Source organism: Echiichthys vipera, assembly GCF_963691815.1.
Source record: "Echiichthys vipera genome assembly, chromosome: 10".
Lineage (NCBI taxonomy): Eukaryota > Metazoa > Chordata > Actinopteri > Perciformes > Trachinidae > Echiichthys > Echiichthys vipera.
The window spans coordinates 7,743,998-7,816,086 of NC_139835.1; the positions used below are offsets into that span (position 1 = coordinate 7,743,998).

General features: G+C 39.1%; 2 protein-coding genes and 2 long non-coding RNA genes across 4 annotated transcripts; 2 read left to right on the plus strand and 2 right to left on the minus strand.

Annotated features, from left to right (window-relative positions):
* Positions 1 to 8,284: 8,284 nt before the first annotated feature.
* On the minus strand, positions 8,285 to 11,145 carry LOC310952935. Its single transcript, XR_014593381.1, has 4 exons — positions 11,005 to 11,145; positions 9,463 to 9,594; positions 9,341 to 9,365; positions 8,285 to 9,003 (listed from the first exon to the last, which is right to left on the minus strand). It is a non-coding gene; the product is annotated as an uncharacterized lncRNA (long non-coding RNA).
* A 2,465-nt stretch (positions 11,146 to 13,610) lies between these two features.
* LOC310953331 (uncharacterized protein) lies at positions 13,611 to 17,202 on the plus strand. Its single transcript, XM_083922331.1, has 5 exons — positions 13,611 to 13,643; positions 14,225 to 14,492; positions 14,833 to 14,961; positions 15,059 to 15,199; positions 15,296 to 17,202. The coding sequence occupies exons 2-5, from the start codon at positions 14,228 to 14,230 to the stop codon at positions 15,334 to 15,336; spliced, it is 576 nt and encodes a 191-aa protein (XP_083778457.1). The 5' UTR covers positions 13,611 to 13,643; positions 14,225 to 14,227; the 3' UTR covers positions 15,337 to 17,202.
* A 3,650-nt stretch (positions 17,203 to 20,852) lies between these two features.
* Positions 20,853 to 25,154, plus strand: LOC310952826. The gene is made up of 5 exons (XR_014593376.1): positions 20,853 to 20,994; positions 22,912 to 22,972; positions 23,574 to 23,693; positions 23,823 to 23,968; positions 24,423 to 25,154. It is a non-coding gene; the product is annotated as an uncharacterized lncRNA (long non-coding RNA).
* Positions 25,155 to 26,989: 1,835 nt separating this feature from the next.
* LOC310952646 (protein FAM171B-like) lies at positions 26,990 to 42,586 on the minus strand. The gene is made up of 8 exons (XM_083921313.1): positions 42,407 to 42,586; positions 33,091 to 33,324; positions 31,776 to 31,868; positions 31,397 to 31,552; positions 30,845 to 31,015; positions 29,859 to 29,975; positions 29,377 to 29,500; positions 26,990 to 27,914 (listed from the first exon to the last, which is right to left on the minus strand). The coding sequence occupies exons 1-8, from the start codon at positions 42,579 to 42,581 to the stop codon at positions 27,008 to 27,010; spliced, it is 1,977 nt and encodes a 658-aa protein (XP_083777439.1). The 5' UTR covers positions 42,582 to 42,586; the 3' UTR covers positions 26,990 to 27,007.
* Between the last annotated feature and the right edge of the window lie 29,503 nt (positions 42,587 to 72,089).

Sequence of the window (72,089 nt, forward strand, 5' to 3'; positions counted from 1 at the left end):
CAGTGCGTTTACATGCAGTTTAAAAACCCAATTATATTCGGGTTAAGGGCATACTCTGGTTTCTCAAACACCATGTAAAACATCGGGAAAAACTGGAGTTCTCATACCCCAGTTAACAGACCTAGATAAGACCTCTTTAAGTGCCCTGATTATTCATGCATATAAACAGCGTGGCGGGTTTCGTGTCAGCGTATGCTCTGTTGGTTCTAACTTCACCTCCCCACTCCGCGGCAGTGGCTTTTGACCCGGAAATAGAATAGATCAGGAAGCTACGAGGCCAAAAACATCGAAAAAAAACCCAACAAGAATAGAGTGTTACCTTTAAACCGAGGGAGGACTTTGCCATGGCAAGTAACATCACTACTATCACTCGTAATTTCTTCCAAATGTCAGCCATTTTCCCCCTGCTTGTTATTTTGACAAAGGTGAATCAGAAAATGAAGCTGTATTCAGACCAGCTGTATATTGGGGGAGCGCCACCTACTGTACCGGAGGTCGAGTTACTCCCGTCATTTTTCCCTTTCAACCCCTTTTCATGTATACAAGGGATTCCTAAATAATTCGATTATTCCCTTAACTGGGGAAAGACCATTTTCGGGTTGCTGATGTGCATGCAAACGCACTGAGTAACAGAAGATAGAGGCAGAGATACTTTTTCACAGATTGTTTGTCTCATTCAGGCTCACAGAAAGTGCCTCGGTCTTTATATCCAGTTTGACAGAGCGGCCAAATAGTGGAATCGTAATTACAGTTTCCATCACGGGATAACATGTGCCCAAAAACCCTTTTTCGCATTGACTTACATGGCAAAAGAGACATCTGTATATCCTTGGATAAATTGTATCCAGCGTCACAACCCCCACGGAATGACTCACATTGAAAGAATTTGATTAATTTGGTCCGATAACATTTTGAAAGTCCAGAAGAGCAGCACAATTAAATAATTTAATCCCCATTCAAATTAGCTTGAGTGCTAAACCAGAACTAGCCATCTCGGCCAGCGGAAGTCTCTAGTTCACCTGGCTTATGGGCCACACAACGCAGAAGCCGTGCTGATCATATTGGTATTTATAGATACGGAAATTGAAGCTAAAAGTTTAGTTCTGTTTCCTCTATTAAGTTTATATCTACAGTTTTTAGTTTTGCTGCTTACATTACATTTCATTTAGCTGACGCTTTTGTCCAAAGCGACTTCCAAAAAGTGCATTCAACAATTTCTGTAGGGTACAAACCAGAAGAGCTAGAATTAAATAAGTGTGTTAGCTTCAAATAAGCCAAACTGTGCTATATATAAGTGCAATTTTTGTTGTTTGTTTTTGTTCAAATATATCATCTTCTTACCCAAGGTGCAGTCGAAAGAGAAGATGTGTAGACTTTCTGCTGTCCGAATGTTGATGGGGATTTCTTTTTACCAATGTTTAAATGTCCCACAGTATTTGCTGCAGTGATATTATTGCATGCATGGAAACGTTGACAATTGACAAAAGCAACTGCTCTAATCATTAAAGTAAGTTATTAAAGGAAACATACATCAATTCAATACATAGTGAACTATATTTTTTTAACCTTAAAGCATGTTAACATGTTCTAATGGAAACCCAAGATACAAGTATGATCCATAAAATTAGCAGAATGTCCCTGATAAGGCTTCACAGAGGATGAAATGTAATAACTCTGGGGATCGCTTATCTTATTTTCAACCATCAGGACCAAATGACCAAATATAGACGTCACACACAAAGATGATGTTCTATGTCAGCATGTCTTGTTGAAAAATTTAACAATGTTATATTATATACTGAAAGTAACTGCCTTTGAGGGCCTCTCACAGTCAGTAGCTTATGTTTACTCTACATTTCATATCCTTATTCCTGTTATGTAAAGCTTATTTTTCACTGTGTTGACAATGACATAATTTACTGTCATCTCAGGTGACCAGTTCTTCTTGCATTGCAGTATAGAAGACATGTCCTTGATGTGAGGGTAAAAAATCTGGAAGGGAGCCATTATAATATATAAGCATTCTTTAAAGATACAGTGTCTCGATTCCAATTGTTTAGCTTGGATTTTAACTATGTGTGTATGTGTGTAACTTTGTTGGATTTAAATCTGGTAAGTTTGCTTTGTACTATGAGTTACTGTGTGTCAGGACGCTTCTTAGAATTGTGTGACCAATAGATGCTTCACATTCCTGTACATATAATGCAGACCAACAGCCTATCTTGGAGACAGTGACCTCAAATTCAAGCATCTTAACCCCAAATGCTTATCACATGTTGAGCTAAGCCAAGAGTAGCCTCAAGTATTTAATAAATTACGTCCAAAAGTAACTTTATTTACTGCATGTAATTTGCTCTTCGACCTTTGTTTGCTATAAATTTAAAACGGCACACTTTACCACTAAATCGGGCTTCTGTTTTGATGAGATAGCCCTGATGACAAAAGGTGAGCTCAGGTAGAGACAGGTGACACAGATGAAGACCTGATTAACGAATGCTGCAATTAACCTGTAGGGTGCTGTGCATGTTTTGTACGAATGCATAAAAAGTGGTTTCTAAGCCATATCTTGTTTGAAAGGAGGGAGCTGAAATGTTGGCCTTTGTTTGAGAAAATGATTGTGTGTGATCCCCCACTACAAATACATAGAACAAAGACAACACATTTAAGTAAGATGTAATTAGTAGTTTGTAGAAGAACAGAATGCTTGGGCATAAATCCCCTTGTCCCACTTGAACCTATAGATGCACAGCCCACAATAAGCTTAAGTCTGAACTCAACATCAATTCTAGATGTTGAGAATGAGAACAAGTGTGCCGGGGGATTCCACAGGTGCATATTTCTGTGTGACACAAACAAAATGAAGGAAGTGGGATGACACTTGAGACCCAACAATCTCTCAGGGTATCCATGTCTGCACCTTTTCAACTCTGGGCTATTTCTAAACCCATTTACGCCAAGTGGTGCTATTTTGGGGCAACTGGGGGACTGGTGGGCTTTGTGTACGTGTGCAAAGGAAGAAGAGTTGGGTTACGGGAATTCTAAAAAGTGTTACTAAATGTGATAATGTGACATAAATTGCTTTATACGTTCAGACTGTGAAACCTGTGAATCCAACTTTCTGTGTCCACCCCAGCAACCAGTTACACAATCTATTCTTTCTGTTTTCCAATAAAACAGATTCATATTCTTACAGGCTGAAATAAAATAAAATCAGCGCTGAATATGTATTCAAATTATTCAAGACCTCTTTCACCTGTAACCAGGTTCACCAAGTTGTAGCTATCTGCGTTATCATCAACCAAATAGCTACAAGTGAAAAATATAACGGTAAATTACGACAGTGACTAGTCTATTTAATGTTGTGGCACATTAGTATGGACAGAGATTATTTCTGAAAGGGTGCTAACATGTGTGGATTGAGAGCGTTTCCATTTTAAAATGAAAAAGTCTGGACATATTCTGTGTGAATAAAATTTAAATGTAAAGCATGTTTGTGTGTTTATAACTCAACTTATTTGAAACATTATAGCTAACTCACAAAATGGCTAACAGATTCATTTTTAATTTCACTTAGTTAGACAATCTGCAGCTCACTTCCCTTGTAAATGCCAGAGTATTCATTCTGACATACAACAAATTGATAAACCACCTCCTCGTCCCAAAAGTTCTTCCCTGAACACAACCAAGTACCAGCAGTAGTTGTGTGGCCCAAATGATCTCTGTCTTAAACTTTAGCATCATTCATTTAGTTTATACTAGTGGGTATTACTATTATTATTATTATTATTATTATTATTATTATTATTATTATTATCATTAAGTGTAACTCTCAAATAAGTGTGATATCCAGCCTCAGACTTGATACTGTGCAGCCTGAATAATTTGAAGATCCAACCCTTTATCTTTACTGCAGTTTCCCAGCTTGGGATCAATAAAGTATTTCTATTCTATTTCTATTCTATTCTATTTATTGAGGAGGATTTTTGCCATGATTGGAAATCCTTGTAAATACACAAGACAAGCATGCCTGCTAATAGCCTGCTGTTAGAACAAATACTGTTGAGCTGGCCTCTTGCTTGTGTAACAGATACCCCGTTTTCACCGCCGGGTTGGATTCTCTGTCTGGCCTGGTGGGGGTTCACGTTTCGAAAGCTTGGCAGTGCAGTGGAATGTGAAAATTGTCCCCCGTGTTGGGATGGCAGGAGAAAAGTAGAACAATAGTGCATGCTAATGTATCAGAATGCTTCATTAATGGGTTGGATGATGGGCTACTATAACTTTTATTTTATAGTAGTTTTAGTTATTTAACAATGATTTATTATCAAGGAAAATCACACTGCCATCTTAAATTTATAATTCATAATTCCAGCTGATAAAGAGTAGGTCATCCTTAAAACCATGTGAAAATAATAACCTTTTGGGGCATGGGAAAACTCCATATTTAGCTAATATTCAAAACTATTTTAAGTGGAGAAAAAAATAATTAAAAAACAATCTATCTTCAGACAACACTGATATTTGGCTACTCAAACGCACTGCCATCCGGTGCAAAAGTTGAGTCAGGAAGACTGTCCTTCTGCATGCTTATGCCTGTTTTATTTCTCATGCATCCTGCCATTCAACCCTCATTTATGCTCACTCACTATTCATGCTGTCACTGTCTGGGGCTGTCAATCATCTCATCAGCTAATTCCATCTTTCCAATAGTGACACACACCTACATTGTTCGCATATCACCCTGCTGCTGCCTGCTTAAATATGATTCTCTCTCTCTTCATGATGCTGTTTCTGCAACTCTATGTTGTCATTTCAGTGCCCCTCTACCAACCTATCACTCATTTGCCACCACCACCAGTGTCTGGGCTCCATGGGGAGATTTATCTTGCCGCTGCTTTGGACAAACGTCCCTCAGTTACAAAAATCCCTGTTGAGTCTAAGCACCAAAGGCTTTCTGACAATATTTAATTATCAAATATCATCTTTTATAATAAGCATTTGTCTTTTCTTCCTTCACTTGTCTCTCCTGATTGGAATGGGATATGAAGTTGCAAAAGCCTCACAGGTGTCTTAAGGGTGTCAATAAAATCAGGAAAAACAAAACTAGGTTACATAATGTTGTAAATTGTGTGAGTTATTTATAATCATCTTAACTCTCAACTTCTATATAATTGAAGTGGAGTTTCACAGATTTTACACATTAAAGTGAAATTCCGGAGTAAAATCATCCAAGGGTCTTTTTTGGGATATACACTGAACTAACGGAGGTATCCCAGACAGTCGCTAACAGTAATTAAGGTAATGTAACATGGCTAACACTGATTAGATCAGGGCAGCACAGTGAAGGCATTAAAATGTCTTTTTTATCCACTGATACTGCTCAAAATAACACCAAACCTCTGCAGTAGCAGGATAAGAGTCCTTACAAATGAACCGCAGCATCAACAACATCGTTAGTGAACCTAGATTTTATTAAAAGAGTGTTTTGAAAGACTTACCAACTGGCCCATGTACCAGCTCCTTTCATAGTAAAGTCCATTCAAGTGGATTATTAAAGTCAATCCAAAAGGAAGGAGCCCATTGATGCTTCGTTTTATGTGTAGAGACTCTTCTCATGCTACTGCAGAGGTTTGGTGTTATTTTGAGCAGTATTAGTGGTTAAAACAAGATGTTTAATGCCTTCACCGTACTGCCCCAAGCTAATCAGCATTAGCCGCATTCAGCTGTTAGCGACACTCCTGGATTTCTCGGTTAATAGTTGTTACACAAAAAAAAAAAATTCTCAATGGCTTATTTCATTAGTATATTTGCTGGACAATACCTGGGATGATTTTACGCCGTAATTTCACTTAAAGTCTTTTTAGGTGTCAGGGACACTACTACATGCGTACATGATCTGATGAAGCCTCTTGGATGAGAGGTGAAACGTCTTCCCAGACTAATAACCAAGTCCTGTTGCTTTTGACTGAAATTGCTTTGGGGATAATGATGACTTGGACAAATGAGAACATTCACAGGCATGTTGTGAAAAGCTTTTTGTAGCTTGAGGTCTGAAGACTACCAGTTTGGAAATTATATGATATGATATAAATTCGGGGGTGTGGAGTTAGTAGGAAGTGAGTTCACCAGACTTCTGTAGCCCGCTTCCATCCATCTCCGCCCTGCAGATCGGTTCTGTTTATAAATAAATAGGTTACAATTTAAAACATCAAGGTGTCAGTAACAGCCAGTCACACATGCATTACTGTTGACAAAAGTGCTTCTTTGCATGCCACTGTTGTTGCAGACTTGCAGTCAGGGGACGGAGCTTGCTATTTAAGTGAAATAGTTATTTGAAGATGGAGAGACATAAAACAAGAAAGATGGCTCCCTGCAATGAAGTGGAATATATGTTTTTAAAATGTGTTCTTTCAAGTGTGCATACATAATGAGAATAATAGCTCAGAGAAAAGTCTGCCCCCTTGGTCATTAGCTTTCTGAAAATGTGCTCCCCTGAAGAAATATAGATAAATTGCTCTGGTTCTCTTAGTCTTGTGCGATTTAGTTGCTTACTTTTTTATTGTTCATCATGAGCCTGACAATGTCAGACAATTTTAAATTGGTGGAGTAATGTTTTATCATTGTGAAATGCATTGCAGAGAATATAAAAAGAAAAAAACATGCACATCTTGTGGGTGCAGACAAGACTAGACAGACTAGGTGCAACAAATAAACCATAAAAGTGCTGAGACAAATATGGCAGTGAGGCAAGCTCACAGTTCACAAGAGGTGTGAGAGTGTTTGTCATTCTCTGTCCCCCATAGGCCAGCACTAATCCTGCTGTCGTTTTATGATCCACCAAGTGCGTCAAACTGTTTCCATTCCAAATGGATCCTCCAGCTACCTTTCCTCTGAACTCTTACTCCACACATCCAGAGCTCCTTGGTCCACTGCCAGGTCCCCAAGGCCAGAGCAGAGGCAGGGGTGTTACTGTAGTTTAGTCAAAATATTCATATTCATCCGTCAGTATTTCTAGAGCAGAAGCAGTGGATGTGATCCAGAAACAAATGTTAATTTATTGCGTTTACAATTGACTATGAGGGGTCTGGATCCTCTGATTGTATAAACCTTACAAACTCTACTCTGGGATCAATTAAAGGTTAAACAAAATTGATTTCCCAATGAATCATTACATTCAATCAACTATGCCAATTTACCCTGACATTTAATCCTTTACCTCTGGACAAAGACACAGAGATATAATGGTGTGTGATGACTCATCGTGTAACAGTATTCATAAACTCTTTGATGAATGTGTGTTGTTTGGGTTGGAACTGTTTGTTAGATGCATAGTTAAAACTATACATATTGTAGGATTTATATGTCTCTGTCCTCTTAGCCAGACAAAACATTATTCTATAATGAATGATAATTTCAACTCAAATGGTCATTACATTGCATGTTATAGAGAATCATACATTCATAGTGTTCTGTATTAAATACACTGCAAATTTCAAGTTAATATGGAAAACCCAAAAATTCAAAAACCAAACTTGTACAATGGTGACCTCTGGTGGCTCTGTAGATTACGTGCAGCTGCTGAGCTGCAGCTCATATTAACATTTACATATGGCTCCCAATGACAGATAAAAGATGATGCTTTCAGCTTGTAATCAAAAAACTATGATTTATATTTTACCGTCATCACAAACATTTTCTATTTTTTTTCACAAGGTAACAATACCCTTTCCAACTATTGGTTATAACCCTTCAAAGGAAAACTCTATTGGGTGTGGAAAAAAGATACACAGATAAGACAACACCCATAAACCCAAACATCACTCATGTATTCTGAGTGTATCCTCACAGTTAGTTTAGCCAACAGTTTTATTTTTCAGTAACATTCCAAAATGTCAGCATCTCATTTCCTGTGACAAAATGGCAGTCCACCATAGAGTAGTGATGTCTTCATGGAGCTTAATGAACTCACTAGATGGCGCACTTGGTTCAAAGAAAAAGGCTCAATGAATGGTGACCCTTTGTTGAACAGAGAGCTCCATCTAGTGGGTTCATGAAGCTTCATGAAGACATCACTACTCTATGGTGGGCCCAAGTCTGTTTTACATTCCTGCCTGTTTCATCTCCACTGTTACTATCGCTCTTTGCTCATGGAGGAACTGTTAGCTCTCTGCAAATCATAAATAAGTCACAGTGTGGTCCAGGACTACTCTATTGTTTGACACTGTAAATAAAATTCAAATGAATTGTCACAGAGGGTTAAACAATTGAATTAATAACACAATACAGTGTGAGGTCATTTTTATTGTCCACTATGGTGGACAGTTGTCTTTGACTCAAACACAGGAAACAACATAAACTAGAAAAAGCAGAGAAGCGGTTAGTAAAAAAGACATAGACAAGTTATACTACACATTAAAAACAATTAATTTCAGTGTCTGTAACTCAAATCTCATATGTCACTTTGTTTATATATTAATAATAATAATAATAATAATAATAATAATAATAATACTATGAATGGTATATTGTGTGAAGGACTTCATGAAACATGTTTAATTGTCTTGAAAGTAGCCTCTCAGAAGCTCCTGTGGAGGGTCTTGTAAAGGTCTGGTGCAGACCATTCATTCTTTGGTTTTGGCCACATTTCTAGCTGGCTAATGTGACACCATGTTTGAAGGGCCTTAGTGGCCCAATAGGCAGCTTTTACTCATGGGTCTATTTTCTGTAGAAGTCCAGCAAAGGTCATGCCATCATCATACAAGCAAACAATCTAAAGTGTTTCTCACTGATCATAAACTCATCAGTAAAGACAGAGGAAAGCATGAGTTAAAGAACACAGCCTTGTGGGTATTTAGAGAGATAATAGTGCCATGGTTACACACTGGTGGCGGTGAGATGAAGAGAGTTGGGTGGAGATCTGGATGATGGAATGTGGAGTGGGACTTTAGGAGCATTGGGCACTGGATGTGATGAAGACTGGAGCAGATGGGTGGAGGAGCCTCAAAACTGGGATTATCACACACACACACGCACACACACACACACACACACACACACACACACACACACACACACACACACACACACACACACACACACACACACACACACACACACACACTATATGTGACTGATCCATTATTCTAAACTGCAGAGGCATAAAAAAGCATCTTTGAGTTTGTTAGGAGTAAGTCAGAGTAATTAGGAAAACTATCCACAGAAGAAAGACTGTGTAGGCTACATTTAAGGGAATCTGTATACTGTGTGTGTGTGTGTGTGTGTGTGTGTGTGTGTGTGTGTGTGTGTGTGTGTGTGTGTGTGTGTGTGTGTGTGTGCACTGTACCTGAGAGGTGCCTCATCTACTGTTCCTTAGAGAAAAGCAGTGTCAGGATTTAATCAAGTGTCCAAACAGAATAGAAAACAATGATAGAATAGATCACCAAAAAGAGGTTGGTATAACGATACCTTTCCTGCAAGTCCTGCTGGTCACTTCACAGCTGATGAAAAATCCATATCACCATCGAAAGTGGAATCAGACACTTTATTAGCAATAATTATACTGCAGAGTTCCTCGGGGAGCCTCTCCAACAGCGTTGTCTGAAAGAACAACAAACAAAGAACAACACTCACTGAGGGCGACTGTGGCTCAGTGGTGGAGTGGGTCGTCCTCCATTCAAGAGATCGTAGGTCCGATCCCCAGCTTCCCCAATCCGCATGCCGACGTGTCCTTGGGCAGGACACTGAACCCCCAAATTGTTCCCTGTGCATGGGTGTGTAAATGTGGTGTGAATGGTTAGATCAGATGGTATGTAGATGTCCACTGCCATCAGTGTGAATGTCTGTGTGAATGTGACAAACACTGTGAAAGCGCCTTGAGTAGTCAGAAGACTAGAAAGGCGCTATATAAGTACAAGTCCATTTTACCAAAGAAGAAAAAACAAGTTCAATTTTAAAACGTGTTTTAAAAACAACTCAAACCAAAATGGATGTCGTTCAAAATCATTTCTTGATTTCATACTGCACAGAACCCTGGAGGATTATGAATGCTTACCAGTCTTCTGAGTTCTTGGATCGCTCACTGTTTCACTCTTGATGATGAGGGATTTTGCTATCACGCGGCTGAATTCGTTGGCATTAACAATACTGTTCCCATCAGCAACTGCTGGTGTGCCTGTTAATATTGATATCATCCTTAAGAAACTTCATAACTATGTATAGAAAAGTGATTGTGAAATGTGATTTCAGTCAGATGCAGGTTGAGGGTCACTTAATATACTGTATAGGGAGTGAATACAGGAGCTCTATTCTAACAGAAATTAATTTAGAAATAAAATAATCCACCCTTAAGAATGTAATCGGGTTCACCTTTATACCACTTATATAAATCCATCAGTTTTTCCACAACAAACCACAACCAGTCCATGATCTGCAAAGAGACAGAAGTTATTGCACGTGTACTTAACAGAGAGGCAAATCAACCAGCAGCCAGAAGTGAAAGTGAATGTTTTATATAACTGTGCAAAAACAACGCCCAAGTAAGAGCAAGAAGAAAAACACAAAAAGTAGGAAATGTCCAAAGAAGACAATCACAATCAACTCAACACATCCTGTTTACATGTACTGAAGATTGATGTTATTCCTCTGCCCATAGAAAATTACCAAGAGGCTGAGTCTGAGAAGATAATATCATACAAGACTATTCTAGAACAAAACAACTTTTGTGTGTGTTTTCTCTTTCTAATAGTATTAAAATAGTGTAGCATAGTAGTAAAATGATAATCAAGTGTAGGCTACATTATTATTCATTATTTGCATACATATAACTCTAAATGAAGTGTAGGTGGTTGCATTTACACAACAGTACTGTAGATAGAACACTGTTAACAACTGTCTACATGCATATGGAAACAGAGAAGTCACCACAGACACTGCATACTTTTCCAGACTAGAGCCATATCTGTAAATTCTCTTTCTGACACAACACATAACAAACAGCACACAGATTACCTTTGTTTGGTGATGTATCGTTCTGCAGTCCAACCAAAACTGCGTGAATAAAAATGATTCTAAAAATGTAATGACCTATTCAAGAGTTTCCTGCTAACAGAGACATAAACCAAAAGCTTGCTGCTGTCGCGCCTTCACTCGGCCTTGTTTATGCACAGAGGACAGCGGAGGTGGAGTTACTTCCTTATCTTGCGTACAGTACATGTGCAGGAGGTAATAGCTTCAGAATACACATTCATGGCGGCATAGGCCTCTTAATGGCAGCACAAGAGCATGATGAAAGTGTAAATGCACACTATGTCCACGTGCCTCGACTATACAGTATGTGCACTACAGTATCAATAATCATCCATAACATCCTGTAACAGTATTAAAAGGTATTTTTATTTTAGTTCCAGCTATCTGTAACACCCCCCCCCCCCCCCGATCCATTCTCTGATGGCTCGTTTCTGTAATATACAGTATAATATAGTAAATTGTATTCCTAGGGGAATATCTATACCTACTCTGTAAAGTGTCCTGAGATAACTTTTGTTATTGGAATCTCGGAACCCAACCAACACAGATCAGAGGACACCTGAGATCCAACTTCTGCTTTAGAAACGCACTTGAGGTGTCCAACACGGCTTTGAATGGGTAGACTAGTTTGCAATTAACAATTATTGTTTTGTTGTTTTATATGGATAATAGTTATACTTATATGGTAGTTATGATGATTTTTAATAACCCAGCTGTGAGGACATGTGTTTCATGGATGTAATGGTTATGCATGGTTATATAATAAACCCCACAGTTCACTGAAGGCATGTGCCCCCCCCCCCCCCCCCCGCGGTCAGGGGCACGCTTCCAAAGTTAGTCACCTAGTAACCAGGTGCAGTGGTGTAGGGGAAGCCACTGCAAGTGCCCACTTGCCGTTTTAGGGCGCACACACACTTGGCCTGTGATGTATCGTTTTGTGTTCATGTTGGACTTTGGGCTTCAGTAGCTGCCTACCTGTGTGTCCCTTTCAGTACCTTGTAGTTCTGTGTGTGTACGCACACAGCATTAATAAAAGCAAGTCCTGTGCAACCTCAGCCTCGTTATCTTGTCACTACACAACATACATGAAGTGAGTACATAACATGGCCTAGATGATCTGCGCCGTGCTTCGGCATAATCCTCCCTCTTCCCCCTCGACTGCTTGTTGCTTACACATCATCCCCCCTCAGATATTTAGTTTTGACTGACTGTTTTTAAACATTTCACAAACCAAACCAAATCTTCAGTAAACACGCCACCTCCTCATCAGACCATTACGAGCCGTTCAGCTGCATCTTTTTAAATGTCCGTCGCAAGGAACAGAGGCGTATAAACAGACATTAGGATCACCCTCAATGCTCACGCCCGTACATGTGCATACTAGTTAGTTTTTAGAAATTTAAAAAAGCAGACAGCAAAAATGAAAGGGAACTAAGAAAGTGGTGCCCAGGTGGTGAAGAAAAAGGCTAAAGCCTTGTTTATTGTGATTTATGAACAATGTTGTAGTATGAATTAATAAGGACCTGAATTAGTAGCAGTAGTAGTAGTAGACTAGCGAGACACTGTTTAGGCATTTTAAAGCCTACTGTATTAATTGCCTGCCTGTCCCGATACAGCCTTAGGCCCACCCTAAATTATTTATTGTCTATATAACTGTACGTGCGATGCTCTGAATAACTTTTAGAAAAAGGTGTATGTTCTGTAATGTCTGTATTGGTTAGCGCTGGTATAAATAAGCCTTTTGTGTTTAATGAACCTACAGTTGCTTAACAGACATGGACAAATATTGACACAAATGAATATGGACACTAATAAGACAGCACTCCTATGACATTTATTAAAGATAAAGATATTCATTGTTTCATATACAGCAAACATAAATGCAACGTAGGCACATAGACTTATTACGTCGCTGGCCAGCAAATCAAGGAATGTGGAATTCCGGGGTTAAATCTGCAAAGAGAGTAGTCGGCCATGTTGGTTTGTTTGAGGGGCCTCATGGTTGGACTCTGCGGGGGCCCAGATAATTGAGCTATGCCACTGACCAGGTGTTAACCCTGGATACACTTCAACAGTTAGCAGCATCTAAAATGTCTGGGAGGCCTCGAACACAGAGTTCAAGTTCAAGTCACAGAGTTTATGTTCAGACTGGGCTACAGTTACAGGGCGTTATGGATAATTATTGCTACTGTAGCTCTAACTGACTGCCCCCCCCCCCCCCCCCTTGTCTGCGTGGGTTCTCTCCAGGTCCCCCCACGCCCAATGTCCCCCGCGACCACATCAGCAGGTGATGGATGGACGGACGTGGACAAAGTGCGCATTTACGATTTCATCATGCTCTTGTGCTGCCATTCAGAGCACTTCGCCGCCCCGAATGTGTTTTCTGAACCTACAGTAGATCCTGGTGCGCATCTACTGCGCACGGGGTGAGTGAGAAGATGAGGAAGTATCCGCTGTCCTCTGTGCGTAAAGCTGGCAGCGTGAAGGCGCGAGAGCAGCGAGCGTTTGGTTCACGCTGTCGTCTGAGCCGGAAACCTTTTCATTATTTCATTTTTAGACTTTTGAATAGGCCATTTTTATTCACACAGTTTTTGTTGGATACGATACATCACAGAACAAAGGTAATCTGTGTGCTGTGTGTTATGTGTTGTGTCATAAAGAGACTTTACAGATGTGGCTCTAGTCTGGAAAAGTATGCAGAGTCTGTGGTGACTTCTCTGTTTCCATATGCATGTAGACAGTTGTTAACAGTGTTCTATCTACAGTACTGTTGTGTAAATGCAACCACCTACACTTCATTTAGAGTTATATGTATGCAAATAATGAATAATAATGTAGCCTACACTTGATTATCATTTTACTACTATGCTACACTATTTTAATACTATTAGAAAGAGAAAACACACACAAAAGTTGTTTTGTTCTAGAATAGTCTTGTATGATATTATCTTCTCAGACTCAGCCTCTTGGTAATTTTCTATGGGCAGAGGAATTACATCAATCTTCAGTACATGTAAACAGGATGTGTTGAGTTGATTGTGATCGTCTTCTTTGGACATTTCCTACTTTTTGTGTTTTTCTTCTTGCTCTTACTTGGGCGTTGTTTTTGCACAGTTATATAAAACATTCACTTTCACTTCTGGCTGCTGGTTGATTTGCCTCTCTGTTAAGTACCCGTGCAATAACTTCTGTCTCCTTGCAGATCATGGACAAGCTGATTTCAGTGCAGGACAAGCTCTGTATGTTGCTTTCAAGTGACCCTGATTACATAATCGATAAGTCTGGGAATATTTTATCTATGAATGAGTTCCGCGAGGTAGAAAAGCAAGGCAGTGCATTTGACAAGATCAAAGTGCTTTTGAAAATAATCATTCAAAAGAAGGGAGACACCTGTCAGCGCTTCTTTGACATTGTGTGGCAGCATCAGGCACATTACCAGCAACTGCAGCAGCTTTTCCCCAGCACTGATGGTAAAGATCAGCCAGTTCAGTTCATTCAACAGCTTGTATCTGCATATACTGTAACTGGGGGTCATCCCTATGTTCCCCAGGTTGTATAACCTATGCCTCTTCTGATTTAATTCAGCATTTTCTTAGGGGTTAGGGGTTACGGTTAGGGTCAACATAGGCCTATTTGGCATGGAATTCAGCACTGATTGTGGAAAAAATAGCAATACCCTTTTTAAGAAAAAGGTCCTATGTTCCCCGCTGAGTATGTAACTGGGAAATATAGGTACACTCCCCTGTAACTGAACCTCAACAAGCATTATGTCAGAAGTTCATGAAGGATGACTGGTATTATTGTTTACAGCTTCACCAGAACCAACGGTGGTTACTGATAGTAACAGTATTGTTAACGCCAGCCAACTCTCAAATGTGAAAGCAAAATCCCTCACCATAACAGGTGAAACGGTGAGGGATCCTAGAGCTAAGAAGAATGGTAAGCATTCATTCATTCACAAGTGGTCTGTGCAGTATGAAATCAAGAAATGAAAGCTGTAAATTGCATTGCTGAGTATGTTTTTTTCTTCTTTTAGGGAACGCTGTCGGACAGGCTCCCCAAGCAGATTACACTGCATGTGATGGCAGTATAATTAATGCTGCTAGACTGTCTGGTGTCACTGTTGAAGGTGCTGTAAATATTGGGGCATCTGTGAAGTTACCATCAGTACATGCAGGTAACTTTTTTACAAACTTCTTTTTGGCGATCTGTTCCATCATTGTCTTCTATTCTCTTTGGATATTTGATTAAATCCTAACACTGCTTTTTTCAGGAACAATGGATGAGACACCGCCTTCCTCTCGGGTACAGTAGAGCTGGGGTGATGAATGGTGTCCAAGGCAGAATGGAGGTCTAGTAAGATAAGGACGTTGAAGGAGTGGGCATCAGGGCCCTTATTCCCAAAGCATCTTTAAGCTAAAAGTAGCTCCTAACTTGGTTATTTTTTAGAGTAACCCTTGGTGTGTCACTTCTAATTTTTAGACTCCTAAATTTTTGGTCAAAGAGTATTTAACAAAGTATGTTAGTGCTAAAAGCTTAATCTGTGAAAAGTTAGCAGTATTCAAGAGCACTCCTAAATCACTCCTAAATCACTCAACATCAACATTTTACAAACCTTTAATGAATGTGGGAAAGATGCCTTTAATTTCCAGACATATATATTTCCCATGCTTCTGCAGCCTTTTGCAGTAATCCTGACTGAATTTTCCTGTAAGAATGTTCGTCATTCATGCACAAGTTCGGCACAAAGTCAGAACTGTTGTTTGCACCTCTCACTATCACCATGGTGATTGTAGTGGGATCACAACGAGGCTTCTTACATGGATACCTGCTAATTGATCATGAGCAGCCGGACATGTGAGAGGCTGACAGTTATCTGCACATATACTGTTCTAGTCAGTAGATTTTATTACTCTTGTTTCATGTTAAATCAGTTACACTTAGCTTTTAATATCTTTATTTGGGTAAGGAGACATTCCTCCCCAGTATTTCTATCAAGACTTCACTGACAAGACAACCATTAGCAGTTTCAGGAAACATGTCATCATCCATAGCAACAGGGTCAGACTTTTACAAATTCCTCAGTAAACGTTGATCTCAGAAGCTTTGTAAAGATTTAGGAGTCGTCCTGGTGGGAAGATCAAATGTTTTGGGAATACCGGCCCAGAAGAAGAGTTGGTCCTTGGTGAATATAATTAGAGCAGTTTTTTGTGGTGTGGTCAGATGACATTTTGTGTGAAATTCTTGAAAAGAAGAAGGATAACAAGGGAAATGTAACCTAACTTATTTCCCCTTTTGTCCTCAGGTCAAAGATCCTTTAACCTTTTGAATCTGGTTGGACAGATAAACAAGGCTAACATTGTATGTTGGTTTTATGTACCATAACAGAGTTACTATTTTAACAAACATACTTCCAAGCATTTTTCTACATTTTTTGTATATATTCATTTATTTTTCCTACTGATTGTATCTAGGATTATATCAGGGGATTGGGGCCTGTTGGTCCAATAGGTTTTTAAATGTGTCTTAGTATTCATTTCTTTGTCTGAGAAAGAGCTAGACACTTGAAATGTCACCTTGGTGGTAATAATGCATGTTTCATGGGAGCATTATCTAGTGTGCAGACTCTATTTCTCTGTCTCCGACATGTTTTTCTGTCCTTCACCTAGTGCTGGTCGTGTGGATGTGCTTTCTTCTGTGAGCCTTTTTAAGATAGGAAAGTTCTAATTGCTAAAACATAAAATTGGTGTCCAAGACTTTGTCCCACAGTTTCAAAAAGTACAAACAAATGACAAACAAATGGTGCTAAGCTATAGTGGAATTACACTGTATGTGCTATTTGATTAGCATGTAATTTAAATAAAACATGCACAATTTGGAAAACAATTGGTTGTAGAGGTATGATGAATAATATACGAGTGATATGACTGTACAGTTGTCTTGTATTTACTTTGTTAATGTTAGCTTATATATAGATCTGATAGAGCAGTCTTAGATACACTCTGACTGAAGGAACCACTGCTGCACATACCTAGCAACTAGAGGTCACCACTGAAAAGGCTTTGTTTTTGAATGTCTGGGGTTTGGCGTGTTAACGAAATCCGCAATGTAAATGAACACAGTAAAATGTATGAATCTATACAACATGGAATGGACTGACTATTTGAGTTGAAATTATCATTAAACCTTAAATAATTTGTACCTGTTTCCGCGTCCTAGCGCTTGACGTGTGTATGCTTACGTCAGGTTTTGACATTGATTTTGGTGTGGTTTATATGTCAATTAAAATGATATATATTTCAAATGTTTTACTTAACAGACTTTTGAATTCTAAGCCTAATAAGGGGTCAGAAACACGAGTAATGAATCACCTATAGGTTTTAACTGAGCAGGAAAACAGGAAACAGTTTCACCCCCTACCATATACACATTCATCTAAGAGGGTCATGTGCTCCTGCCACCAGCTATCTACAGCTACACACCCCTGTATCTGTGTGTGTGTGTGTGTGTGTGTGTGTGTGTGTGTGTGTGTGTGTGTGTGTGTGCGCTTGTGCGTGTGCGTGTGCGTGTGTGTGCGTGCGTGTGTGTGTGTGTAAAGGTAGTCATCCAAAGATAAAAGACATCAAGGCTTCACTGTGCCATTCATGTTATAAAATGAAAACATGAATATGTCAATAATTATTATTTTATGAGCTTATTATATGCATCATAGAAAGGAATATGTTTAGCCTTTAGACGGTCCTACATGTAGACCCAGTTTAATATTCAACTCAATTGTATAAAATATATAGAAAGGGCTCCTTGCTCTGTATCTCTTTCAGCTAAGGGTCCTTTGTCCTAACACAAGTTTAAGACTCCTGGTTTAGAGAAAAAAAAATATTTTTTCTCCTTTTGGCTTACTTTCTAATTCATTATTTTAACACGATGAAATGCTTCATATCTGTAGCTCTTATGTGTAGATCATGCAACATGCATTTGCCACGACTGAGACTTTTTTTATACAAACAAGTGACCAAGTATGGAAGCCCAAAGTGTTTAGATATTTGAAGCTGAAATAAGAAAAAAACCAGCAAACCAAAAATGTGTATTCTTTGACAGCGATGAGCAGGAAATTTACTTTAATATCAAAATGACAGTTAACAGTTTGAGTTGCTTTCATTTAAAATTGAATTTCCCTTGCGGGATAAATAAAAAGGAAGTCTTCTAATTCTTCTTCTTCTTCTTCATTATTAGTGCCTTCATTATTAGGCATCAAATAAAACAGGAGAGCACCGAAGCTAAAGACATCCCATGTAATGTTACTGTTTTATGGTTCGGCAGCACCACCCACATTTGTTGAACAGATGGGTATTTAATATTTGTGTTTTATGTTTTTTTTTTTTTTTTGCCTTTTGGTTTTTTAAACAGTAGAGCCCAGCTGAACTCAGGTAGTAAGAATTTGGAAAATGTTACCCTTGTGAAAGAAATACACAAACATAAATCATTTTTTTAAGGGGAGACATTGCAGGCAAACACATTTTGGGCTATTTTGCTGTCTTTTAAGACTGGTGTAAAGAAAATATCCAAAATACATATTTAGGAGTTTATTTTACTACATTTTGTCTTTGTGTATCTGTAGAATTCTCTTAAATTCACGTTAAGTTAGCATTAGCTAATGCCTAATTTGTATATTAAAACATAATGGTAACACATTCCACATCCATCTGCACATGACACAAATCACGTACACTCCAGCAAGGAAATAGCAGACGTACAGTATGTAGCCTGGTACGAAGATGTCCGTGGCAGACACTCAAGAGAACTGGAGTGAACTGTCCCAACGGAGCACCAGCAGAGAGGTTGGTATCCAGGACGACCAGCCAACCCTTCTACAACCCTGACCATACCTTAAGGATAATTTTTTGCAAAAACAACTCTTTTTGAATGTGCTGCAAGCTCTGTGCACCCCAAAAACTCAACAACCTTGACAAAAACTTGTTCATATAACATGATAGTCATTCTGGCCTTTAGAAAAACGTTTTAGGGAGGTGGGGTAGTGCACCATAGGACCATGTGGCATGGCCTAAGCATTTGTCCTTAATGGCATTTTTTCCCCTTACATTACTTTTACTTTTATACTTTAAGAAATCCCCAAAGCAATTTCAGTCAAAAGCAACTGGACTTATTTGTTATCTATTTTTTGTTATATGGTTATTTGTCTAGGAAGACGTTTCACCTCTCATCCAAGAGGCTTCATCAGTTCGTGTACACAACTGACCAGGCTGGGACTGGTCCAACTATCTGGTCGGACCAGTCCCAGACAAATAACCAAGTCCTTTTGACTGAAGTTGCTTTGGGGATAACGATGACCTGGACAAATGAGAACATTCACAGGCTTATACTTTAAGTAGTTTTGAAACCAGTACTTTATTACTTTTAAGCTGATTTTGTTCTGCTTAATGATGCTGCTATAGTCCTAGTCTGCTGGTGATAAATCCTGTTCCTGATACTGTGAGCTTCTCTCCTCTCTGTCTGTATCATCCATGTCTCATCAATCTCTCATTTCATCTCATCTTCAACCTCTTATCTGGGGTCGGGTTGCGGGGGCAGCAGCTTTAGCAGGGGACCCCAAACTTCCCTTTTCCGTCCCGCATTAACCAGCTCTAACTGGGGGATCCCGAGGCGTTCCCAGGCCAGTGTGGAGATATAATCTCTCCACCTGGTCCTGGGTCTTCCCCGAGGCGTCCTCCCAGCTGGACGTGCCTGGAACACCTCCCTAGGGAGGCGCCCAGGGGGCATCCTTACTAGATGCCCGAACAATGCCCAATGCAAATGAGCAGCGTCTCTACTCCGAGTTCCTCACGGATGGCTGAACTTCTCACCCTATCTCTAAGGGAGACTCCAGCCCTCCTGAGAAAACACATTTCAGCGGCTTGTACCAGTGTCTCATCATTGTCTCATCAATGCATGTTACTAATTCAACTTCTTCCCCTGAGTTGTTTGTGCTTTGTTGTCTCTCAGGTCTCTGCTGATGGTGGTGGTACCTGCTGCCCTGGTCCTGCATGACGCTACCTGCTGCTATTATTACTATTACTCATGTACACTATCGTTAGTCTTATAAATTATAACATTTGTAGCCATAAAAACATCATCAGTAATATATCTCATTGTATCACAGCTGGTATTGCTGCTACTCATCATGGATCATATTTACCACCATAATTATTGTCATTGTTATATTCAATTACCTTAGCTGTACTTGTTTCTACTTAACTGCTATAACATATGAATCATATTGACATTACTATAGATATGATCATAGTTACTGTTACTTTTGTGGTTGCTTGCATCTCTGGGACTGTGTCTGTCTTTGTCTCTCTCTGTCCATCTGCCTGTCTCTTTCTCTCTCCTTCTCTTCCTCCCCAACCGGTGCAGACAGATATCCGTCCTCGATTGGGCTGGGTCTGTCTGACGTTCCTGCCTGTTATAGGGAAGGTTTTCGTTGCCACCGTACTCAACGGGGGAAATGTTGGGTCTATGTAAATCATAAATAGCCTAAGTCATAGGGTGTGGTCTATACCTACTCTATAAAGTGTCCTGAGATGACTGTTGTTATGATTTGGCACTATAAATGAAACTGAATTGAATTTCACTTCAGTAAAAAGCTCGAGTTGATTCTTCTTCTTCTACAGAAGTCTTTTAAAACCCTAGTATCTATTCTTCTACTTGAGTGATGAACTTGAAAACGTTCGACACCTCTGTAATCCGACACCACGTGAATGCAGCATTCGACTCCTCTCAATTTGAGTCTGCCGCTGGATACTACTGCTCAATTCAACTTCCTCCACCACATTACTGTATACGTGGATTAAGTTAAGGGAGGTCTCCGCTGCCGTTTGTGCTAAATCATAGTTGCTGTTCGTTTTTCTAAAACTTTATTTCAATATTCTATCTGTTGGACAACTACAATAACACAAGTGACACCAAAGAAAGGTAAGATATGTTCGCTTTTTATTTAGAGACTCCACGTCTGTGTTCTGGTTTGAGATCAAGTACGCAGTTTGCGCGTGAGTGTTTAATATGCAAAGAGTTATATTTTATTCTATAAACAGCACTGCTTTAATACTTCAGTCACCTGAAGGTTGGTTTGGGTTTTGGTATTTCAAAAAGTTATGTAAAAGTTAAGTTAAACTTATTTGGACAACGAGAAAACGAGAAACTGTCAACGGAATTTTCCACACTCAAGAAACGCATAGTATTGCATCATTACAGAAAACATATTCATATTCATCACACACACACACACACACACACATATAACTATATTACGCATTATCTTATTAAATATATGAGCTCATTTGCAGAGCAGAAAGCTGAACATCAGCTCATTTTCGTTTCATTTTGTTGACATATTATTATCCAAGGTAATTAGATATCTTATTATCACTAAAAAAATACAAATACCAAATGTTTCCCTTCAGAATATAGAATTAAATTAAACTTTGGCGTGTGTGTGTGTGTGTGAGTGTATGTGTGTGTTTGTGCTGAAGTGCAGATTTCTGGCTCAGAGAGAGACAACTCATTTGAACAAAATGGCCTTGTGTCATATTTAATAGAAGTTTTGTAAAATCCCATACGTTTTGTAATACAGTACAGGTGAATAGGATTATTGACAGGAAGACACTTCTTTTTCTTATTACAAGTTGTCTGATGTGTTTTTAACATGACAATCTATGTTAACTGTTGGTCAATTTAGGAGAAATCTGTTTTGAACAAAATAAAAAGAAAAAGACTTTCTTTCCAGCAGTCTGAAAGAAGATATGTTAAAGAAGCTTAATAGCCAAAAAATCTCTAAATAGACCAGAACATGATGAAATAATGTGTTGTTTTTTTTAACCTTTAACCCCCTTAGCCTATCGCATAGTGTTTCCATAGAATGACTTAATCTCAAGTTGACTACATGAATATAAATCCTATCTTACTGTTAAGTTGTGAAAGGGGAGTCGTCTTACATGATCAGAAAATCCTGATCCTTGTTCAATATTTAGGAAAGATAGCTCCAACAAAACACTGCAGCACTGTCTGGGGTAAGCCCACTTTAAATTAGCATCAGTGAAAAAAGCTTAGATTTGTGTGCATTCGACCTATTGGTCTGTAATGGAGTTACACTAGGGCAAGGGTCTGCAACCTTTACTACCAAAAGAGCCATTACGCCCCCGTTGCACCAAATAAAATCTGTCCTGAGCCGCAGAACTTAAAAAGTTTTATATATAGTTACATGATGTATACAAAAAAACTATAGTTTTTATACGTTTTGCATTTTAGAAGTTATAGAATGACAATAAAGAAAACTGTTGACATTTTTATTCCTATTATTACCTATTTGAAAATGTGGATGTTCGCTAATTTCTCACCACATATCAGGGATACAGGTAAGCCGTCATCGTTGGCAACACTCTATTTTTCTCATCATTTGTTTGGTGGGATTCATCCATGGTTAACATACGGACAGTGCGGGTCAGAAACTCAAGATTAGCCGTAGATGTAAGATGTGACGCATATTTAGTTTCACATAATATTTTTTTAAAAATCACCTTGAACTCCAAGGTGACAGGTGCTCCCTTCGAAAAGATTGTCCACTGTGCCAAAAAGATGGAATTTGTTTCCATGTTATTTTTTGGCAAATGTACAGGGAGCCACTGAAAAGGGGCTAACGAGCTGCATGCGGCCCAGGAGCCGAAGGTTGCAGACCCCTGCACTAGGGGAATATACGTTTGTTTCCAAAAAAACATGTATTGTACTGTACATGTACTGTATTATCCAGATTATATATAGGCTACAGTACTATTTTTTTTCATTTCCATTACTAAAGCAATAAATAAGTAATAATTTGCATATTTCTCGTTGCAGATCATGGACTGGTTGTGGTTCTTTGTGGAAAAACTGAGGGAGGCGTATACGTGGGTTTCAGGTGAACATGATTACATTCTTAAGGGTGGGGTATTTTAAATAGGAATTTATTTCTGTGAGTAAAATAAGAGAATAGAGCTCCTGTATGTAATGTCACTTTATATCCTCACTGCATCACTTTATTTAGTTGTACTATTTAGTTGTACTGCAACTTAGTTCTGTAGGAAATGCTGCTACACTTTTAACACTGTTATCACTTATTATCGCTCCTTATCAATTATTTAGTTTGTACTTATTTTATTTCTATATGCTGCTAAACTGCATGGTGCGTATTGTTGTATATTGTATTTACCTAAGTTTAACCACGATGTCTGTTGCACTCCTGTCACATTAGTTATTGTTTGATTTATTTTATGTTAGCTTTCTTTTGATTTGATTATGTTAGCTTAATGTCACTCTGACCCTTTCCCGCCATTGTACTAAAACTGTTGCACAATAATTTTCTCGGGATAAATAAAGCTTCTTGAATCTTGAATCTTGAATCTGTATTCACTCTCTATACAGTACATTAAGTGACCCTTAACCTGCCTCTGACTGAAATCACCTTTCACTTTTCTATACGTTGTTATGAAGTTTCTAAAGGATGATATCAATATTTACAGGCACACCAGTAGTTGCTGATGGGAACAGTATTGTTAATGCCAACAAAATCAGCGGCGTGATAGCAAAATCCCTCATCATCAAGAGTGAAACAGTGAGCGATCCAAGAACTCAGAAGACTGGTAAGCATTCATAATCCTCCAGGGTTCTGTGCAGTATGAAATCAAGAAATGATTTTGAACGACATCCATTTTGGTTTGAGTTGTTTTTAAAACACGTTTTAAAATTGAACGTGTTTTTTCTTCTTTCAGACAACGCTGTTGGACAGACTCCCAGAGGAACTCTCACGGCACGTGACTGCAGTATAAGTAATGCTAATAAAGTGTCTGATTCCACTTTCGATGGTGATATGGATTTTTCATCAGCTGTGAAGTGACCAGCAGGACGTGCAGGACAGGTATCGTTATACAAACCTCTTTTTGGTGATCTATTCTACCATTGTTTTCTATTCTGTTTGGACACTTGATTAAATCCTGACACTGCTTTTCTCTCAGGAACAGTAGATGAGGCAACTCTCAAGTACAGTGCACACACACATACACACACACACACACACACACACACACACACACACACACACATACTGTATACAGAAACCCTTAAATGTAGCCTACACAGTAAATACACATGTTAGTTTCTTCTGTATGAAGGACTTAACATAATTTAAGTGTAAGTAAATAAATAATAAAGTCTTCCTACTAACCTGAGTAAAACAAACTGTGTGTGTGTGTGTGTGTGTGTGTGTGTGTGTGCGTGTCATAATCCCAGTTTCTGTGATTTTGCCACAATCTCCCTGAGCCAATCAGATTGTTGCTGTACTTTAAAAGTGGTCTCTTCTCTGCTGCTGTCAGTTTCAGACTAAAGCTCCTCCACCCATCTGCTCCAGTCTTCATCACATCCAGTGCCCAATGCTCCTAAAGTCCCACTCCACATTCCATCATCCAGATCTCCACCCAACTCTCTTCATCTCATCACAACCACCACCACCACCATCACCACCAGTGTGTAACCATGGCACATTATCTCTTTCAATACCCACAAGGCTGTGCTCTTTAACTCATGCTTTCCTCTGTCTTTACTGATGAGTTTATGATCAGTGAGAAACACTTTAGATTGTTTGCTTGTGTGCTGATGGCATGACCTTGGCTGGACTTCTACAGAAAATAGACGCATGAGTAAAAGCCGCCTATTGGGCCACTAAGGCCCTTCAAACATGGTGTCACATTAGCCAGCTAGAAATCAATGTGGCCAAAACCAAAGAATGAATGGTCTGCACCAGACCTTTACAAGACCCTCCACAGGAGCTTCTGAGAGGCTACTTTCAAGACAATTAAACATGTTTCATGAAGTCCTTTACACAAAATACCATTCATAGTATTATTATTATTATTAATATATAAACAAAGTGACAGATGAGATTTGAGTTACAGACACTGAAATGAACTGATTTTAATGTGTAGTATAACTTTTCTATGTCTTTTTTACTAACCGCTTCTCTGCTTTTTCTAGTTTATGTTGTTTCCCGTGTTTGAGTCAAAGACAACTGTCCACCATGGTGGACAATAAAATGATTTCAAACTGTATTGTGTTATTAATTCAATTGTTTTGAATTTTATTAACGGTCCCAAATCATAACAAAAGTTATCTCAATGGACTTTACATATAGAGTAGGTCTAGACCACACTAGGACTTATTTATGATTAATAGAGACCTTACATTTCCTCCATTAGCAAAGAGCGCATTTCTGGTAAAATATGAATAATTTTGTCGTAAAAACATCATTCACTTGGGATTGAACTAAAACCTGTTGTCTTTTACAGATGTTTTCAGACGTTCTGGAGAGGGTTTTTGTTTTGTTTTGTTAAAAAAAAAAACCTTGTTAGAATTACCCATTACCCATTGCAATTTTTTTTACAATTTTTTATGAAAAAAAACAGCATCGGGCCCTTTAATGGAGTGGACGTCTAAGCTGACTGAAGCAAAGAATATGTCCATGTAACCTCTTTTTCACTCCATTCATCCATTCTGTGCTGTTTCTGTCTTCAACAATATTTTATTGTTGCTGACTCTGTAACCCCTCAGATCCATTCTCTGACGCCTCATTTCTATACTGTTTAGTCTTGTGTCTGTAATCTGTATAACATACGGAATAAGCCTACGTAAGGAAATGCATATATTTTCTTCTAGAAAGAAATGCCATGTGTGTTTTTGCACATGGAGCATTAACGAGACAAAAACAAGACAGAATGGATGAATATGAATGTAATAATTAACTCTCTCTTTTATTCATCTTCAATTCATGTGGTGTTTAGCAAAATAACAGTAGTCAAATTGACAGTGTCTTACACTGGTGAAATCACGCAGTTTCTTTTTAACTACACAGTTCTTCAATTTGACCAAAAACAACTAGATTAAATGAAATAACTGGTTTCTAATTGGCTCATACAACAGAATGTTAGCAGTTACCATAGTGCATATGGTAGGGTTTCAATCTACGCAAGGTAAATTCTGGACTGAAAGAAACTAAAAATGGTAGGAGTTTCACAAACACATTGTAGATCATAGAGGTACCATAGGAATAAATGGAGTTTCAGTTGACTTGTGTAAAGCACAAAGAGCTTTGTGAGGTAATCGTCAAATCAAATTAGCTGATTTTCCTTCTGACCTCTGAAATGCTTTTTGTTCCAATAAAAATTGAATCTATATGCACTACGTGAACCTCTCACTAATAAGTAATACACATATGGTGTGTGACATTGTACTAACAATAGAAGTGAAGGAAATTAGATCATTGATTTGGTTGGAAGATAGTTTCACAGTATAAAAAGGATTGCACAGTACACATATATGACTCATAGATTATACTGTATCTAGCAGGCCTAAACCACTGAGCATGCCAATCACCAAGGTCAGTTTTTTTATTTATTAAAATATAATTTAACGATTCACTTCATGACAATGTACACGAAAACATGCACAAACAAAAGCACAAATTCAAATCAAGTGACATTGTTAATACACTGTTCAGTTAGGCATGGTAGTCTGCACGTTAATGTTGAGGGAGTAAGGGTTTAACAAAGGTCATTATGACACAGTTTGACCTCATTAATCTCAATCACATTGCTGTCTTTGTCACGTTGAAGGCAGGACAACTGTAATGTTATTTATCAGTGAAAAATGTTTTCTTTGGCACATTTTAGACCATTTCATTTTGACTGTTGAAGGAGATAAGAGATAAGACAGGCTGTTAAAAAGCAACTGCTAAGTCTGCACTACACTTGGCATAACAACTGCAACACAGACTGTGAGGAATCTGACGGTAGAAATGGGCCTCTACCCCCAACTTGTATTGGGGCCTTAACATTAATGTAAAAATTAATCAGTAAGGTAAATAGAATTAATTGCTGAGAGGGCTGTTCGAAGGCGTTGGGAGTTTTTACTGTAGAGGTGCATGTGTACTGCTGGATGTGCTTTTGACGAAAGTAGCATTGCGCTCCAGAGTTACAGTCCTCCTTCTGGATGTCTGGTTCAGTTCGCTCATATCCACTCCTGAGTCTAAGCTGGTTTCTCGACTCTCCACTGGCCTCCGTCTCCTCTGCTGCTCCGACACTGCGTAATGGATCTCAGCTGCAGGTTTGCCCTCCAGTGATACGAACCAGGCCCGAGGAGGCTGAGCCGAGTGTCTGCTGCCCCTGATTTTATTTAATGTTCCTGGGACGGACAAAGACTCTGGGAGGCTGAAGTGACCCCTGGATGTCTTGGCGGAAGTTGCTTTCCGAGAGCTTTCTAGAACCCCGAGCTGGTCCTCACTTTCTACTGCCTGGTTTGGGCCGTCGGAGGGGTCTTTTGTCAGAGTCTGGGTGAAGCTGTCTTTACTCAGCGGCTCAGCAGCAACTCCTGCACGGGGAAGAGTGGCCGACTTGCTCCACTGTGGCTGCTCTGGCTGCTCCTCCAAATGAAAGAATGCTGGAGCATGAAGAATGGCAACAGGGTGGTTGTAGAAAAATAAATTATCCGTCGGAGAGGCTGGAACTCTCATCAGATCTGTAGTTCCATGCAAATACATCAGATCATTCAGTTCAGTGTCAAGCTCCAGGTTATTACACTCCACTGCAATGGCCACAGCATTGGGGTTGGCTATTACATTGCCATTGTGCATAGAAATAATAGAGGCATTGTGCTGATTATCCCCCCTTTCTGCAAACGATTGGTTCCGTCCACCCATTGGATGAGAAGAGTCCCCCGAAGAATCTTCAAAGACGTCCTCGTCACATGTGGAGGTGGTTTGGTCTCTTCTCATCACTGGCAGAATATCCTTTGTTTTAGTTTCATTGAGCGAACGTCTGTAGAAAAGACAAAACATTTGCTTTAATCAGTGCCAAGATGATGATACTTTTGTCTAAAAATTCCTGCTGCATACTTAATCTGCACTCCATATACGGACATTATAAACATTCAGTTGGATGAATAATGAATTTTACTGATATTGAAGTGCTTTCAAAGTAATACTCGACTGAAAATGATAAAATACTCGTGCTGTGTTGGCTCGTCAAGTGGCTCTGCAAAGTTTCTCTCACCTCACTCCTGAAATCCATTAATACACTCCTTCTGTCAAAGCTATGAGGAGGGGACAGTGAGACACAGAAGTAGTGTAGTTGGCTGTGTTATAGAGAAACTAAAGCCCCTTTCACACATGAGCTGTACCTCTGAACTTATTCAGACATTACCGGAGCTGTATGTGAGAACGCAAATGTCTGAATCAGTCGGACTTGTGCTTGTTCTTATAGACTTATACAGAGAAAAGATGATGAGCTGCTCTACAGACAAATACAGACCACCGTTGCCTGCTGGTTTGGAGAATTATTTCCTCTCACAAGGGTGCAGAACGTACATGCTAGTTGGCTGTTGGCTGTAGTCTTTGTGGTGTGTGCAGGTTCACCTGTTTGGGCTCGACAGGACACAAGGCGACGTAACGTGGCGTCAGTTCTTCTATTTTTGGTTGGTTTATTTGAGTTATAAATCTTTTTTTTTGGCGGAGTTACTGATAAATAGGAACTACAGCCTTCACTTACAGTCCTTAAAGCAAATAGATCACCTAAAGGTTAAAGATATATGCTTAATTTGCCTTCTGTAAAAAACCCTTACAGAACATTACCCATTGCAATTTTTTTAATTTTTTTATGAAAAAACCCAGCATCGGGCCCTTTAATGGAGTGGACGTCTAAGCTGACTGAAGCCAAGAATATGTCCATGTAACCTCTTTTTTCATCTAACCTCTTTTTTCACTCCATTCATCCATTCTGTGCTGTTTCTGTCTTGTTCAACAATATTTTATTGTTGCTGACTCTGTAACCCCTCGGATCCATTCTCTGACGCCTCATTTCTATACTGTATAGTCTTGTGTCTGTAATCTGTATAACATACGGAATAAGCCTACGTAAGGAAATGCATATCTTTTCTTCTAGAAAGAAATGCCATGTGTGTTTTTGCACATGGAGCATTAACGACAGAATGGATGAATGTAATAATTAACTCTCCAACTTTTATTTATCTTCAATTTATGAGGTGTAGCCTATGCTAACCATTTAGCAAAATAACATTAGTCAAAATGACAGTGTCTTATACTGGTGGAATGACTTTTTAACTACACAGTTCCCCAATTTGACGAAAAACATAACTAAATTAAATTAAATAACTGGTTTATAATTAGAAAATGTATCTTTAAATGTTATTCTAAGTTATGATGTTAACATCAGCACAGCTTATAGTATATATAGACTAGTATGAAATGAAAGGCTTTGTTACCTGCGATGAAACAATAACCCAGCCAGAAGACAGATGACAATAACAAGCATTCCTCCCAGGATGACCATCAGGAGAGATGAATGGTGTAAGATGAAGTCAATGGGGATGGTAAGTCCAAAGAAACCTAAAGTATACAGACGGTCAGAAAAAGAAGTTTAGATAAAAGATAAAACATACATGCAATGCAAATAAACAAGGTGCATTTTGTACCTTCAAAAAAATTGCCATGTCATAAATATGTTGCATATTTTTTCCATATCACAATTTGTTTGCTCATCATCTGGTTCCAAGGTAAAAAAGAAAAAAGGAATTGCCACAATCTGAACATTCGCATTATACAGTATGCTCACAACAACCATCACAAAACCAACGCATTTTTATTAAATATTATATATCTGCTTTGTCAAGGATGGTAGTATCAGAAAATATACAACACTGTATCCTACTGACAGCAGATTAACATCTTTAGGGTAAGCCCTTGCCTCTGGTGGACGACAAAGGTGCGGCAATCCAGTAACCAAGGTGAGGAGCTGTGAACGTCCACATGAGTTTCCCTCCTACTGACACCACCTTCCCTAGCCCTTTTCTCATCCATCCACCTAGGTAAGACACACAACAACACAAACACATCTGCATTGTTTTTTTGTGTTTTCATTGAATTTCCCACAACTACTACAATCCTGTTCTGACAGGAGTAGGAGAAGGAATATTAATGAAAAACTGTATAATAAAAAGTGAATTTGACAGTGTTGTAGACCCTAAATGACCCCAAATTTTTGAGAAGAATGTAAACTTTTTAGACAAAGAAATGTGCACCACGGGGATCCTACAGTACGCATGAGACATCATCTGTAGTGTCTCTACGGTATCTTGGCAGCACCAGATGTATTTATTTTTACCATCTCCTCCGCATACTAAAAAATGAAAGAAAGGATAGTGAGTTGGGGGTAAAAGATGTAAGTTCTAAATAATAAATGGAAACGCTACGGTACATGGAAGTAGGCTGGCTAACTTACTCATAGATAGCAACTGCTAGCGTCATTTAGTGTATGCCTAGCTTAAGGCGTGTGCCTGTGATATTGTAACATGCGCGAAGGGGGGAGGTGTGCATGAACTGTGAACTGCGCTGAGTGGACAGGGTGATACAGACTGGATTTTTGCAAAACAAGCTCTAGGTACTCGTAGAGGCAGGTTTTTTTCTAAAACCGGATGATTTCTGCTGTTCTATCGGAGCAGAGTGTCGGTTCCAGTGAATATGATCAAACAAATGTTGAAGACTGGGACTTTAACACATAAACAAAATGAACCCTTTAGTGAAGCTCGTCGCATTCACTTTTTGATGGGACAATGTCAGACAACAGTTGATTTGCTTCGTAACATTTTGCACTATGCATTTTTTCCAACACGGACAAATTGGCTGGACTCTAGTGTGTGTGTGTGTGTGTGTACCACTGTGACTTCTGCTTACCCGTGGTCTGGTTAAAGAACCATGCAGGAACAACATTGGAAGTCTGAAGTCCGTAGCTGTCAGGAATGGTGAGGCTGATCTGTATGGGCCCACTCACATGCAACTCTGTGTTTCCTGAAAAAAGTTGCACGCTGACTGCTGCCAGCAGCCTCAACTCCACACTGACGAATCCTTGAAAAACACAGGAAGTAATGCTCAGATTAAAAATTGTGAACAAAACTCATTCCATTCATGAATACTCTTTGACAAATAAACACCTCAGCTATAGTTTGAATCGGGTGAAAACTAGTACAGCCTATGTGTTGCTTTTAACCGATTTATCTGTATGAGTCTGCGCTTGTCTTCCACAGTGTCCTCAACCACCAGATGGCACCACAGACAAAATTAAAATCTTCACCTTCATCTGAACCTGCAAAGTTACTTTTGTCATCTAAAATCTGCCAACCAATGCAACATTGGAACTGTAGAAATACTATCTATAGTGCTTTTGACCCAAATCTTTAAAAAGGAATATTGTTTTCGGAATCCTGCCACTGTAACACACACATCTACCTGATTTACTGCTAATGACGCCCAAAGTGTTTACTAAGCTGTCCTCTGACGGCAGCTTGGGAATGGTCAGGTAGGCTTTAACAGAGGTGACATTACTGCTGTCTGTCAGATTCAGAAGGCTTTTGGGAAACTGGACAATGGGCTGTGATGAAGCATCTGTAAATAGAGGAAAACATGATAAATAACAGCTGGAAATATATATATATCGGCTATCTTTGGCGTATGTTTCCTCAAATCAATGCTTGTACTGACAATCACAGAGAGAGTGACAGAAAGAGCATGAAAGAAAGAAAGAAAGAAAGAAAGAAAGAGAGAAAGAAAGAAAGAAAGAAAAATAGAAAGAAAGAAAAAAGTGTGACTTTAACAATATATACAGTACCAGATGTTTTGCCAGTAATCCGGACAGTATCATCAAAGTGCCAGATGTTCCCCTGATTCAGACCAAGAAGTGACATGGTCACGGATGAAAATACTACCACAATGACAAAAGAGGTAGGGGAAAGATGCCAAATTAATATTAAATACTACATTTAAATATGTACAGTTTACCCCCACTAGATGGCAGTGTGACATTGTGTTATATCAAACCTTCCACAGAGGCAAGAAATAGGTGAGAGGTGAGGAGAAATAGGTACACTTTTCCAGCAAGGGCTGATCTGCTCTTTGACTACAAAAACAATAGCTCAAGATTCATTTCTTTGGTGTCAGTGGAAATGCATAGTATGGTAGATGGCAGATGAGCAACAGAGACACTCACTCCAGATGTGTTATAAACTTATCCCATATAGTTTTGCTTGGATGCTGTGCCTAATTGGGTGTCAGATACAGTGTGGGGTGAAGCAAAACTTGGCCCTGCAATGACAAGTAGAAGTTTTGAAAATCAATGAAGTGTATGGAGTTCAGTATCTTCTGTAATTTTAGTTTTTACAAGACATTGTTTGAAATGTCCTGATTAAAAAAAACAAAAAAAAAAAACCTATTATATCCTTTTGTGCAGATTGTGAATGTGCAAATCCACTGAAAGATACATGTGATTTGCGTATGACAAACACTTATGCAATGATTTTTGATGAGGGTGAAATGGCTTAATTGGTGGAATTCAGAGCCAATGAAGGATAAAAAAATGACACTGCATGGAGCTCATTATCTGTGGTGGGGATTCAGCTAAACCATTTCCTCATTAAGCACATACACACATCAATATCTTAGGGTCTACTCACTATTAACCATTCATACCCTGCCCAAGCACGATTCACTGCTAAAGTCTAGTTCGTTTGATCAGTGTGAGTACAACTGTACATGCCAGGTTGAGAGAGGTGGGCTTCAGTATAGCACGATGCACATGCACTAGCACGAGCATTGACAGAGGTTCTGAGACTATTTATATACGACTGTTCCCCGCGACAGACATTTAAAAAGATGCCGCCGAAGGGTTCATGGTGGTCTGATGCAGAGGTGGAGTGTTTATTCCACATTTTGTCAAATGTATATATTCAAAAGCAGTTGGACAAAACAAAAACTCTGAGGTGCGATGACGAATAAGCAAGAAGTAATTGTGCTGCGGCCCGGATCATTTCAAGTAATGTGAGCACAGGCCGGGCACCAGGGGCACAAACCCAGAAAAAAAGTCAGACCCCACAATCACGCTAAAGCATGGCACGGATCATCTGGGCCAAGTGCGAGTGCGCCCTTACTTGGCATTCTGTTGGGTTTACATGGCAGCAGTGTGTGAATGAAGCCATCCTTGCTGGCCACAATCGTTACTGACATCCCAGTTTGGTAAGGTACATGAAGGAAAGCACTGCCATCCTCCCCAGTAAGAGCTGTGTTGGTCCTGGTGTAGTTGATATAGACATCCACTACGGCCTGGTTCAGGAACTTACGACTGAGTGCACTGTTGACCTGGACCTTTAGGTTAAAAGCAGAATCTAGGGGAAGAAATAAAGATTTGGTTAAAAATAACTTGGTGGGATGGGTTTACAGTTGGGCATTAACATTCACCAAATTCAGGTTCACATATATTCTACAAGGGTCAAAATTACAAAAATATCTTAAAATATTTTCCAATATATTAAAACACCACACATTAAAGTCCCAAAAAATGCACCTCAGACAAAATGTATTATTAAAAACTGCAGTAAGGTAGTATTTGTTGCAGATTGGTCTGCATTATAGGTAAATGTAAGGTGTCCCTGTTATTTTGTCCAATCCTTGTAAGCAGTGCGACTATATTCTTTAATTCCCGAACGGTATGGAGTTGGCTGCAATTCAGATTAACCTGGATAGAACCTTTTTGACAACAAAACAGGAAAGTAATTTGCAGAATCACTAGAGGATATTTATCAATGAATCCCAGCAGATTTAACAGAGGTGAACACAAACACAAATGTCCCCAAAGCAATTTCAGTCAAAATCAACTGGACTTGGTTATTTGTGTAGGAAGACGTTTCACCTCTCATCCAAGAGGCTCCATCAGTTCATGGAAGGATCTGACCAGGCTGGGACTGGACTAGCTATGACTAACTAAGTGATGAAGCCTCTTGGATGAGAGGTGAAACGTCTTCCTAGACAAATAACCAAGTCCAGTTGTTTTTGACTGAAATTGCGTTGGGAATAACGATGACCTGGACAACTGAGAATATTCACAGGCTTAGTTTAGCAAAAACGTGCATCCAAGACAACATAATTAGCATTAAGTAAGTACGTAAAGTACAGTACCTATTTCCAATAATATGATACTCATGATGGAGCCCTAATTGTAACACATTTTCAGATAGCTCCTAGATAATCCCATTTAGGGCCTAATGATAATGTGTAACCTTATCCACAAACCCAATTAGCCACTTTGTGCATCGACATCCAAAAGTGAGTCAACAAGACTATTTCCAGAGGTATAGTGTTGCATAACAATGAAGGAATTCACCCAACATCTTTTTTCAGAGCACTCCAACTTTCAGAAAAGTGCCAGTGTCATCACTGCTGTTCGTTTTTTGGAGCAATGTCACAACAAAGACGGAAAAGCCCATTTGTGGGAGCAGATTGTCTGGATACTGAATGTTACTAGTAAGTAATGTGCTTTTATCACCCTACACGTCGTAAGCCTGTTGTTAGCTGTGTATTCAACCCTCTGTTAACATAGCATTAAGTAAGCTACCCAGCTAATGTTAATGTTGTTATCATAGAAACGACACCAGTGGGCTTTGGACTGCTGGGGTAAAGCACTCGCTAGCACTCTGCTGTCAGAGAAAAATGCTACAGTATATCGACTCAGGCCCAAAGCTAGGATAATACATATTTGTATCGCTCCAAAGGTGTGCTAAATTTATGCGAGAAAACATAGCAAAGCCATTTTCCCTTGACTTCTGACCTCAAGATATTTGAATGAAAATTAGTTATATGGGTACCTACGAGTCTCCCCTTTACAGACATGTCTACTCTATGATAATCAAATGCAGTTTGGTGCAAAAACGAGCAGTACAAATATAATATTGTGGCCTGTTCTAAAATGGAGTATTTGAATATTTCTGCATACTTAAACAGTCTTGAATTACATAAATTGGGTCTGACTGTAAAGCTGAGAGTCTTGTAGATTCAATGAGCTCAATTGTGTTCATGAGTGATCATGTTAGTCCCCATAGTAACCATCTCATTGTAGTGAAAACAATGAAAGTTGAGCGAGCTGTTGTGACCTCTAAGATAACCACAGCCTGCTGAAACTTTACAACCACAAACTGTCTTTCCTGGCTAAAAGAAATGTTTGTTTATTTGATTGATTCATCCATTCACCCCTACCTCCTCTCTACGCAGACTTTGTCGCTCATTACACTACGTAACTACTACTACGTTACTGTCTCCCTCCTTTGCTTGCATCATAATTACTACGAGGTCGTCCCCTAACAATAATTGTAACATGTTGAACCTCCCTGTGGTGAACCTCCCTGTGGTGATCCAGTTTACTAGATGAACAGCCTACTGACTAGTTACAGTAGGGCAATACCAAATCTAATGTGAGGCAACTAATAACAGCCATTTAATTAAATTAATAACATTGAACAACAGAGCAAGTCAGAAAAAAGCCATGTTAAATAAACTGAACACTTCCTGCCCAGCACAAAACACCAGACAAAGTTAGCTACCATCTGGTGAACATAGAGAAGAATTTAGAAGCTAAAGAAACAGACATTTCCCATGGGACATTGTGAGCTTTAAGGATGGTCAATATTGGACTTACGTGTCAGGTTGACCCAACTCCAAATTAATGTCCAAGTGTAAATAAGAAACTATGGCTAGTTTGTGTATACATTTTACCCTGGTGCCCCTAAGTGGCCAAAAAATAAATAAATTCATGCAGCTTTAAAAAAAAAAAATCAAAGTAAAGTTTAGCATTCCAAACACCTGCCGTCATTAAGGTTGACATATGTGAAAGTATTGCTGTGGACAGCTGTGAAGGTGGCATACCATTAGGTTAAAACAGCTCATTTAAAAAACACATTAATGTATGTTTGCACGGACCAGTTGGAAAATTCTGAACACAGGTGCCCACAACAACTACTCATGAAGCCACCGAACAGTGCTTCAAATAAACTGCACAGCAAGCAGACCATTCTCATTCCAAAGGCGTCAAATATCAACAGTTTGTCACACGCCCTTGGTTCACCGAGCTTTCAACTGTAAACTCATCCACAGCTATATTAGACCCTCAGAGCAAGTGCTCCTGGAAGAGTGCCAAAGTCAGTCAGGAAAGAGGTTAGGGGGCCGGATGGGTCAAACAAACACAGGACTTTCACCCCAATTGTGTCTATCACATTGCTAACCCCACACACAATTTTCTAACCTTACCCAAATTGTGTTGCCTAAACCTAACAAGGTTGTCACGTTTGATTTGCAATATTGTTCCCGGGTTTAAAAAAAGCAATCATAGTGAAGTGTCACAGTCTGACATGCAGGGCTATACAGTATGTGTACAAAAAACGTCAAGGGATCCTGACAAAGCATCTAATTGCCTAGATCCATACGTAGAAACCGCGTCCAGACTTGAGAGATGTGTCTCTGTCGCCAGCATCATGGTTCAGGCCTGACTATTCTGACCATAGATTGTACGTAAAGCCAGACTTTTGTACTGCTTTTGGATGCTCTAAAAAAAGAAATACCAAAACTAAGCAACATGGAATAAGTTGTCTTTCAATATTTTACTTTTACAAAACTGTTGAATTTGATATATCACAAGAGGTCCTAATCTAGCCTTGTGAGACCATCCTGATCTCATGAGCTACATTGTATTTCACTCGCAGATAGGTCAGGTAACCTGTGGCAGAGACAATTTGGAGAAGTTTGCCAAGCGACCAAACCAATCAGCGTTAGTTTTGAGGCAGGCTGAAGTGTGACGCAACAAGAATTGACTGTTCAGTGTAAACAACAACGGCAAATATCCTTTACTGACATGTTGTTTACTTTCTGAGCTTTGCCTCAATGCTGTTAGTATGTCATACGCTTCGTTGATCTAATTGGTTCATTTGGCCCGTATGTTGGTGATAGACACATGGTTTATCCAATCAGCAACCATTATTTTTGCCTCTTCCCAAGAGATCTCCAAACCACAGTTCCCGGGTGGATATGCTGAGCAAATGAGAATCAATCCATCTGGCAGAGTCAGGTTACTCCTAATCCTTCTTTAAAGTTAACATAAAGTTAGGGAGAAAGAAAGGTGCTGAAAATGATGTTTGTAACTGTATGTTATTCAAGCGGAAACCTCGGGGGGTGAACTGCAGTTCCTCAAACGACCAAGTCAGAGGTTTTCCAAGCGAGTCAATCCTCATACAGTAGATACCAATGTTAAAAATTCCCAACTTTACATCAGTGATACATGTTTACAGCCTGGTACAAGAATGGTTTTGGTCTCTATAGCTAATTTCCCTGTTCATGTTAATTGCACTGGGGTGTACATAGAGCTGTATTTTGGTATGAAAATTCAAATTTTTTGAGTTAACCAAGTATCTGGTATCATACATGTCTGGCATTTGTAACAAACCAAACTGCTTAGAAGTCAGTTGGAAATTTAACGAGAAATTAGGATTTTAATAGTGGATACACCTCCTGCCTCGATAGGCATAAATGCATTAAGAAAAGTAGACAGCAGTGGCCAATGCCGCATCTACATATATATGGTCCATCTATGGTTCAACCAAGAATATTAAAATTGCAGAACTGTACTAGCACTGGAGGTGCCAAGGTAGCTTCCTTCACCTACTGCCCTGCTTTAAATATTCACCTCTGAAGTGTACTGTTCTGCAGTTTGGGCCGGAAAGTGAGCTTCGGGAGCCATAAATCTCAGCAGTCTGCTTATCATCAACACTCCACATTCACAGAATATATGAGTTATTTTGTGCTAGGAGGCCATAAAAAGGTCCTTATTGCACTTTTATGCTGCAATATCAATAAGTAGCAATCTCAGCGCTCATAATGTCGTACGTATCTTTCTCTAATGATGACAATACAACACTGACCGCAGCATTGGTTGAATTCGCTGCGGGTCTATTTGCTCATTATCCTGCTGCTACAAAGATCTGCCAGAGCCTTACTGAAAACTCATGAAGCCGTGCCTTATACTACCAGCTTCCACAATATTTCAGCAAGTGGCAAAACCAGATAATCCCATATCATTGTCCCAAACAATTTTCTTTGATCAGAGGCAGACAAATGAGCTGCTAAGAGTGACAGTATTTTCAGCCACAATATGAAACAAACATCTATATTTGGCAATGTTACTGTCAACCCACTGGGATACATACACCAGTACAGATGGACAAGAGGATGCTTGTTTTGGGAGAGGCAGCCTCCACTTTATGTGTGTTCGGCCTTAGCGGCCAAACATTACCGAAGGGAGGTCACTAATCTGAAGTGGAGGTGTTTCGTGCCAGATTACTATAATCTCCCCATTTGGCGAACTGAAGCACGCCACAAAGAGGTTTATGAAGTGGATAGAAATGGGCTGTCTGAGGCCGATGTGTGTGTGTGTGTGTAATATGGATGGAATACTGTTATTATCAGGCACATGATATCACTGTTGTCCAATAAGAAAGAATGCATTAACTAAATTGTTTTTAAACACTTTTTTTATTAGCGTGGGAACTTTAATAGAGCCACCTGCTGCAGAAATGAAGGCAGTAAACATTAGAATGGCAAGCTACAATTATGGAAATCAGCATGTTTGAGCTAAAAGCATTGATATTTGCTTCGTATGGTGGTGAAAACATAATGGTGTAATGTTAAGATGCACAGAGAGGAGCACAAACATACTGTTGACTGGTCATATCTGTGAGACCACCAGGCAGGCAGCATAAACAGATGGTCCAACAGGGACTTATCCCTGCTGACCCCCCACCCTCACCACAAACATGCCCGCGTTGGAATTAGGCCATGCATTCCACTGCCACATCGGCCTCAGGCACGAGTCAGCGATATAGAACTGACCCTGGTTGTTCGGACATTAAGTCTTGGTGCAACCCCCCTCACGAGGGTGAGGGGAGTTGCACCAAGACTTAATGTCCGAACAACCAGTCACGTTGTCAAATTAACAGCATTTCCCCTGGGGTAAATGATTACATCTTTAATCTTTGCTTGTTATGACGGGACGACAGTGATGTTAATCTCAGCTCGGGAGAAATGATCATCTGCTTCCAGAAAGGAGATATTTGTACATTGTACATTTTGGGGGCAATCAAATGTTATTTTCAATTACAATTTTGGCTTCTAAGGATTATGAAAAAAGAGATAATCGTCTTGAGTTAGAAATTCAGCAAACCCCTCCCTTTACATCAGTGCCCCTTTTCGGCTGATTTTCTGACAGGAACATAGCAAATATAGTTTACCAAAATGTTTGATTTATGTTCAAGAATTTTCAGTAGATTGTGGCAGTGCACGTCAACATAGTTTATCTAATTTATTTAGGTTTCATTTATGAATATGTATTGGATATATGTTCAGGGTTATATATTTTAGGGACTTTTTTATAAAACTTTAAAAAAGATATTATAATTTTTTATGTTCAATAAATGCATAATATTTCCAGGGTCAGTGAGTAATCATTTTAAATTGAATGATCTTAATATTGACCTAAATAATCTTGATAATGGTATTTGCCCTAGAAGTTGGGCCCTGAGAGCTTGCTCTGTACACAAGAGAGGCTAAGGCGGGAGGGTTATGCAGTGACACAGCTCATGCCGGCAGGGGGGGATGGGAATGGTACAAGGGACAACAACATGCTTGGGTGCATTTCCAAGTGTTTCAGTCGACAACACAGACAGGAGGATCATGTGATGATGGATGGTAATGTACTCCTACAGCAGCATGAATTAGTCATGAATCAGTTGATAAACAAGGCTCACAAATCCTTCTTTCAGCTCTTCACTGCTGTGAACAAGAACAGAGTATGTATCAGACCGAGAGAGTATTTCAGAGAGGGAGGGAGGGAGAGAGGGAGGGAATATTTTCTCTTTGAAAATGAAAAATAGACACACAAATTGAATAAGTTAAATAGAAAAATGGGTCTGCTGTGATGTAAATATATGATTTTGATGATAATACGTGAGTGATATCAAAGGGGACACACTGTGAATTAAGAATGACAATATTCTTTTTCCATGGACTCTGAAAGTTCAATCAATATTAGTGAACATGAGCTGCTCTCTCTCAAAGACAGAAGCCAGAGAAGTATGTCTCAAACTTTTGATGTCATCAAGTATAAAGTATGGAGCTGCTCCATAAACAAAATCAGTCTCCCTGTCATTGTCTGTTTTCTTTTTTATACCCAAATGAGCTTTATTCTATTGTAGTGCTGTCAGTTCTGATCAGAAAATGTCTCCATATCCTCAGAACATTCCCCTGGGTGCTCTCAATTTCATCTAAAACATTTTTCATAATTCACTGAGTGTTTACATTGACATGAATAACCTGTTTATGAGGCGTATGATCATATTCAGGATATGGTGTTTACATGAGCACAGAGAAATTGAGTTTGCATGATAAATACTAGTAATCTGGTTACTGCATTGTATTTGTGCGGGCACTGTGTGTACAAAAACAAACCAGCGACAGGAAATATGAAAGACTACTCTACATTTACACTTTGCAACGTTACTGCTAATTTCTTCTCTGCTCTGATCACCAACTAGAGTCTGCTCTGAGTTCACATAACATACTGAGCTATTCTTGAAAACGTCCTCCATGCCGGTGCCAGCCTGGCTCCAACACTACGAAGGACAGGAGATCAGTGGATGAAGATATGCAGCCTTTTTAATGTGCTGAAAGACAAAACTGTTTGCTCATTGTCTATGGAGCAACTCCTAATGTTATACTCCTAGACTATATACAAAAAATGGACGCAACATCTCCGTTGCCGTCCGTTCTCTCAACTTTATCCAATCGTACTCGCCTACGTGAGTCGCCATCTTGTCAGACTTTGACTCCGCCTCATTTTCACTTACCAAAAAGGGGCATTGATGTGATGTTTGGGGGAGGGAATTACGTCCATCTGGCTGACGTAGACCTCCGAGGAGAAGTGAGGGCCAGCGGCTAGCTGTCACTCAAGAGGCCAAGCCCCTAATTACTCATAAACCTTAACCTCCAATAAAATAAAAACTAGCCTGGTACAAAAAAATTCACCCCGCTCAGTATTGTCATATATCCATCTGGGAACTCTTGGCTGCAGATCTTTTGGGAAGAGACGAAAATACTGGTACTTGATTGGATGAATCATCTTTCTATCATCAACATACGGGCCAAATCAACCAATCAGATTGACGAAGCGCAGGACATACTAACAGAGCGTCGAGGCAAAGCTCAGAAAGTAAACAACATGTGGGTAAAGGATATTTGCCGTTTGTGTAACGTGAATTTAGAGATAAAAGGCACAATTTCAGGTCAATATTCCAACAGAACGATCCAAGAGAAAAATTAGTTAGTGAGTGGCTTGCTCGATAGCTGCGCTCATCTCATGCGTGGAAGCCGGCATGTTGTTTACACTGAACAGTCGCTTCTCATTGCGTCACACTTTGACCCTCCTCAAAACTAAACTAAACTCTGATTGGTTCGATCACTTGGCAAACTTCTCTAAATTTTGGCGGAGATCAGGATGGTCTTGCAAGGCTAGTTGTCATGGCGATATGACCTAAACTGTACCAGGCTGCAAATAGGTTTAAGTATGCTGTGAGAACAGCCTGTCAATGAGAATTTGTTCTATTATGCAGACTGCCCCTAGCAGCCACTCAGAAAACTGCAGTTTTTGGCACTTCTTTATTGGATCAACCAGGAAGTCACTGTGGTTGGGCTTGGTTAACCTTGATAACGTCACACATTTAAGGTTTTATCACTCTAGTTTTTAGTTTACTAATACTGTCTGATTGTACTGTCTTAGACCAAAGGAATAAGATATACTGTATAACATGTTTGAAAATGGGCGTATAGTTCCTCTTTAAGTTCCTCAGAGCTGCTTTTTGAGCATGCACATATGTTCAAAACACTTTTTATTGGACATGTCATGCGGACATGTAAGAACTTTTACAAGTCACTTTAATAGGCCCATAAATATAATACTGTAAATAACGCACACCTAACTGATTAACTGCTGCCTTGTCGGTTGTGATAAATTGAAAAGGGACAGATGGAGAAACAATTACTCATGGTAACAGCAGCAAGCTCCCACATCACTTATTACTCATGAACTGATCAGTAGATCTGCAAGCCAAATCCTCATACAGATTGTCTGGGCTGACTAAACGGGGACATCCAAGTCACTAATCTGTCAGAAAAAGACCTAATAGGATGGATGGAGTGGAAATTAAAAAAAAAAAAGTATCAACATATCAACATTAACCCTTATTTTTGCAGCTACGATGTCATTTATTTTCATCTTTTATATACTATAATTAATATTTATCACGCACAGTAATGATAACCGTGACAAGTTTGACTAAAGTTGAAGACGCATTGTGATAGAGTGAAGCCCACACAAACCTGATAAGGGATGGAGCATTTGTTGGTGCTGAAAAGCCTCTTGTTTCATGGGATCCCGCTCTGAAAAGTTGCCGTCATTGATATGCACAGACTGTCCGCGAGGACTGAACTCTCCAGTCGCTTTGCCATTCTCGCACAAAAGGAGCGCGGATAATACACAGATGAACAGTCGCATGACTATGTAAAAAAAGAAAGAAAAATAAATTGATCGGTGTCACTTTTTATTCGTCACAGGTCCAGTTTTCATCAAGAAGTTATGCACGAACACTGATGCCCACTCCACAGCCATCCATCCTAACGACTCTGCTGTCTGACAGTCCTCCAACAGCGCAGGAAACTCCTCCCCTTTAAGCTGCTCTATCTATCTATCTATCTATCTATCTATCTATCTATCTATCTATCTATCTATATATCTATCTATCTATCTATCTATCTATCTATCTATCTATCTATATATATATATATACATATATGTATCTATCTATCTATCTATCTATCTATCATCTATCTATCTATCTATCTATATCTATATATGTATATATCTATGTATCTATCTATATATATATCTATGTATCTATCTATATATTTATCTATCTCTATCTATCTATCAATCTATATATATATATATATATATATGTGTGTGTGTATCTATCTATCTATATATATATATATATATATCATATATCTTAGTTTCTGAACTTAATCAAAAGATAAAACACTTAGCCTATAGTTGCGGAAGGAGATCCATAGAATAAAATTATAAACACAATTGTACAACAATGTAAGATGTAGAAGAAGTTATAGTACCCTCCTTACTTATTATGAAGAATAGTAATGTTATAGGAACAGACTGCCTAAATAGACTGATGAAAGTAGTCTCCGTTAAGTTTTATTTATTTATTTTATCAATTTTTTAAAAGTTCATTCACTTGTCAGATACATTCAAATTGTCAAACTGTTTGCACAATAAACAGGATTTACAAACAAAAAAAACTACAGGACATTAGTACAATAATACAAAATCATAAAGTAAGATAAAGTATACACAAATTCAAATGAAATATATATATAGGGCCAGGTCAGTTTTCTAAATGTAATATTTTTGCTAAAATGTTTTTCAAGATCCAACTCAAAATCAGTCCATGTACACATTGGGAAAATAAATGTTCTAATGTTTCTACAGTGTTTTTACAGAAGCTACATTTGTCATTAATATCGGAAATATATTTTCAAAGAGTTTACTGGGTAATATCGATGTATAATTTTAAGAAGAAGCTCTTTCATTTAGCTGGGTAGCACATATTTCTAAGAAAGAGCAAACACAGTATTCCATGTCCCACTGTCAAGAGTTTGGGATGTCCATTTAGATTTGACAGGCTACTGTTCCCGGAATGAATGCATTTTAGGCAAGCTCTTCTGTGTTGGTCCCTTCTTTATATGCACAGTTATTCCCCTGACAAATGTTTTTTATGGAATAATGCCAGTGTCACACAAGCACCTGACAATAACGAAGTGGCAAAAATTGCAGTTCATCAAGTGTCCACCAGGGGCAAGTTGCATAATAAAACAATTTCTCATTGACCCCCATGTTAAACAGGCTGTTTTCACAGCATAATTAAACCTGTTTAAGGCCTGGTACAAAAACATTCTAGTCTGTATGTTTAGGTCATATCTCCATGACAACACTGAGGGGGTGAATTTTTTTGTACCAGGCTAGTTTTTATTTTATTGGAGGTTAAAGCTGCCTCTTGAGTGACAGTTAGCCTCTGGCCCTCACTTCTCCTCGGAGGTTAGCTGTCAGGATTAGCACGCTAACTCCATCAGCATTCAACATGGCACCGCCTATGGCTAACTCTGTGTTTTGCTGCGCTGCATTTTTCCTTGTTTTGTTAGTTAATTCAGTGTTTTGTGATACGACTCAAGGCTCTTTTCTTTGCTCATGATTACCAGGGAAACCACTCCTGTGGATTTATTTCCCAATTTTCTCATCCCATCTGTGGAAATACTGAACATTTTGGTCGAAGGTGCGATCACCTTTGAGGAGAAGACTTGGGCTAAACAATCCGTTACCAGGAATATTCCTCTCTAATGATCATTGTGCAAACAATTGGACCAACTTCAGCTACTGTTGAGAAAGAACAGAGACTTTTCCTCATCTTCTGTTTTGTGCTTCACTGAAAGTTGGCTGTGTGGATCCATTCCGGACTCTGCGCTGCAACTGGCAGGCTTCCAGCCGTTCAAAGCGGACCGGGACACAGAGCTTTCAGGCAAAACTAAAGGTTGAGGTATCTGTTTCTACATCAACAGGGGCTGGTGTAAAGATGTATCAGTGATGCAAACCCGTCTTACCAAAAAAGGGCATTGATGTGACGCTGGGGGGAGGAAAATACGACCTTCTGGCTGACGTTTATAGAATTAGCCACATTAGCTCCACCACCCGGGAGCTAGGCTAACAGAACACGTCACTAGATAAACGGGAGTGGAAGACAGTGTTGAGATCTTTTCCGGGACCAGGAGGGAACAGGAGTCCTTTTTTAAAATTTTGTAATGGGAACAGGATTTAGAGGGTAGAGAATGACACGTGTCTCTAGCGGAGATTACACCAGCTCCGGGAGTTAAGTGCAGGCAGCCAGTTATGATCAATTTTTAAACTTAATTTCAACACAGTCCAATGCTCATAGACTGTAAAATGCCGACCCTCATGGCCTGAATCCTCTTAGTGCTCCAGATTAACATCTAGTGTATGTGCCATTGATAGTAGGCTGTATTGCAAGTCATGGTGCAAGTGCGGCTATTCAATTAGCATAACAAAGCTAACATTAACACGTCATGTTCCTAAACCATCTGTTTGTACAGTTGATCAAAGAGCAAACCATCTTGTCACTTATAGTAACACCACCACACAAATGAACGCAGTCCAGGTTGAGATGACAGAGTTAGCATGCTAATGATGCTAATCCTGACAACTAGCCGAGGAGAAGTGAGGGCCAGAGGCTAGCTGTCACTCAAGAGGCCACTCCCCTAGTTGTTCATAAACTTTAACCTCCAATAAAATAAAAACTAGCCTGGTACAAAAATATTCACCCTCCTAAGTGTTGTCATGGAGATATGACTTAAACATACTAAAATGTTTTTTTGTACCAGGTTTTAAATAGGTTTAATTATGCTGTGAAAATGGCCTGTTTAACATGTGGGTCAATGAGAAACTGCTCTATTGTGCAAACTATATTAGCTTATAGAGATCAAAACCATTTTTGTACCAGGCTGTAAAAATGTTTATTTCTGCTTTAAAGTTGGACATTTTAACATGGGGCTCTTTGGGGACTGACTGTTTTGCAGCCAGTCTCAAGTGACTTGATAATCTGTAGTTTTTGGCCCTTCTGCACTGCCTTCATTTCTCAGACCCAAAGGTTTCGCTTGGTTATTGGAGAGGATCTTTGCTGACACATTTAACTACTCCTTTTTTGTAAACTGCTTTTTAAAGAATTATTTATTTTATATTTGTTTATTGTGTATTTATTGATTGGACTGCATTTATCCTATTTTGGAATTGCACTGTGGTGTATTTTCTATTTGTGACACAATCAGTAAATATATTTTCTGTTAAAAATGCTTAGTTAAGGATATTATTATAATTATTTTTATTGTTATTATAAATAAGTACTTTAGTATATTGGATATTGTTACAAAACAACAAAAACAATTTACAAACATTTCTGTCTATAATTGAGTCCTAAACCCTCGTCTAATAAGATAAATCAATCAGTAAATCAACATTTCCACTGGTTGATTTGAAGTGTCTGTGTCACAAAACAAAGGGGAATAAGGCACGTCATTGCACTTTACCTAAAAAGAACATGGTTAAAAAAAGTAATTTTGCATTGGGAGAAAAAAAGATGGTTCTAATATTGTCATTACACTGACATGTTTTTGTTCTTCCAAAAAAATAATATAAGACTATTTCAAACTAAAATTAAGTCCAAGCTAAGAAACAGAGTCATCAGCCTCATTTGTGATGGTAACGTGTCTGCATACGGATGGCAGTGGCAGGTTGAACAGCTGGCCCTCTAGTAAAGTCATAACAACTGCACGCACTTAAATCAGTGGAGATGATAAAAGGGACATCAGGAGCCCCCCCCCCCATCTCTCAGTAGACACCATCAGGAAAAGTCCAGCAGAGGATCTACATCCTTCACCTGCCTCAGGAGCCTCTGATCTAATTTTACACCACAATTATTCAGTGCATGTTATCTTCACATCCATCCCTGTCTGGTCACCAAACAGAACAGGGAGAGACTTCAATGGACAGTCAGGACTGCAGAAAGAGTCACTGGTGCCTACCCTCCATCCAGGACTCATTCATCTCCAGAATCAGGAGACAGGCAAATAGCATCACCACAGACCACAGGGTCAGGACCAAACACTGTGCAATAACCCAAAACACCAAGCTTTCACTTAACCAATAAATGATATATCTCAAAATTTCAACTGCTCTTTATTAACATGTTAATACTATCACTGCCAATATAAATATTAAAATCAATTTACATATATAAAACACGTATATAAAACAAAAGTTGGAGTCAAATTCCTTGTATGTGCACACACTTACTTGGCCATTAAAGCTGGTCCTGATTCTGAAATATTACAATGTACAGTCCTTTAGTAGATATAACTTTATACTGAGTTACTCAACACCACTGGAAATGTATATAGAGTCTTTCAACTGTCATATGTGAACAAGAGTATACTCCTGGAATTAGCGAACAGCATACAATTTCACTGTAAATTGGATGGTGTGTAATTGGCTGCAAAAACACTTGCATCAACTGATTTCTACCACTAGATGGTGGTAATGAAATGTCAGATCATCAATTGTATGTTAGCCATGAATGATGCCATTAGTTTAATCACCCAACTCATTAACCTATTGATAAAAGCTGATATTTAACTTCAAAGTCAGCTCTTGAGGTAAATTACTTGTATGAATCTGTACTTGTATGATCAGTAGTATGGTGAATAAAGTAGTGGGGGTAGTATAGTAATACTACTAGCAACACCAGTTTACTATTATCAGTATCAGTTGTAGTTATAAAAGTGTCTATATTCAGTGCAGATGTATAATTTCATCCACTAAAAAATTCTGCGCCTTTGTTAATCCTCTCTTTCTACATTACATTAATCACTGACTCATCATGGGTCTGACTGCAGTCTACACACATGCATCGAGTACAGGGCTACTTGCCAAAAGCCACTGAAATTTGGAGGGAAATGCATTTTTTCAGTCAGGGCTTTTTTTAAAAATATTATTATTTTCATTGTGAGTTTGTGGGGTGGAAATTAGCTAGAAAAAAAATGGAATTGGAATTTTCAATTTTTAGAACCGACCAGTTGTAAGCATTTCAAAACAGAATCCAGATGATATAAGGGGAGACAGGTGAATAGGGTAATCTTGTGTAACTAATAGATATCACCATGACACTTCCTCAGTTGATTACTTTAAGACAAATATTTATTGCATTAGAAGCTTTCTGAAATTGCATATTTTAGATATGCAAATGAGGCAGTATATCATGCTAACTATTGGTGAATTTAGGATAAATCTACAGACACAAATAGATGTGTAGTAAAATAAACACCAAATGTGTGTATTTTGGATGTTTTCTTTTGCCTGGTGGTGTCTTCCCTTAGGTACTGTTACATTAAAGGTTATTACTTATTTCTGATCATAACTAGTAACATTGGAAAATATGGTGATGTTTTCTTATTTCCCAGCAAAAGTTATAGGGGGACACAGATTATTTAAGACAGTATCTTCTGCATTTTTCATTCTGCCACACAATGTATCCCCTCTCTAAAACACACAGATTATGTCCTACCATAGAGTGGTTCATTTTGCACATATTTCATCTACTACATTGTCCATCCTAAGATATCTCTTTCTTTGTTTCTAACACATTCTTTGTTTTAGAAAAAGCTTGAAATTTAAAAATGGCAGTCGCCTCACAGCAAGAGGGTTCCTGGTTCGAATCCGCGCTGGGACCCTTCTGTGTGGAGTTTGCATGTTCTCCCCGTGTCTGAGTGGATTCTCTCCGGGTTCTCCGGCTTCCTCCCACAGTCCAAAGACATGCACATGTCTCCCGTAGGTGTGAATGTGAGTGTGAATGGCCCGATGTCAGCTGGGATCGACCCCAGCCCCACTGTAACCCCGACAATTGGTTGAAGATGATGGATGATGACCATTCTTAACCAGACCTCCTTCCTTACACCAAAGATCTTCAACAGGCGTTTCGGGATCCCTATGGATCTTTAAAGCCACCAAAGTATTTATTTTAAGAAAGCTTTTTTTTTTATCTTCAACAATGACAATATGTCTGAACACAAACATTAACATAAATCATTCATGGAAAACAATTGTTTTTACTGATGATAGGCTTGCTGGCTTATAGGTAAGGTAGCCATCTAAAGATAGAGTTAGACTTAAATATTCACTGTTCCTTCCACATGTATTAAATAATGATGTATACATATGTATATGTCTATTAATATAACTTTAATATTAGTATTAAAAATAATAGTTAGCATTGTATGCACCATGAAAAGGGATGTGTATAGGCTCAAGCCTGCCCTCCATGTTGCTGTAGATCCAGTTTAATCAACATTCAACTCCACGTTATACAATACATGTAGTAGAGGGTCCCTGCACTGTCTATCTTTCAGCTAAGAGGTCCTCGGCCTAAAAAAACAAAAACTGGAAGAACCCTGCTCTGCATCATGTACATGACCATCACATTGGAGATCAAAATGAAAGAACAAATTATAAATACTTGATTTATTCTGAAATACTGTTATTTGTTTTGTTCAGAATTTGATAGAATATCAGCTGTGGCTATACCTCTGCTGTCCGAGCATGTTTTTTTTTTTTTTTTTAATAACCACTGGGAGGGCTCTCAAAGTGTTCTCTAATATTGAGCACAGCACAGTGCCTTGATAATTGAAAGAAATATGTTGGTACAGCAGTGGTATAGCCACAGCGGATGTTCTATTAAATTCTCAACGTTAAAAAATAACAGTATTTCAGATTAAACCAAGTATTTATAATTTGTTCTCTAATTTTTATCTCCAGTGTATATATAGGCAAAATAAGTTTAAAATTATAACACAACATAGAGAGAGGTCAAATTGCTTTGTAGGCAAAAAACAATATTGCCGGAGGAATGAACACAATCCTTTATTCAGTGTTTTGATAGCTGCTGTGGAGAGCTCCCATAGGTATTCAACTGGATATAGGTCCAGTGACTGTGAAGGCCACACTAACATATGATTAACATTGTTTTCATAATCAACAACCAACAGTGACCCCTCCTGCCCTTGATGCAAGCATCTGCATTAATGTTACCCCTCATTCATCCAGTCTGTTTGCCTTTAATTTGTCACCTGTCTGTTCATATACTGCTTACTCTGCATAAAGTCAAAATGTAAAAATATATTATGCAAACACATCATCAGCAGGACAACTGAGTGGATGACCCTTGATCCCTGAAGACTTCAAGAGCAGTAACCACATCACTACCTACAATCAGAATCAGCAAAGAGAGTTGACCCCTTGGGGTCTGACAACACATTCTCACTAGCAACTGATCAAATATGGCAATGTGGGCGACACTTTTAAAAATATGTGGGTACCTTGTGTTTTCAAAGTGTAGGGTTGGGCTAGGTTTAGGCATCAAGGTCAGAGGAAGAGATTGTGGTTTGGTTTGAATTAAGTACATTTGTTACATAATTTACATGTCACTCCTGCTCTGGTTGGCCATATTTGGTGCTTTGCACTGACCAGCATTTTCGAAATACTTCAAAAACAGAATTTCGAAGAATGTGACATGAATTAGTATTGTCTTTCCTCCTGTGTTTTCTGTTCCTCTGCCAAGAACCATACCAGTAAATGATCCATTAATACTTTTTTTCATCTTTAATCTTGCGTAGTAGTCATGCCCTGCTTCACTTTATTATATCCTTCAAGTTGCACCCGAAGATTGACCTCCTTTGTGATGACTCCTGTCGTCAAAACGTGAGTGAATCCTTCCTTGGCTGCCTTCTTCGCCATCATAGCTCTTCTGTGAGCTGACACATTCGTCCTCCCAGCTCTAGTCCCCTCTGACGAAGTATAATCAGAGTCCAAACACACAAGCAGGAGGATGGATGACAGCCTGAGTCTCCAGGATCAATTTGCCACAAATTAGATACAGTAATGGTTCATTTAGCCACATAAATAGCTGCATCTAGAGGGACTATTTTGGAAATCTGCTCACTTTCACCCAGGAAATCTGTGCCGGCTCTCTGCTCCTTCCCTGGATGCTTTCCTCTATTAATCTTATCAGAGCACAGATAGACTTTCTCTTTGTTTTTCTACAAACAACACCGCCTAGTTTATTAAATTCGAAGAGATTATTCTCTTCCACTGTCATCATTTTTTGCTCTCTCTCTGGACATCTTTGCCATTTATATAATTTGTGATCAATGGTAATCAATGGTAAATCAACCGGCAGTTACATGTGAAATAACACTTTGCTCCTTTTTAAAGGGCTGAATGCTAAAAAAAAAAATGTTGATATCATTTGATGATAAATAATCTCAACATTTAGTGATATTTCCTTTGTCGTCTTGAGACTCTGTATGGGATCAATTAATATTTTTCTGCGGGGAGGCCCACTCTCTCAGATTTTTAAAACCCCAGCTATAGAACATCGGCCATGTTTGGTCTGGGGGTGTCCTTTAATGGGAAAGGTCATGAGGTCCCAAAGCTACCGTGGCCCTGAGGGGCAAATGACAACGACAAATTCAAAATGACGACAAATTTAAAATGACAACGACAAATTCAAAATGACAATGACAAATTCAAAATGACAATGACGAATTAAAAATTACAATGACAAACTCAAAATTACAATGACAAATTCAAAATGACAATGACAAATTCCAAATTACAATGACAAATTCAAAATGACAACGACAAATTGGAAATCGCAACAACATTAACTCAAACCGGAAAGGGTAGGTCTCTCTGAGCAGAGGATTGGCCCTCCTGATTGGACAGACGGACTGTCTGTCGTATAACAGGAAGAGAGAGGTGGAGAACCCGCTGCAGCTCTACATGGCCGTGTAACGTTAGGGCGCTCTGAATTTCCCGGTGATATGACGGGTTTAAGAGTGAGATATTGAAGCCGAAGCCGAAGCTAACGCTATTGTTAGCCCGCATTAGCGGTTAGCATCGGATTTTATCAAACCTAACGTTACAGGTTAACCCGGCGAAATCTGTAACATCAGTTCGCTAATGTTAAAACCCCGAAGTGTAGTTACAGAGCGTTAGTTTGAGAGTATGTTTGCACTGTTAATGTATTTATAATTTACGGTTGTAAGGACTGTTATTGCCTGGGCCCAGACAGCCCACAGGCAGTTAAACGGAGCTATCAGGCACGTAACGTTAACAGCGATGTTGGTGTGTTAGCGTCAGTTTCTAAGTTTAATGGAGAGACTGTCGGTAACGTTCATGTAGGGACAGATGCACCAACAGTTACAGAGCTGTTAGTGTTGTAGATTCATGTGCATTTACTCTGCTATCAAGCATGAACTGTTGACTGTACATGTTCTATAGTAAACAGATATAGCCACTCCACTGACATGATGCTGTGTAAAATAACACCACTGAGTATAATGCAGTCAGACACAACTCTACTAGACCCTCTGACCTCAATGATAATATTGTATGATAATCTTAATGATATAATGTGATGACCTCATCTCAGTAAAGCTGGACTTATAAACACCTCAACTGCAGACTCATAAAAAAACAATAAAGTTAAAGCATCTCTTTAACAGTTTGAACAAACACATTATAAACGTCATGCATATTAAATTAATTGCAGGGCCCTTGTGTTTGACTACATTATTTATTTATTGTCAGTGTTTAATACAACAGTTTTATCAGAGTGGTAGTGATCCCCTAATCAGAATCAGAAAACCTTTAATATCCTGCAGACGGGGAAATTTGTTTTTCACAGCAGCAACAGAATATAACAAGCAGCAATACAAAATAAGATACAAAAATACAAAAAATAAGCAACAGTTAAATTTAAAAAGGGAAGAAATAGAAATAGACATATTTACATATCCACTTTTTTTTCCAGGCTTCTCTTGGCAGTCAATTCAATTCAATTCAATTCAATTTTATTTATAGTGTCGAATCATAACAAAAGTTATCTCAGGACACTTTACAGAGTAGGTAAAGACCACACTCAATGACTTATTTAGGATTTACATAGACCCAACAATTCCTCTGTAGAGTACGGTGGCAACGAAAACCTTCCCTATAACAGGCAGGAACGTCAGACAGACCCAGTTCTGTAGAGGACGGCCATCTGTCTTGACCGGTTGGGGAGGAAGAAAAGGAGAGAGAAAGAGAGAAAAGACACACAGATGGACAGAGAGAGACAGACACACTTCCAGAGATGCAAGCAAAGCCTAACAGTAACTGTAATAATATTTATAGTAATGTGAATATAACGTATATGTTAAGACAGTTAATACAACAAAATAGTAGAAACAAGCACAGCTAAGGTGACAGAATATGAAAATGATAATAATTATGGTGGCAAACATGATCAATGATGAGTAGTGGCAATAGCAGCTACGATACAGCTACAAATTTTATAGTTTAATAAACTAGTGATAGTATATATGAGTAACAGTGATAATAGCAGCAGGAAGCGTCATGTAGGACCACGGCAGCAGGCACCACCACGATCAGCAGAGACCTGCGAGACGACAAAGCACAAACAGCTCCGGGGAAGAAGCTGAATTAGTAACGTGCATTGATGAGACATGAATGATACACACAGAGAGGAGAGAAGCTCAGAGTATCAGGAAAAGTATTATCCCCCGGCAGACTAGGCCTATAGCAGCATAATTAAGCAGAATAAAGTCTTATCGTAAGCCCTAGCTGTAAGCTTTATCAAAAAGGAAAGTTTTAAGTTTACTTTTAAATAAGGGGACAGTGTCTGCCTCCCGAATAACATTTGGGAGTTTGTTCCACAGGAGAGGAGCTTGGTAGCTGAAGGCTCTGCCTCCACTTCTACTTTTGGAGACTCTAGGAACGACGAGTAGCCCTGCATTCTCAGAGCACAGAGATCTAGTTGGGTGATGCGGTACTATGAGCTCTTTAAGATACGACGGAGCCTGACCAATAAGAGCTTTGTACGTAAGGAGAAGGATTTTAAATTCTATTCTAGATTTTACAGGTAGCCAGTGCAGAGAAGCTAATACAGGAGAAATATGTTCTCTTCGATTTGTTTTAGTTAGTACACGAGCTGCAGCATTTTGGACCAACTGGAGACTCTTAACAGACTTATTGGAGCAGCCTGATAATAAGGAGTTGCAATAGTCCAGCCTAGAAGTAACAAATGCATGGACAAGTTTCTCTGCATCTTTCTGAGACACAATGTTCCTAATTTTTGCAACATTACGCAGGTGAAAATATGCAGTCCTTGATAGTTTTATGTGAGAATCGAAGGACATATCCTGATCAAAAATAACACCCAGATTCCTTACTGTGGTGCTGGAGGACAACACAACATCATCCAGAGTAACAATGTCTTTAGCTACTGAGATTCGGAGGCCTTTGGGGCCAAGTACAATAACTTCAGTTTTGTCTGAGTTTAACATCAGAAAATTGCAGGTCATCCAGCTTTTTATTTCCTTAATGCACATTTGAAGTTTATCTAACTGATGGGTTTCTTCTGGTTTGATCGACAAATATAATTGTGTATCATCAGCATAACAATGAAAATTTATGGAGTGCTTCCTTATAATATTTCCTAAGGGAAGCATATGTAAGGTGAAAAGAATCGGTCCAAGGACAGAACCCTGTGGGACTCCGTGACTAACTTTAGTGTGCATGGAGGATTTGTCATTAACATGTACAAACTGAGATCTATCTGATAAATATGACTTAAACCAGCTCAGTGCGGTTCCTTTAATGCCAATTAAATGCTCCAGTCTCTGTAGCAGGATGTGATGGTCAATAGTGTCGAAGGCAGCACTAAGATCTAGTAAAACAAGTACAGAGACAAGTCCTTTGTCTCAAGCTATTAGAAGGTCGTTAGTAATTTTCACCAGTGCTGTCTCAGTGCTATGATTTGCTCTAAATCCTGACTGGAAATCCTCAAATATCTCATTATTATGTAAAAACTCACACAACTGATTGGCGACTAATTTCTCGAGGATCCTAGAGAGAAAAGGAAGGTTAGATATAGGTCTATAGTTGGCTAGTACCTCAGGATCAAGACTGGGCTTTTTAAGAAGAGGTTTAATTACAGCTACTTAAAAGACTGTGGTACATAACCTGCTGATAAAGACATGTTAATCATATCTAATACAGGAGTGCTAATTAAAGGTAACACTTCTTTAAGTAACCTAGTTGGAATAGAGTCTAGGAGACAAGTAGAAGGTTTTGATGCTGAAATAGTAGAGGATAATTTGTTACGGTCGACTGTAGAAAAGCAGTCCAAGAATATATCAGGTTGTACAGTTTGTAAGGTTCCTGGGTTTGATGAAAAATTGGTGCCAAGCGAGTTGATTTTGTCTCGAATAGTTATAATTTTGTCATTAAAGAAGGTCATGAAGTCGTTACTACTGAGGGTTATAGGAATACATGGCTCAATAGAGCTGTGGCTCTCTGTCAGCCTGGCTACAGTGCTGAAAAGAAATCTAGGATTGTTCTTATTCTCCTCTATTAAAGATGAGTAATATGCTGCTCTGGCATTACGGAGGGCCTTCCTATAGGTTTTAAGACTTTCTTGCCAAACTAAGTGAGATTCCTCCAGTTTAGTGGTGCGCCATTTACTTTCCAACTTTCGCGATATTTGTTTTAATTCACGGGTTTGTGAGTTATACCACGGAGCTAACTTCCTCTGTTTTATCATCTTCTTTTTTAAAGGAGCAACAGAGTCGAGTGTTGTTCTTAGAGAGCCTGCAACACTGTCAACAATGTGATCAATTTCAGAGAAACTAACGTTAGTGCAGGAGTCTTGAATATTAGGATAAGGCATTAAAGTAAATGCAGATGGAATCGCTTCCTTAAATTTAGTTATAGCACTATCAGATAAACATCTAGTGTAGACATTTTTACCCAGAGGTGAGTAGTCCTGTAATATGAATTCAAAAGTTATTAAATAATGGTCTGATAAAATAGGATTCTGTGGAAAGACTATTAAGTCATTAATTTCCACACCATAAACCAAAACAAGGTCGAGGGTGTGATTAAAACAGTGAGTAGGTTTATGTACACTCTGACTAAAACCAATCGAATCTAATAGAGAGATAAAAGCGATATTGAGACTATTATTACCGCTGTCCACATGAATATTAAAATCACCTACAATGATTACTTTGTCAGATTTAAGGACTAAATTTGACAGAAACTCTGAGAATTCAGACAGAAATTCAGAGTACGGACCAGGAGCATGGTACACTATAACAAATATAATTGGCTGCACAGTTTTCCAATTTGAATGTGAAAGACTAAGAACAAGACTTTCAAATGAATTATAATTTAGTTTAGGTTTAGGGTTTATTAATAGGCCTGAGTCATAAATAGCTGCAACGCCTCCTCCTCGACCACTGCCTCGAGGAATATGAGTATTAATATGACTGGGAGGAGTGGATTCATTTAGGCTAACATATTCTTCGGGACGCAGCCAGGTTTCGGTCAGACAGAGTAAATCAATATGGTTATCTGATATCAGATCGTTTACTAATACAGCTTTAGATGACAGAGATCTTATGTTTAAAAGTCCACATTTTATTTTCTGATATTGTTGCATAGTCGCAGATTTTGCATTGATTTGTATCAAGTTTTTCTTTATAGCTCCTCTTCTGTTCATTTTTGATCTGTTTAATTTAAATGATCTTGGGGCAGACAGTGTTTGTATACTAAACTGAGCTGGAAAATGCTCCACAAGGAGCGCAGAGAGGTGTGTAAGACTGCCACTCTGCTTCCTGGGCACCTGCGATAAGGGCAGCGCAGAGAGGTGTATTAAACTGCGACTCTGCTTCCTGATCCCAGCACTGGGTTGTCATGGTTTTAGACCGCTAACAACTGCGTCCAGGTTCTTAGATATGAGAGCGGCACCCTCCAAAGTAGGATGAATACCATCTCTCCTAATAAGACCAGGTTTTCCCCAGAAAGACTGCCAATTATCTACAAAGCCCACATTATTTACCGGGCACCATCCAGACAGCCAGCGACGGAATGATGACATGCGGCTATACATGTCATCGCAAGTCAAGTTGGGCAGGGGACCAGAGAAAATTACGGAGTCCGACATAGTTTTTGCATAAGCACACACCGACTCCACATTAATTTTAGTGACCTCCGATTGACGTAATCGGGTGTCATTAATGCCGACGTGAATAACAATCCTACCATATTTACGTTTATACTTAGCCAGAAGTTTCAAATGGGATTCAATGTCGCCCGCTCTGGCCCCTGGGATGCATGTTACTATGGTCCCTGGTGTCGCTAAGTTCACGTTTCTCAAAATGGAGCTGCCAATAACCAGTGTTGTTTCCTCAGCAGGCGTGTCACTGAGTGGAGAAAACTTGTTTGAAACGTGAACGGGTGGATGGTTAACCATGGGCTTCGATTTAGAACTATGCTTTCCTCTCACAGTCACCCAGGAGGACCCTGGCTGCTCAGGGATTGCCGGGGGAGGGCTAGCAGGAGCTAACGCTACACTATGTGGCTTCGCACCGGTTAAAGTTGTAGGTGGCTGGCTAGCTACTGTAGCGTAAGACTGAGCTTCCATGGTGCGGAGCCGTGCCTCTAAATCACTGAGCCTCGCCTCCAGCGCTACAAATACACTACACCTATTACACTTACCATTATCACTAAAGGAGGCAGAGGAGTAGCTAAACATACGACACTCCGAGCAAGAGAGAGCAGGAGAGAGAGCGGGGGAAGCCATCACCAGCCGTGAAGCTAACTGCTAAGCTAAAGTGGCTAATTAGCAAGAAAGCGGCTAAAAGAAGGAGAGCTGTGAGTGCTTGAGTAGAACTAGTGGATGTTTAAATGTTAAGCGGTAGTTAGCCGCTGTGGTGAATATTATAGCAGAAACAGTTTAATTTAGTGAGAGCAGCTAACAGTGAAACAACAACGAGTGACCAACACACAAGCACCGGAAATAATGTAATACGTCACCGTAACACGTCAGCGCTTTTAAACCATGATGGCAGCTGAGAGGTTGATGGACCAGTGATGGTGACGTCTGATCACCCTATCAAGGAGAAGCTGAATCCCTGAATGTGATCTAAAAGCATGTGTTTGCTTCCTCAGCCTTCACGTCGACCCTAACAGAGTCACAGAGAGGTCTTCATCACATCATCACCTCATCAAAGACCGCTGTACCAGAGAGCCGTGCTGCCTGCCCTTTCCACATGCTGCCAGAACATCACCGGGGACAGCTGGACAGCCTGTCTCTCACACAACATTTGCAGTTTAACACAGGACATCAGTGTGAAAGTTTTAAGCTTAAGATTATTATTCGTCAAGAAAAAGTCAGACCAAAGTCTAAAATTCATATGAATAAAAAAAAATGTTTACTAAAACATTGCAAGATGTTTGCTTTTACCTTTGTCACTATTCACGTTTGCATATTTTACTACGTTGAGAAAAAAATGTTCCATATAACTCATGATTGTCTATGTATTTTGATCAATTAAAATATTTTCTAATAATAAAATAGTTTATATAGGATCGTACAAATCTAATGAGTGCTTTCTAGTTTTAAATGGATACATCTTTTTTTTTTTTTTTTTACTTTTGACCATTTGGCACATTCATATTTCAAAAAGATCCAGTCTTGTGTTTTAAGTTTTACTGGTGCATTTATACTTATTTTACATTTGTATTGCAGAATGTTTCTTATTGTTTTAACTGTAGTTCCTGAATATAAAAGTACATGAATAGTTTGTATATTTTGGGATGTTGGTAAATAGTTTCACTTATGTATGCAGACCTAACATTAATGCTGTAGCTGATCTTAACTGCATAAAATGTTTGTATACAGTATGACACTAAGTATTTTTGTAGACTGTCACCTTAACGGGACATTTCATAATCTAAAGTCCTTCTCCTTCTGGAAACTGTGTAATACTAGCTGTGTAATAATAGTGCATTGTTTTATGGACACAATATCTACAGTTAATGAGAGAAACATTTCAAAGGTAGATACAGGTAATGATGATCTCATACTTAAAAAAATAGTACAGAAAATAACCCAGATTGTTTTAAAATGGTCTTAAATTTACTGTTTTATTAATAGGATACCCTTTTTTAATATTACTATTCATCTATTTAGTCGTATTTGCAAGTTCAGAGATAAGTCAACATTTCATATAAAACATAAAATAATAAATTAGTTCTCTCTCTGTCCTCACTCTCCTGCTGTTTGTTACAGCCCCATACACGTAGTGTAGCGGTACATAATAAAAGTCACGTCTGAGAGAAGCAGGGTAGCAAGAAGAAAACTGTTCACATCCAGATGAGGGGAGACGTGCCGTCCTCACGGAGCTGCGTGGACCAGGGCAGCTACTCCACTATCTGCCGTTAGCAAAGGTTGCGTTTAACGCGCAGCTGGTGTTTTTGCTGAAGTACTTCCCACATAGTCCGATATACTCATCCTGATGTTTAGGTTGGTTGACAACATATCACACGCCGTACGGCTGCCCTGCATCAAAAATAATCCTTAATAATAGCGAAAGTATCTTCGGAAATACTCATGCTTTGAAAATAGGCTCTTTTCCGGGTTTTCCACCTCTCTCTTCCTGTTATACGACAGACAGTCCGTCTGTCCAATCAGGGGGGCCCATCCTCTGCTCAGAGAGACCTACCCTTTCCGGTTTGAGTTAATGTTGTTGCGATTTCCAATTTGTCGTTGTCATTTTGAATTTGTCATTGTAATTTTGAATTTGTTGTTGTCATTTTGAATTTGTCATTGTAATTTTGAATTTGTCATTGTAATTTTGAATTTGTCATTGTCATTTTGAATTTGTCATTGTCATTTTGAATTTGTCGTTGTCATTTTAAATTTGTCGTTGTCATTTTGAATTTGTCGTTGTCATTTGCCCCTCAGGGCCACGGTACAAAGCTATATTTTCTTACTTTTACATAGATGTGACCCTCCTATGCTTTTTCAAAGTCTGTAACTGGGAGCCTTCCCTCAGACAAAGCTTGGAACCCTTCTTTTAGTAGCTAATGTAATATTTTTTCACTTCCATTCACTGAACTTTCACTGAAACTGTTTAGACCCCCCCACATACACACACTTTGAAAACCTTTGAAATTAACTCAATATGTTTTTGCCAGTTCAGCCATTAATGACCAAAGTATGTGGGTCAAAGAGAGAGATGAAAAGACAGATGCAGGATGAAGTATAATATTTTCTTGACATTAAGGTATTGTCATCAGTGTTAGTTTTCAAAATCTCATGATGGTTAAATGCAATTCAGTGCTATAAAATCCTTTAAAGTAATAAATGTTGTACTGATGCCTTGGTGTGTCACCAAACACATGGACAATTTATTTTGTTTGGTTTTAATTTTTTTTACTTAATTTTTACGTATATAAATCTTGTTGTTTTTGTTTTTTTACATACAAATCATAATCATAGATTCTACATGTTAACATAAAACAAAGACAGGTCCCAAACCACACTGACACAAACAAACTAGCACAGAAATTCGTATGAAGAACCACACTGACAGACTGCCGGAGTCTAAGTCGAAAGACGCAAAACGATTTAACATGAAACCCAAACATATCCATTATCCTAAACTTAAACGGCCAGCTCACTAAGTCAAATGTATCCAATCCAATGTTATAAAAGAAAGTTCTTCATTTTGCTTTTGTGCATAAGCTATTAAAACAATTGTTCTCCTTATGTTGTCCAACATTACCCTCCTTGGGATGAATCCACACTGATCAGTATCAATTATATCTGAAATTATAGCTCTTAACTTACATGCTCATATTCCTGACATAACTTTATAGTCGGTATTAAGCAGCGATATGGGCCTGAATGAAGACCATTTTGTGGCATGTTTACCTTCTTATAGGCTTTTAATAATAAAGGAGTTATTCGATTCCGGAACTTTTTATAGAATTAACTGGTAAATCCATCATCTCCTGGGGATATTCCTGTTGCGAGATGTTGAATTTGCTGATTCATAGAGTTGTGACGTTCACGGACAAACAAAACTGTTGACCGGCTCTTTAACACGAATGATGGGAATTGAGTCGCAGTTGCAAGCTGTTCTTTTTTTTTTTTTATATAGCTGTGTTTCACACTGACGCACACACAAGCTCCTCTTTTGCGACTCCACTGAATGAGACGGCGAACAGATACAAGGGGAGGAGCGCAGCAGAGTACACGAGCAGTGTTTATTTGATGCTTTTTATAGCCTGCTTCGTTTTTTATTGTGGCATTGTGTATTTTTTAGGTGTTGCATGAATAACATAAGTCAAGGTTTATTTACACACATTACACACATTTTATACAAAGTGTAAATCCAATATAGTGTTCTCACTGTCAAAGCAGAGGGATATGGCGCCACCTTGTGGAATGTTTACAATGAATGCAGCTCAGACATTTAAATGCAGTCCATCAACATATTCTCATAACAGGTTCGTAGGAAATCCTACGAAAGAAAGTTATGAACAGAAAGTTATGAACAGAAATTTATGAACACTGCACAAAAAAAGACGCTAACGAACCGGCCAGACCAGAAGTGGTTTGCGACAACAGACCAAAAAGAAAGTTATGTGTCTGACAACAAAATGTGATGGTTAGGGTTAAGCATGAAAATCACTTGGTTAAGATTTGAAAAAAAGGCTGTGGTTGACCGGAAGTCGGATGCTTAAAATGTAGCTATTTGTGGGACTTCTAAGTTTGAATGGTCCTGATCCAATTCTTACCCTATCATTCAGCCCACTGATTATTTCCCGGATACAATGAGTTAACCCCAGGCTGGCTTCTTTAACATAAATAAATAAATAAATCTAAAAATGAGCCAGTTCTTTGAAAGAAACTGATCCAGAAGATCCAGTTCCCTTCAAACAGCCGTAAATCCCATTATTTTCTCCATAGTGATTTATTTGATTAATTTTAAACGTTTTCTGTTGCACTTTTCGTATTTAAAGGTTTTCTAAAGACTGTCTTCATTTGATTTCTATCCACCATTGCGTTCCTATTTATAAAATAATTCATAGTACGTTGCAAACTCTTCTGCTATCATTTATTTTTCTGTAATTACTTTTGATTGATCCACTTTCAATTTTATAACCGATGCTACTGTGTTAACATTAATCTATCAACCTCAAGAGAGCAAATTCTATCTAATTCACAACGCTTTCTTAGCATGTCTCTCTTATAGTTGCTTTGTTGGCTCTCTTAATCATTTTTGTTGGGATTCTCTGGCTTTCCGTTTTGCTGTTGCATATGAAATGAAATGTCCTTTGAGAACTGCTTTGGCAGCTTCCCACACAATAACTGGATTCATTTATTTCTACATATTCACTCACATTCTTTCAAGTCTTTTCAATACATTTTTTATACTGTAAAAGCAAATTATTTAGTCTCCAAATAGGTGTACGTCCACTACTTTTCAATCTTATTGTAAGAGTAACTGATGCATGACCTGACTTTTTGTTAGTGTTATATCATTTTTTAATAAAATAATCTCATGTATTGTAAATTGAGGGTCTCCCTTAGTAGCATGTATATTCCTTTTGGTGGAGGGTCTACTAACCCTATCTCATAGGCTCCCCTCAGAACATTATTTTCTGCATTATGTATATTAGTATTAGAAGAGTCTAGTTTTGGATTCAATCTAAGATTTAGATTTCCCCCTGATATTATTACTCCCTTACATTTTGTTGTTAATAATTCTATCAATAAGCTCTGTGCCTTTACTTGGAGGATAGTAAACATTTAGGAGAGAAATTTCTGTATCATCTATTTCACCAACCACCAAGAAAAAAAACGACCTTCTTTAACTATACAGCGTTTTTCTTTTTAAAGCCGACATGCGGTTTAGAGATTATTGCCACTTCTCTCCTGGTTGAGCTACATGAACTATATTATTCCTAAATGTTAATTATTTTTCTCAGTTTCTCCTGTTCCTGTTTTGTTAACTGAATTTTCCTGTAATAGCAATATGTCCCCTTTATCTTTCAACAATTGAAGCAAAATCTTCTTTCTATCAACTACATTATTCATCGAATATATTGGAATGCCTGTATATAAATAACTGTGATTTTCTTTATTTTCATTTTTGTACTGTTATCCTATCATATAGACTAATGAACATCAAGTATTTATCTAGGTAAAGAAAAATAAACATAGAAAAAAAATGATATAATGAACATTTCCCCCCAAAATAATAACAAAAATAAAGACAAAAATCAAACAAAAAATTATAGGTTCCCAGTCCTCTCCAGAGGTCCATTTCACGAAGCAGGTTCAACAAACTCTGAGTCTAACCCTGAACTCTGAGTTGATCTACTCTGAGATAGGAAACTCTGAGTTTTCAGTTCCAGAACAGCAGATTTGAGTTAGTTTTATCAACTCGAGGTAGTTTGACCTGGAGTTAAGCTCGTGCACCACAAGTATAAAAAGACAGCATCAATGGAGCCCTGATTCGACAAGTCACCATGGCAACGGGGAAGAGGAGGGCTACGCTACCACTGGAATTGGAAATATTAATGCGCTCATACGGAGAGTTTAAGCACGTTTTTCGCTGAAAGTGTAACACCGCTGCAGCAGCAAAAGAGAGGGAGACGGCGCGGGAGAACATTGCTGCTCGGGTCAGTGCGTAAGTTTAAATGTAGTCCTGTTGCAATCACAGTAATATCACAGGGAAAACTGCTTGAGTGGTAGCCTATTAATTTATTTCATTTAGGTGCATTCCCGTGGGGGAGAGGCGCACTTGGCAGCAGCTTAATATGAAACATAAAAAAGATGTTTAAACAGGTAAAACATCGGCACAATCTCATGGTGATACCTCATTTTGAGCATGTTTTACATTGTAACGTAAATATTACCGTAAGTGGCTGTTTTATACGTTGTATAAAAAACTCCCTTTTGCAAAAAAAACGCAGCGCAACACACAATATCTGCTGGGATGTGAGAGCATGACTTTGGTTGTTAATGTTGGAAATGTAAGGACGGATGAGGTTGTGAATGTAAATGATGGACTGTGACATGATAAAAAAGATAATTGTCTGGAAATGCAAGAACATCTATGCGCGGTCTGATAATCATCTCCCGACGAATATTTTATTCTCTGCGCAGTAATGCTGCAGCTTCATCCACGGGATCATTATCAAAAGGACATGCCATGGTGGAAATAGTCGCCACCTAATATAACTTATAATGACTGATTTGTGCAATGATTTTCTGAAAAAACAAACGACAGAACTATACTCCGCCAAAACTCGCCTGCTGACTGAATGAATGAGGAAATCAAATACCGTGTGTGGCTGAAAGAGGGCGGGGACCGAGAGAAACTTGAGGTTTTCTGAGAAAAACCTGGTCCCGACCAGGTTAGGTTCAGAGAGCATGTTACCATGGTAACTGACCGAGAGTTTAAGTTACCTCTCTCTGAGAAACAGCCTCTTTCTCTGGTTTGAGTTACCTCCCTTTGTGAAACTGAAAACTCAGAGTTTCCCTCATTTCAGGGTTAACAGACTCAAAGTTTTCACGAAACTTGCTTTGTGAAACAGACCCCTGGTAGCTACATTAGCTCACTATGCTTAGAGTATATGTTAGATACGTTGACCTCTCCGGGTAGCTACATTAGCTCACAATGCTAATCGTATATGTGCATTTGTGCAATAAAATGTTTGATTTCTTATATTAAACAAAATAATGCTCTTGTAACAGAATAAATGCATAAAAGGCAATTATAAGGCTTCTGATGAAAATACTGAACATGAAAGGGTTTTCAACACCCAAACCATTCATTTTTGCAAAGTTCTGGTAAAATAAAAGCCTAAAAGAATCCTAAATTCTTATATAGCCTTCTTTAGGGGCTGAGCCAAAAGAGCCAGCTCTCTGAAAAGAGCCGAACTTTCCATCATTACTGGGAGGTGAGACAAAGAGATACAGGTGAAACAAATCATAATCACACAGGAGCGAAGGACACAGGAACAGGAGGTGACGGACCTAGAGTTGAGTCAAAAAGGTGAGCAACAAAATACAGAAAGCCCAAGACAGAAACTGACAAAATAAGAGGGGGACACTTATGCAGGGGCGATGTGACAGAAACAAAAGAAGACAGTAATAAACCAAGATTACTCACATCTACCTCATTTGATTTCTTACTCTTTCAGCTTGAAGTTGTACTCCAAAAGAATTTAGATGTGTTTATAGCAACCTCTTTGGCAGTAAGATTTGATTGAAGGTGAGCCTGTTCTTTCAGAGCCCTCCATCTTGTCATGTACAAGGTCACATTTGCTGCGTTTCAACAGTGGTTCAACATGCCCTCTTTGACTTCCACTCGGCACTTGACCTTAGGAGAATCCCGCTGCTGTCATAAAGGTCGTTCCAATTGTCTGAAAAACCGAAGTGAACTTGGCGAGATTGACCCTCGGAGGGCTGAGTGATCGAGTGAACAACAATGGTCACTGGTCTCTTATTGTTGTTCTAGCGCCCTGTGCTGTTTCATTTTGTCATCTTCTAGTTCACTTACTCTGGACTCTCCAGATCCTGCCGTAACTCTCTCGTTTGTTGCATTATTGTTATAATGTCACGGTCAGTATTGGCTCTGAATTCTTTTAATTCCACTCTGAAGTATTTTATCTCTCCAGAGATGGACTCTTTTAACTCCGTTTCCGGCAGTGTGGTAGTCAGGGTTACGTTCAGTTCAGGTTGTTTCTTTTTCCTTGTCGTGTCTTCCTTCTTGCTGTCATCCCTTGTATATTTCTTAGGTCTACTGCATGTTGTCTTCTCTACAATTCGCCTTATTTTCTGACAACACAGCATTTTTATGTTGTCTCCCCCATTGATCACGTGACTGGAAACAGAAAAACCTAATATGAATTTCTCAACAATATCCCAAGTATATGTCTTAAAATATTTATTATGACACATTTTCTGGAAAATTGGTTCAAATCCCTTTGGAGGCGAAGACAGTCTACCAGGTGACGTCTGCAGAGTGTGGAACGTATTATCTGTAAGGCTTTGCAGCTGTGCTCTATTTTAAAATACCAGAGATGGACCAGAGGCAACAAACTGATGTGAGGCTGTAAGACAGGAAACAAAGTGATAGACAATGTCACAAAAAAAGCCCTTGCCCTGGGAGACAGGTGCATGACTTACCGTTAATACTGATAGCATTGGCAGGGAATTTTGAGGTGGGCTAACATGCTGTGGAATATGAGTGGAAGATGTGTTTGTGTGTGTGTGTGTGTGTGTGTGTGTGTGTGTGTGTGTGTGTGTGCATGAAAAAGGGGTATTCTATAGGCTTATATTTACAGCCTTTTCAGACATGAGGATACATACAAATAATATGCTTAGAATACACACACAAGCTACTCTAGCAGAGGGGATCTACACTACAGGATGTTGGTCAACTATTTTGGTGCAGATTTATGGACTCCATTAATTTTTATTAGTTACATTATCTTCTGACTTTCATTTGGCACCAGTAATAGGTCAAAGGTTTCAATCACCCAGTGAAATATCTCCAATTCGCCCATGGATTGGGGTCAAACCTAACACAGATAGCAGCAAAGTTTAACATGCTAACAGGCTAAGCTAAGATGGTCCATGGTAAACATTCCCTGCATAACATCTGCATGATAACATTGTCCTTGTTATCCTCAAAGCAATTTCAGTCAAAAACAACTGGACTGGTTGTTTGTCTAGGAAGACGTTTCACCTCTCATCCAAGAGGCTTCATCAGTTCATGTACGCATCTGACCAGGCTGGGACTGGTCCAACTAACTGGTGTGGTGATGCAGGTATTTAACCTCTCACAAGGCCGATGATGTCACTGACACCCTTTGTGCTCCAAGTGCCCACGCCCGTCGTTAGAGTGACAGTCGTTGGTGGGCAGTTGGTTTCGACTTCGTTAGTGCTCTATTGAGTCTGAACGACAGTCGTTGGGGTCACCCGGGCCATGTGTGAACAGTTGTCCTTTGAGGTTAGATTGTTGAATCTCCTGGGAAGGAGCACAAAGGGTGTCAGTGACATCATCGGCCTTGTGAGAGGTTAAATACCTGGATCTCCACACCAGTTAGTTGGACCAGTCCCAGCCTGGTCAGATGCGTACATGAACTGATGAAGCCTCTTGGATGAGAGGTGAAACGTCTTCCTAGACAAACAACCAGTCCAGTTGTTTTTGACTGAAATTGCTTTGAGGATAACGATGACCTGGACGAATGAGAACATTCACAGGCTTATTGTCCTTGTTAGCCTACTAACAAAGCAAAGCTGTGCCTTGTGCCACATTCATGACATATATAAGATGGATGGTAGACACACACACACACACACACACACACACACACACACACACACACACACACACACACACACACACACACACACAGAAGCACAAGCATGAATTGCACACATGACACATATCTGAAACCTTTCTCCCACAAAACAGCAATGCACAAACCAAAGGCAGAGAAGGAAAAAAAAACACTAGCTAGTAAACATGGACGGAGTCCAAATGGCATACTTTTTCTTTTTACTTTTAGTATGTACTGCAGCTGCCCTTACAAAAAATGCACTGTTGTATGCAGTATGCTTACTATTGGGAAATACTCTGCATCTTTAACTTTGACCCTCTGGCTCATATCATGTGCAAACTATTGTGGGTCAGAATAGCCAGAAAAGCATGCTGGCTTGCATACTGCAAAATCTGCCTGGATGTAGTAAGGCATCCTGGTATTTTTGACATACTGCATGTGACATACTATGTTTACTAAAATTTCTTCTGTTATACTAATAGTATGGTGGTATATGTGTTGGAACACAAAGAGCTGGAATCAGAATAATGCATAATCAAAATACTTAAACAAATCAGCTTGCAAATGAAAGCATTTGCTGTATTTACTTAAATGAAAGCAGGGCACCTTTAATTGTCTTGGAGGATGGAGAGGGATCCAAAGCGCCAATATGATATTTCAGAGCTTTCACAAAAATCTGACTTTCCTATGCTGACATTAATGCCAATTACAAGTTGGAAAATTGCAATATGTTACCTCTGATCTGAGGATAAGTAAGGCCTCACAGAGCATCTAGCACAGCTTTAGATCATTAAAGAAAACCCATGTCTTCAGCAGAGTTCATAGACTGTCAAACTCATCTGTTGCCCACTGCCAATGATGAAATACCGCCTTGTGATGAAGGCCTACAGAAGTGTCTGTTAGCTGTCTTTAACTCGACATCCTGCACGCCACCTCAGATGGTGCATGTGCATGAAGAAACGTTTCCTGATGCTGTAATTAGACTGCCAAGCAAGTGGTGTTACCCTATGTGAAAAGAATACTGAGCTCCTCCAGCAATAACCATCATCACTTCATGTTGTATAACATGAGAAGGTGGCCTGACTTTTTTATGTGGGGGCAGCAGCGTGCCTCTTGGTGGAAGAGTAAGACAGGAAGGGATGCCTCTTCCCCTTTCCTACGTTATCTGTGGGTTGATTTATAATTTAATGACCTAGTGCAATATGGATTTAAGCAGTTTGGTTAAAGAAAGTAAAATTCTGCATGGTGGGTTTATGATAACACACTGCAGATTAATTTAGTGTGTGTTGAATGAGCAGATTTAAACAGAACAGCACAGCATGATTGGATGTCTCTACCCTGCAGAACATGGAGTTCAGTGTAAAAACTTAATTGTAGATACTCAGCATCTTTTCTTACATTAGTTAATTCTTTAACTGCAGACTCTTGGCTTGAGTGGAGCTTTATGTATTAAGATTTACCCAGCCTGAGACATGAAACCCATCCCCCAAAGGCCTTTTCTGATCAAAATGCTTGTTGGTTGTTTGTTAAGCAACTTTTCTTTCAGTCCAAATGCTGCTCACCAAGTCTGTCATATAAATTCATGAGCAGCTTTCCAGCACATAGGATCAGACATGCTAATTGTATATTACTTGATTTCTCATTTCAAGGCTAGTGAGGAGTAAACATCTAGACGGTAAAAGAGACCCTGGATTTTCTTTTTCCTCAGGAGCTGCTGTACCGCATTAGGACTCAAACGCCACTTAACATTGGACGTGGTATTAGTGTTATTGACACTGACTATGTGACAAAAAGCCTGGATCCTCTTTTGGAACCACTTAATGAGCACAATAGTCTCAAGGTTAATTTAACTTGCTCCCTTACAAGACTACTGGCTTGAGTCTTAATGGTCTCCCTCCACCATGGTAATTCAGTCACTGTTTAATATCAGTGTTGCAGTTATTATGGAAAGTGTGCTCTAATATAGTGCCATTTTAAGAAGTATACTATACTTTTACCCACCCCCAGCTCACATTTTAAGCAGCATAGAGATATTGCTTTGTGACGCACAATAGTGGTGTAAAAATGAGGATAAACTGTATGTTGTGAATGTTTTCACATTTCTTAACACCTGTATTAAAACACTTACAGAGCCGTTCTTTTACTTGTTTTTTTATTTTTATTCATCCCAACCAAGGTCCCAATTAAAAGCTTTTTAGACCTGTTAGATTTTTAGTCTAAACAAACATACCTATACTGTCGATGTGTATAAGAGTATGAATGCATTTGTCTGACAAAGCCTTATGATGGAAAGCATAGGTTCCAGCCCCTGTGACCTTCGATCATCATAAGTGGTTTAGAGAATGGATGGATGGATTCCAAAATAACACTCTGCTGTATATTAGGCAGTTTCTTAGAGCACTTAGCTGTGTATGAAACCCTACAGCAGTTTTAAGATGTCCTGCTCAATGTGGCATTCTGATCAACTGTGAGTGCAACGCTAAGGTTTTGATCCCTCACTGACACCCAGTTGTCTTTGTTTGAATGCACGATGAAGCCAAGAGCCGTGAGGATGAAAATCTTTTGATTTAATGACATTCTGACTTGTCCTGTAGTTCTACCATCAGGTCAGACTTTCCTGTATTCATATGCAATAAAATGTTTTGTATAATTAGTGAATTAGTAGTAAATATATAATATATGTATACACAGTGTTGGAAAGATTAATTGTACAGAGTCGCCAACCACAACACTAGTCGTTTTTAACAAAGACAAAGTCTCTGGGGATCGATAACGGATCAGTTCAGAACAACGGAATGAAAAGCTTGGAAAATGTTCCGGTGTATGTTTATTCTTCAAGATCGCTGATTTGCTCATTTAGCTGTCAATCAAAAAGGATTCTGCCTCAGACAGCTCATCCAATCATCATGCAGAAGCTGAGCGTCCAGGCCAGCCCACTGTCCCATAGACCCCCAGAGACGCTGAGCGTCCGATGGGCGGGACAAAGCCCAGCATTTATCCAATGAGTGTCTAGTTTGGCTGCAGTGGAACAACCCGCTATACCCTTCCCCATTGAAGTCAGTAGAAGCTGAGTGTCCGACTGTGTAAAGTGCTGTGGGGCTGTGGGGATAAATGAGAAGGAAGTTGCTCCGGTTACCTGTGATAAGGAGCTGATTCTAAACAAAAGATGAAGGCTTTCTTATGCATATTTAGTCAATGTACACACAGCAGTACATATTTCACCACTTTTTTGGTGACATTTTAGGGGAAGCTTAGCTTCCCTTGCAATCTTAGAGTAATCACCACTGGTCTGGAGATGAATTGACATATTAAACCAAGTAAGAGTGAAGGAGCTATTTTTAATACAAATTCTATGCACATTGGTCTGTGCTATGACTAAAAGGCTGCAGTAACACCAGATGCAGCTTTGTGCTGCGTGTGAGACAGAGCTGTTTGTTAAAGGGATGATTTTCAATCAGCTTTGTGGCAGTACATGCCCACCACTGTGCACAGAGCTCCCCCATCTCCCCCACTAGATCAAACATTGCTTGCAGTAACTGTAAGCTACGTACCATCAGATGTGTTTTAAGGTTGGACATGGAGTGCTTGGAGGTCGACAACATCTTGACAGCAGGCAAACATTATTTACATTGCACAATTATATTTGTGCCCTTATCTGATATCTGCACGTAATGTTTTTTATACTTCCAGCGCTGGAATGCATTTTAACGGACATTGCCGCAACTGTGTCACTGCTTAGACTATGCTCCAAAGGTCAATGAAATGTAAACGGGTGGCACCGGTGCTGCAATTTTAAACATGACAGGAAACCCAATCAGTAGCATCAGAATAGTATCAAACATTTGTTTGTGGAGGGACACAGAAAAAGACGGTGCTAGAAAACCATGCAAAGCATCAAAAATGAAACATAGCCTTAGGTTTTTGCAGAAATTGTCAGGGGCCGTATTCACAATACATTTTATTTTAGCGCTCAGAGTTCTCTGAAGGAGCACTAAAGGTTCTTAGTTAAGGGTTATTTCTTCAAACCTATTCCCAAAGCCTTTGAGACCAACTCGACCAGCTCACTATCATTCAATCTCTCCAAAATGTTGATTGCAGCAGCCACGTTAGGTCCTTCCTCATTTGGTCTTAGGGACGTTTTTATAGATTTAGGATCTACTTTTTAGCGCTAAATGCTTTGTTAAGTACACTTATCTGAAGTCAGGAGTCCTAAAATTAGGATATATTTATATATAGATATATACATATTTTTAACAGTAACTCCTAAACAGAGCGGCAATGGCTCAGCCTATAGGGACTTGACTTGGGAACTGAAGGGTACATGTTTCGAGTCCCCATAAGGACCTAGAGAGGCCCCTCTGACATTTCTCCATTAATTTAATTTTATTTATAGTGCCAAATCATAACAAAAGTTATCTCAGGACACTTTACAGACTAGGTATAGACCACACTATGACTTATTTATGATTTACATAGACCCAACAATTCCCCCGTAGAGTACGGTGGCAAGGAAAACCTTCCCTATAACAGGCAGGAACATCGGACAGACCCAGCTCTGTGGAGGACGGACATCTGTCTGCACCAGTTGGGTAGGAAGAAAAGGAGAGAGACAGAGAGAAAAGACAGACAGATGGACAGAGAGAGACAAAGACAGACACAAAGACAGAGACGGACACACTTCCAGTAACTATAATAATATCTATAGTAATGTGAATATGACTTATATGTTATGGCGGTTAATACAGCAGAATAGTAGAAACAAGCACAGCTAAGGTGATAGATTATAGTAGCAGCAGGAAGCGTCATGCAGGACCACGGCAGCAGGCAACAACTCCGGGAAAGAAGTGAATTAGTAACATGCATTGATGAGACATGAATGATACAGACAGAGAGGAGAGAAGCTCAGAGTATCTGGAAAAGTATTATCCCCCAGCAGACTAGGCCTATAGCAACATCATTAAGCAGAACAAAATCATTAATACATGTGTATAGGACGTGTTTGTTCATGTGTGCATAATACACATTAATGCATGTGTATTATCACTTCAAGCTGAACAATATATGATATTGATACTGTTTGTGCATGTGTGC

Excerpts from the sequence above, each read along its gene's own strand:
- LOC310952646 (XM_083921313.1), bottom strand. The coding sequence starts at position 42,581 with ATGCGACTGTTCATCTGTGTATTATCCGCGCTCCTTTTGTGCGAGAAT. Across the intron at positions 31,553-31,775 it reads GATTACTGGCAAAACATCTG|ATGCTTCATCACAGCCCATT; the intron begins GTACTGTATATA and ends CTCTATTTACAG. Across the intron at positions 29,976-30,844 it reads GTTCTTTAACCAGACCACGG|GTGGATGGATGAGAAAAGGG; the intron begins GTAAGCAGAAGT and ends TGTCTTACCTAG.
- LOC310953331 (XM_083922331.1), top strand. The coding sequence starts at position 14,228 with ATGGACAAGCTGATTTCAGTGCAGGACAAGCTCTGTATGTTGCTTTCA. Across the intron at positions 14,493-14,832 it reads GCTTTTCCCCAGCACTGATG|CTTCACCAGAACCAACGGTG; the intron begins GTAAAGATCAGC and ends TATTGTTTACAG. Across the intron at positions 14,962-15,058 it reads TCCTAGAGCTAAGAAGAATG|GGAACGCTGTCGGACAGGCT; the intron begins GTAAGCATTCAT and ends TTCTTCTTTTAG.